General features: G+C 57.5%; 1 protein-coding gene and 1 non-coding gene across 2 annotated transcripts; one reads left to right on the plus strand and one right to left on the minus strand.

The window, feature by feature from the left end:
- Positions 1-21865: 21865 nt before the first annotated feature.
- LOC149999153 (small nucleolar RNA SNORA24) lies at positions 21866-21996 on the plus strand. The gene has a single exon (XR_016513839.1). It is a non-coding gene; the product is annotated as a small nucleolar RNA SNORA24 (small nucleolar RNA).
- A 2048-nt stretch (positions 21997-24044) lies between these two features.
- On the minus strand, positions 24045-55699 carry PRSS12 (serine protease 12). Its single transcript, XM_090288747.1, has 13 exons — positions 55150-55699; positions 50726-50864; positions 48485-48663; positions 47262-47412; positions 40019-40197; positions 38300-38441; positions 36491-36687; positions 35221-35362; positions 31213-31418; positions 29133-29211; positions 28406-28528; positions 26097-26377; positions 24045-24493 (listed from the first exon to the last, which is right to left on the minus strand). Exons 1-13 carry the CDS (start codon positions 55622-55624, stop codon positions 24186-24188), a joined length of 2601 nt encoding a protein of 866 aa, XP_090144873.1. The 5' UTR covers positions 55625-55699; the 3' UTR covers positions 24045-24185.
- Between the last annotated feature and the right edge of the window lie 4405 nt (positions 55700-60104).

Raw genomic sequence — 60104 nt, forward strand, 5'->3', positions numbered from 1 at the left:
CTGGGAAAGTCCCCGTCTTAGCGAGTAACCACCCAGCACCGGCTGTGCACCAGCCTCACCACCAAGCTCTGCGCTGGGTGCTGTCATTGCCCCCACCTCACAGATGGGGAACTGAGGCACAGGAAGGCTGAGACATGCAGGCAAGGTCATGCAGCGAGTGTGTGGCAGGCGAGACTCAGTCCCAGGCCATCGGTGTCAGAGGCTGTGCCATCGGTCACTGGTCCAGATGCCGCTGGAGTGGCCAGCAGCGGCTGCCACAACCACACCCTTCCGGGATGGAACGCAGTAAACGTCACAGACTGGGTGGCAGTAAAACCCTGAACCCCAGGCTCAGCTCATGCGGCTTTGGACTTGAGCTCGTCACTGCCTGAGCACAAGCAGATCCCACCAGCCAGACGTGACCACACATCTCAGTCAAGCCGGCCGGCGGTGAGCGCGGGGCACGCACGGCCCCGAGCCGCGCTGACGCGCCTCTCCCTGGCATCGCCACTACCAGACTCCCCGGAATGCCCGCCCCCGGAGAGCCGCGCCGTCTTCCTGCAACCTAACCCCTTGTCTTTAAACTGAGACCGTGATGCTTCCAGGTGGCAGGCCGGACAGCAATGTTCTTCCCAGAACAGCGGCCAACAAGAACACCCTCACATCCGTCTTCCCATCTGCCACTTATCGTGAACACCTACGGTATTAACGGCAGAGCGGGGCCCTGACTGCCCGTCCTAGTGCCGCGGCAAAGGGTCCTGTCTGTTCCTCACGTACGATGTGCTTCGCAGTGAAAACTGAAGATGTTCTAGATCAGTGATTTCCAACCCGTGCGTCACAATTTTTAGAACATGCAACACGTGACAATTTAGTCGGGGGCACCCACCTCTTTTCCCCTAGGTTGTCAAAGAAACCCCACAGCCAGCACAGCCGTAGCCGTCCAGCGTGAATGAATCAAATTACACCTGCTTTTTGTCAGACCAGCAAAAGCGACCCTGTTTGGCGCGCTGCAGAATTCCCGCAATTAACTTCTGTTGCCGTTAGACACGAAAAAACCACTAATAATACCGGTACCTCTCTGCCCTCTGCCCTTCAGCATCCCTGCGAGGACAAGCCCCACAGAGACATCTGGTCCGAGGAGAAGGCCTGTGGCCGCCTGCCCACGCCATTGGTGACAGGGCCGCAGAGAACCGGTGACAGACCCTCTTCTGTTCCGATAAGCCAGGCGGCGGGGCCACCGGGCACATAAACCAGCAGCTTCTGTCGCACTGACCTCTCAGGCCTCCTGTGAATGCTGACAAATGAGCCACACGCTTTGCTCCCTGACAATCGTCCCTGAGCGCCATCACGGCCCAAAAGCTGGTCAGAGCGGCTTTTAACCCTCTGAGTGCCGTGCGTAATTCGAAATTTGGATCAACGTGAGAAAAGGTTATATCAATATATAACCCGAGGTACAAAAAAAGAGAAAAAAACCTAAAATATGAATTATTCTCTTATTATTTACTTTGATGGCCATCAAAAAAAGAGTCGCTGGGAGCGACGCGGGCACTTCTGGGAAAGTTTGTCAGCGTCGCTCACAGTGACACTGGTTCTCAGAGGGTTACAGGGAGGAGGAAAATATACGTCACTCGGTTTGAAAACCCCGTATCCCTTCCGTGGCCAATGTTACTTTTATCCACCAATCTCCATTGAAATGTGTTGCGATTAACATGTCTAAACGCAAAACAAATCGTGTGTTTAGAGCGGCTGCCAAGATCCCATCTGAAGTCGAATGGACACATAAAAGCACCCAGAACTCTCTCTGAGGAAGCCCTTCCCAAACCACGGCCTCTTCCGCCTGTCTGGCTGTGAAAGTCTCTTTCCAAACTATTTCTTGCAGAGATGACGATTTTCTAAAAGCCTAAAGGATGTCTGACAAGCAGAATTCTTAGACACAAACAACATTCTGTGCTGAGAAAGATATTTACTGATACCCAGGAGAGGTCCTTTGCACCTTTTCTTAAACTGGCGTGCAATTTTCCCCCGTAAATTTCCAGTTTCTGTCCGAGTCAGTATTAAAACAAAGCCCAGTGGACACTTTAACATGCCCGACACTCCGTGTCTCCTGCCTGAGAAATTACTTGGGGCCTGTGGATTCCAGCTTCACAGAAAACAGCCATTTCAGCCCCGTGCCCCCGAAGAGAGGAGCTGCCTCCTTCCCGCCTCGTTCTTCAGGAGGAGCCAGGAGAACTCCGTGTAATGACGTCCACACACAGCGTGCAGCGGCTTGGTGTCTCCTGGCCCCATCGGCAAACGTCAGTCCGAAAACAGGGCCACACGGATACTCGCTTGTTCTCATTTGCTTCGCTGCCCTTATCTGTCTGAAGTCGGGAGGGAAGTGGGAACGCTTGTAAGTGCGTCCGGTCCGCGGCCTTCCCGCCATCACGGCTTTGCCATCCCTGACCCGTCTCTCAGGGGCTTGGCGTGTGAAGTTGGCCTCACACAGCTCTGTGGGCACCCCGCACCTCCACCCCGGCCCCGCATGCTGGACGTGCAGATGCTGTAAGGTGACAGCCAGACAGCAGAACCGTTGGTTGTCATCTTAAATGCAGCCGGGTCTCCAAATGTTTGTGTGACAATTTGTACATGACATTTACCTTTGGAAGGGAATATCTGACCTCCTTTTTACAGAAATCGAATGTGCCCCGTTTTATGGAGGTGCCGCTGGGAGGCAGTGAGATCCACCCACTTGAAACGCGCAGCTTGATGAATCTTGGAGACGGCACACAGCTGGGCAGCCTCCCTGACATTCGAGATACAGAACCGTGTTCCTGGCGAGCTCCCCGGGTCCCGTCCCCATTCGCTCTCCCTGCCCCCCACTCAGCCGCAGGCCACCACATTCCCTCGTGACCCCCGCCTTTTCTAGAATTTCACAGCAAGGGAAGCATAATGTGTGTCATCTTCAAGCTGACTCCTTTCCCTCGGCATAATGCGTGGTTGCGTGTATCGACATTTCATGAAATTTTTCAAATGAACATCGTCTTATATTTGAATATCAATTCCATAAAAATTCAATAGCTTCATTTTTAACTTTACTTTTGTCGAAAGTATTTTTATGAATAAGTTTTCACATGTGTACAGTCACCTGGATGTGCAAATGTGTTAAAACAAACAGAAATATAGAAACTGAACCTCATGGGTGATTATTTGAATGCGTCTATGACTTTATATATACATATAAACACACACACGCACGCACACACACACACAGAGGACAGCTCATTAGACCCAAGAATACGTGTAGGTAAAGGCAGCCTTCAGAACCCACAGCTTAATTTTTTGACCACTGGTAAGTTACACCATTACTGACGATGCAAACGATTAGATCCTCTCCTCCGGACAGTCCGTCTTATGACTCCCAGGCACACTGCGATAAGCCAACAGCGTGATTCCATACAGTTCTTGCAAATAAAGCTCAGAAAAGAAGGCTTTCAGCTGATCTAGAAAAGGCATTAATCTGCTTTCTTTTTTCTCATTCTAATAGCCTCACTTTGATCCTCACAAGATTTTGTTCTTCTCCCTTTTTTTAAATGCAGGACTGACTTTTATCTCAGTAAGTTCTGGTTTTGGGTTCTCAGTCTTCCTGCTGCTCTGCTGTGCAGCCAGCCAGGCGCTGTCACGCTGCTCATCTCTCTGGACCCCCACGGAACCCCGCGAGCTGAGTATTTCCTTCCCCACTAACAAGATAAGGAAACTGCAACTCAGGCTAGATCCTCTCTGCTCAAGTTCACACGAAGGGTTACAGAGAAAACTCCTCATCCTGGAGGCGTACTGGACGCCAGAGGCCGCGCTCTGGGAAGATTCACTCTGCCCTGGGCTTCAAACAATGGAACTTCTTCCCCATCAGTTTTAAAGGTTCTGTCCCACACTGGGTTTCAGGGTGCTGGGTCATGAGTCCTGGGGCAGGGTTCAGGGGCCCACGCGTGAGCGCCCAGGCTTGCTGAGGCTGTGAAGCGCATTTCTACTATGCATATCATAGTTCCTGGGCTTCGGTCCCCGCGGTTACCTCTGACTGTAGATAAAATGTTCCTTGTCTGGCGGAGACAGCATCTAGGAACGCTGCCTCTCCCGACCCGTTATTCCAGACAGCATGGCTGTTGGCGGAGTCATTGTAACAGTTTCTCTGTTGTATTAACAGCGTAGATTGAAGTGCAGTACTAAGTAAAACTTATCAGAGAGACAAGAAAATTCAAAACTGGGAACAGACATTATTGCTGAGCGAAGGACAGTAATTTCTCCGCGTGAGAGAAACACTAAGCGCCGGGTCTGAGCGGCTGGCTCCTCAGCACACGGGACGCAGCCGCCCCGCTCCCTCCTGCGGCCGGCTACCTACGCGACGCCCGCTGGCTCATGGGGGGGCCCTGAGACCCTGACTTCACAGTTTAGGGTGCTGCTCCCTTTAAAACTCACACTCCCAATCCCCAGGATTTACAGATCTACACGAATGCCCGCGATGTCACGCTTTCAAAAATGTAAATTCTCAGTCATGTCCCTGAGAGGGTACCGATGTTTTTTCCAAATCTGGGAATTTAAAGTTTTTGACACTCCTTTTTATTGCTCTGGAAGTTCATTCCTACGCGAACAAACTTGGTGGAAGATGAAATCCGGCCTCCGGTGTAACCGGCGTTCACAGGCCACAGGAGGACCCTGAGAGAGAGCAGCCCCCCGGCACGGACTTCGGTGGAGTAACGCCGTCTGTTACACAGCGACGCTTCATCCGTAACAGCGCGTGATTTACGTCCGAGTGTCTTCAGGCCCGATGTGCCTCTTCATCCTCAGAGAGAGGCTGCGAATCCAGCAAGGCAGGCGGTGTTCTCCTAACCAAGCCGAGGCCGAGGGAGGCCAGAGGCCAGACCCGTGGCGGAGCGGGGTCACGCTGGCTGCCGGGCCGGTGACAGGCTTTGCCGTGAACCCGCTCCTTCCTACACGCTGCATCTAACTCAGGGGGTAACTGTGTCTGTTTGGATCACGAGGTATTTGGTTTATTAAGGGCCGTACGAGGCTGACAGCAGGAAGCTGAGTTTTTGTGAATTACTCTCTGACCCTCGGCTGTCTTTGCAGGAACCACTGCCTGCACCTGCTCCGGGGTATGCGCCCCTCCAGCCTTAGTGACACCCCCGCCCCCAAACCTTGGAGGACGTACAGTGCTTTAACAGAAATAACCACCACAGGGGGCTGATTGGTAAGCTGGGTTATTAGTATGAATCGAAAAGTATATGAACTGTGCGCTCACATTTTTAAACGTGTAAGTTTGAAGCCACAAATAAATGTTAGCCTCGGTGCCTTAGAAATTGAATCCATGAAGGAGAAGAGAAATTACTCAGATGAACTTGTCTCCATTTCTGAAGGGACTGGGTGTCTCAAGAGGCTCACATGTCATTTCAATTTACATTAATTATCTTTGATGGCAGTTACAGATGTGAAGCAGGAGGAAGTCCATCACACCAGGAATTGCATTTCTCTCTGTTCGTGAGAAAGCACTTCCATCAAAGTGATGCTTCCATCCGTATACATAATTCTCTATTTTTTTGGCATAAAAGGTAAATAAATACAACTACAAATGTGTATATATTTCATAAGTGATGAAAGCCATAAAAAACATATCAACAACACACAAAATTTGATTTTTGGCCTTTGAATTCAACTTAGAAATATATCAACCATCTCAGGAAAATACTTCAGTTAAAATTAGAAGTTAAACTGTCAAATACATACAAAATACAGTCATGCAAATACAGCAGCGCCGCCTGGTCCCCGGGTGGTGCGCCGGCCACATGGAACAGTGGCCCCCATGCTTCCCCGCCTCCCCGGTTCGGAGCGGTGAGACCCTGTCCGTGGGTGGCTCTGCCCTCGGGACGGAAGGAAATGTCACTCCTGAAAACGTCCCCAGCTTCTACGCTTGTGAACAATGAAGCCGTGGCAACAGTACAGACGAGGCGGGTGGCAGGGCTGCCCAGTTCTCTCTCTGAAAGGCTTTCGGGCTCGCTCTGCAGGTCCAGGCCCCAGCTCGCGCCTTTCCCGACCATGGAGAGCTTGGGAAGCGTCACAGCCTGACCCTTATTCTGAGGAGGAGGCTCCACACACCGTGACCAGACGCGGCAGAGGCTGCCGAGCTCCATTACGTGCCTTTGTTCCCCTCCGCGCCGCCCTGCGGGGCTTCCTGAGGCCCGTGCTGTTCCCGGCTTCCCTGAGCCTCTCCTCCGCCGGGCAGCCACCACGCGGCACTGTCGCGGCCGACCCCGATGGCCGAACATGGCTGGTCACGTCCGACGTGCCTGTGTGTCTGGAACCACGCTGGGCAGCGTGACAGCGGCTACCGCACACGGCTGTGCAAACGTGTGTTCAAGTCACAGAAAATTAAACATTCAGGTCCTCGGTCACATCCTCCACCTGGCGGACACCACAGCTGGGGAGCGTGCCCGTCTTTGCAGGAAGTCCCACGGAACAGCGCTGATCTGGAGCGAACAGAACAGGGGTGACAGAGAGCCGCTCCACAGGCTGGGTGGCCCCCCATCACGCTGTCCTGTCACTTACCTTGCAGGTCCCCCCGCCCCAGCCTCAGTAACAAGCCGGCTCTTCCGCTCTGTCCGCAGAGGATCTCCATTCACACTCAGGTCTCTGGGCTTCCTGTCTTTTTCCGGAACCGGGTTACCAAAGTACTTCTTAAAACTCGGAGCAGAGCCCCCGGGGGTGACGCGTCCCATGTGTCACTGCCCCAGGTCTTCTTCCAGCCGTTCCTCCCTTTGACAGTGGTCCTCCCCAGCTCAAATGGTGGCCCGCGGTCTGCACGTGGTAGACCTGGTTCCCACTCGTGACTTTATAGCCATGTTTCAAAGCTCTCCCGGTCCCCTCAGGAGGCTTTTTCTTTGCACAGAGTCTGCAGGACCTCCCAGCTTACGAGCGTGAGTGCGTTTATGTCATGCGGTTTATTTCCTGTTGCCGGTCACCTGCGAGGGTGGCCCAGTCCGGCCTGGGAGCGGGGCGTGCAAACCCCTTGGCCCAGGGCCGCGCCGAACAAAGCGGACCGCGGGGAACCTGTGCGGGGCAGTTACTGGTCTTCCCCCGCGTGCGTGCCTTTCCCCGTCCCCTGGCACCGTAGCTGCGAATCCCTGACGGGCAACAGCTAAGAATGGATCCTGCCACCGTGATGGACCACGTCCAGAAGTTTCTAGGAGTCCCCGCCGTTACAATCACTCAGAAGCTTTCACGTAAGTCTGCGTTCTGAGGGACGCGTGGCGCTTTCGGCAGAGACCTGGTTGTAAAGAAACCATAGTTTGGTCTGGCCGGCTGCTCCATGTGCTGATTCGGGCGCGGGGTGACATCAGCCACCTGGGGAAGGACATTTCAACCACGTGGCAAAGACATGTCCTAAGTCCCCTCTTCATTTCTAACCATGACTTGAAATAAGCAGGATAGGCTTCAAGGAACGTAAACGGGGACTTCCTCACTCAGTTATAAGCGCGTCGACCCCTCACCACTCTTACTCCACATGACCTTGGTCCCTAAGCTGTGAACAGGATTGATACACTGACGTTATTTTAGCTTTCGTGGTTGGTGTGACCTCCTGTTTTTAAGCTGACTGATCATTGGAGAGAAGGCAGGGAGAATAACGCTTCGTGTGGAACTGGGCTCCTGTATATCGGCTAAAATAAAAAATACAGACTCCTCATTCTTCTGTGCACACAGCCGTCCACAATTTACCGAGCCGCCGATGGCCCGGTGGGAGCGTCCCCACTCAGAAACACCAGTGAGTGAGATGCCAGGCCTGGCATCTTTATTTCTCTCTCAGTCAACCTGTCTGCTAGCACGGACGGACCCAGACGGGACTGCGGGGACCTGGAACACTAGCGTTCTGTGAAGCCACCACTAAATGGGCCGTAAGGAACCGGCAGCCAGGGGCTGAACCCAGACTGTGCTTGGTTTGTCATGTGGGTGGGGCTTAGCCGAGTGACAAGGAGCTGACGCTGCTGCAAGACTCAGAAGGACTTCCGCTCCACCTGATGTCGCTTCCCCCGGCAACCACGTCCCTCCGGCCCAGGAGCTGTCCCCCACGCCATCCGAGAGGCGTCCCTTAGCAGCCGGAGCAGCCTCCACGGTGGCTGACATGAGCGGAACGTCTCGGTGACCCAGGAGAGAGCCCAGAGAGCGAAGAGGAGGACAAGAAGGGCCTTGTCTGCTCCCGCTGCTTGTGATGAATTTGGTTTCAGAAGCGAGCGTCACGTTTCGGTCACAATGCACCGTCCGGAACAAGGGTTTTCATAGGCGGCTTCATCACAACACTGTGACCGGTCCCATTAGCTCATTTTCGGTAGAGAGACCAGGGCACAGAGGAGCTAAGCAAACACAGGCAGGAGGCAGGACGCACATCCAGCCAGACCCCCACTGCCAGCCCACTCAGCTCTTCACATCGGAGCCCGACATTAGAGCCAGAGAAACCCAGGGCTGCGCATTTCTGCTAATGAACGGCGCAGCGGGAGGAAGTGCGGCCTTTCACAGGCTGAAACCTCAGAGTGAGCGGGGAAAGCTGTCTCCAACTCGACGGTCAAAAGCCCCCCTCCCAGACACAGCGGCACTTCGCATCCTAAATGTGTCATCGCACAGACGTGCAGACGAAGCCACAGGGAAACACCACAGAGCGGCTCTCATCCCGAAGTCGGCACCCACTGTCGGTAAGAACGTGGAGGAGCTGGAACCTTCACACGCGGCTGACGGTCATGCGTGATATGTGGCCGCTCTGCAAGGGCAGTTGTGCAGTTTTTTGAAAAGTTCCGCAGTCGCTCACAGACACACTGGTGTGTGTCTTGAGATCGGAGTCTGTCTCGAGACGTGAAATGTCCCCAAAGGCCTGTTCGCAGCAGTGAGCTTCCTGACAGCCCCAGACTGGAAGCCATACATGTGTCCGTCCATCACCGGGAAACGGACTGACGGACTTTTGCGTCCTCGCCAGTGATGAACAAAGAAACGTCCGGAGGAAACAGACTGAGAGGAGCAAGCAGACCAGGGCCCGCCGGGGCCAGACTCGCATCCAGGACAGGCTGCCCCGGCCTCTGGGGGGTGGGGTGGGGGGCTGTCCTGCACCCGGATGGTGGTGGCAGCCGCACAACCACACGAATTTCCTACAAACCCCTGAACTGCCCGCTTAGAAGGGGTGAGTGTTACGACGCGCAGATCACACCTCAGAAAAGCTGTGACAAATACTTCCTTCTCTCCCATCTTTCCCTCGGCTATCACTGCGCGGACACCCACAGAGCTGCACCCCGGGCTGAGTGTTGTAAAATGGGTGCTCGGGTCACTAAGGGTCATAATGAAAGCCCATGTGATAAAGGGTTAGATGAAATCTTTTCGTGAATGAAAATACAGTGTGCCAATAGCACTTTGTCTACAGAATCGTGGCGTGAGAATCCAAATGCGTCGGAGCTGGTACTTTAACCCAGAGCTCAGAGCGAAACCAGGAAGCGGCTCTGGGAGGACGCGGAAGGGTGACAGCCGAGGGTCCTCGGTGACTTCCCAGGTTCCAGCAGATCCTGCTCCCCGTAATTTACGGCACAAGCCCTGTGTCCGTCCAGAGAGACAGAGGAGCCCGACTTGTCATTTTTAAACCCTGGAATGGGAGAGACGGGCTTGAAATTTATAAAGCTTTTTGCTCCCAGATGAAGGAGGCAGGCTTATTAATTTCTATTAACAGGAGGCCTTCTGCTGACAACCTTTCCATTAGGAGTCTGGCCAACTCCCAGCTACGACAGATGGACTGAGAATTCTGCCAAAAGACTGCGTGCACAGGGAGACAGTCAGAAAAGATGCCGGTTTCCCTGGCTACAGATTAATACCCAAATGAAAACAGCCATGTTTGGGGTCACTCTGTCTTATCGGTCACCTGGAAAAGACTCCTTTGTCTTTTCAACTCTCTCCAGGTTAGACTCTCATGAAGGTCTCTGGCGTTGGCGGCCGGACGCAGGTAGAACAAGGCGCCTGGGAAAGAGCAAAGGGAGAGAACACCCTCCGTGGACCCGGAGGGAAGCAAAGAGCCTAAACGCTGGTGGAATTAGCTGGATTCTAGATAATGATACACCTAGTCTCAGAGGAAGGAGCTACCGTAAAAACTCAGCCTTTCTAAAAATTAAGTGACATTTGGATCTCAAAGCAACCGTGCCTGCTGTGACTTTTCCAATGCTTGGCCTCACCTGTCGGGCAAGAACAAAGAGGAACGACGGCACTTCCCAGTTAGAATCAGGACAACAGGCAGCACCTCAGTCCACAAGGAGCGCCCCTCACAGAAACGCAGCCCGGGAGGTGCGAACTGACACCAGGCGGGAGACGCGCCCGCCGGGACCAGGAAACAGAACCAGAGACCCCCTGCTCCTCAGGCCGTCGCTCTGCAGCAGCAAGCGTGTCCCGCAGGGTCACGGCGACTGGGACGTGAGGCTCTGACCGCAACGGGCCGCTACACCCCTTGCCCGGCGTGAACATGATGCCCGCAGGGCCCACAGAGTGAGGTGGCCGAGCTAACCCCCGGTCTCAGGAGTGTCCGCCCCAACGCCAGAAGGACAGGTGGGGGACACGGGCCCAGGGGCTGAAAGTGATTTAAGTTCCAAAAGCCAAAACTCGCTCCATACAGAGCGGCCCAGAGAGCACACAGAAGCAGGTTCTGGCAGAGGTCACCAAGAACAGGCCTTCCGGCCTGAAGGGCCCTGGGGCCAGAGGCCGCCCGCTGACGCACTGACTGCGGGCCACGGGCACCGAGGCCACGTAGCGCAGACAGGACTGTGGGGCCCACGGCGCCAGCAGAGGCAGGTGACGGCCGAGGCCGGAGGTCACCCTCCCACCTGATGTGTGTCACCATCACCACCCTGGGCAGAAAGGGAGAGAAGAATCCTGGACTTGACTGGGTTTTCCTAACAGACTTACAAATTCTGAATGCACTTCCGGCCAAGAGGGAGGCCCAGACAGACACGCTGCGTCTCCCTCCACAACTAAGAAGGAACACAACTACCTCAAAACTAGAGACAGCCAGAAGTTCCAGAAAACTGAGCTGCATGGGTGTCCAACAATCAAAGACATAAAGAAGAAACACTCACCCAGACAGGTGGGAGGGGCGGAGAGGACGCGGTGTGGTGGTGGCAGCAGCGGTGGCAGCGGCAGGCCGAGGGAAAGTACAGTCACACATTTTAAAAAGTCAGGAGGGACACCTGGGAGCACTCCCAGCACCAGACCAGACCACACAGCTCACGGGCCCAGCTCTGGGGAGAATCAAGCCTCATTGCTTCTGACTGTGCAGACCAGTGGGGGTTGGGGCAGAGGAAGAAACTGCCGGTCTCTCAGCAGAGTCCGCTTGTTTAAAGGGCCCCCACGGTCCTAGAACGTCTGCAGACCCTCCCATTCTGGGAACGACGGCCAGGGCAAAGCTAGAGGGGCGCCAGGCCCATACAGAAGTGGGAGAAGTGCCTGGAAAAGGAACGAGTGCTGGGCAAGCAGCATTGTTCCCTCTCGGACCCCTCCCCCACATACAGCACCACAATGTGGTGAAATGGGTCGCCCTGTACTGACGAGTCCCTAAGGCTCCGCCCCTTACAACATAACAGGTGTGACAGCTCTACCTAAGATACAGAGGCAAACACACACACAGGAGCCTGTCAAGATGAGGAGACAGGAAGATGTGGCCCAAAAGAGGGACCAGATCAAGGTTCCAGTGGGAGAACTAAGCGACGAGGAGATAGACAACCTCACAGACCAGAGTTCAAAACACTGGTGATAAAGGTGCTCACATACTTGACAGACATATTTAAGTATAGCAAACACATAAGGGAAGAAGTGAAGGCTATGCTAGATGAAACAAAGGAAAATCCACACAAAACCAATGGTGAAGAGAAGGAAACCAGGGTTCAAATCAATGACTTGGAATATGAGGAAGAAAAAAACAGTCAACCAGTACAGGAGGAGGAAACAAGAATTGGAAAAAATGAGGAGAGGCTTAGGAACCTCTGGGACAACTTTAAACGTGCCAACATCCAAACCACAGGGGTGCCAGAAGGAGAAGAGGAAGAGCAAGAAATCGAAAGCTTATGTGAAAAAAATAATGAAGGAAAACTCTCCAAATTTGGCAAAGGAAATAGACATACAAGTCCAGGAAGCACAGAGAGTCCCAAACAAGCTAGACCCAAAGAGGACCACACCAAGACACATCATCATTAAAATGCCAAAGGTTAAATATAAAGAGAGAATCTTAAAAGCAGCAAGAGAAAAGCAGAGAGTTACCTACAAAAGAGTTTCCGTAAGACTATCAGCTGATTTCTCAGAAGGAACTTTGCAGGCAAGAAGGGACTGGCAAGAAGTATTCAAAGTGATCAAAAGCAAGGACTTACAACCAAGATTACTCTACCCAGCAAAGCTATCATTTAGAATGAAAGGGCAGATAAAGTGCTTCCCTGACAAGATAAAGCTAAAGGAGTTCATCATCACCAAGCCATTATTATATGAAATGTCATAGGGACTTACTTAGGAAAAAGAAGATCAAAACTATGAACACTAAAATGACAACAGACTCACAACTATCAACAACTAATTCTAAAAATAAAAACAAAAACCAAACAAAACAAACAACCAGAACAGGAACAGAATCATAGGTATGGGGATCATCTGGAGGGTTATCAGCTGGGAGGGGGAAGGGGAGAAATGGGGAAATGGTGCAGGGATTAAGAAGCATAATCAGTTGGTACAAAATAGACAGGGGGGAGTTAAGAATAGTAGAGGAAAGGGTGAAGCCAAAGAACTTATATGCAGAACCATGGACATGAACTAAGGGGGGGGGGGTTGCTGGAGGGAAGTGGGATACTTGGGGGAGAGGAGCAAAGGGTGGAAAATTGGGACTACTGTAACAACATAATCAATAAAATATACTTTTAAAAATTCCGAACGCAATGAGACCTATCTTGAATGGAGACTGTTACTGAAAACTCAAGAGAGCTACGTTTCTGCCCGGGCACGCGGCTGATGGAACACAAACCACCATGTAGATATCCTGTCCCCGAGCTTCGTGGGAAAGGGGCCGACAGCCGGGGGCTGGCCCTGCCCACTGAGGAGGGACGGGGCCACCGCGACTCCAGGGCCTGAGCCTGCAGGTCCAGCCCACGGGCACACTTCGACCTTCCTCCCAAACAACCTGTCCCACCGCACGTGGACACAGCCTGCGTCACACCCTTGACAAGGGGCCCTGTGAACCCTTGTCACCCTCCATCGGCAGACCCCACGTTCCTTGCGTCAACAAACCCGGTGGCTGCAGCCTCCATTCCATCAAAAAGCAGCCACTTGTCCCCAGCTCTGTGGAGCTGCCACCTTAGGGGACAGCATCGCCTTCGCCTCAGAGACCTGAGCTCCCGCCCCTGCCCCCTGTCCCCGGCTGTCCATCAGCCGCAGAGCGACCGTCGTGCGGACCGAGTCAGAGCGCTCTGGCCACAGTCACGCACCCTGCCCGGCACCCTCAGTTGGACCCCAGGCCTCAGGTCCTCTCCCGCGTTCTGCAGCAGGTGTCCCGGCCCCTGGCCGGCGCTCTGAGCGCCCCAGAGGGGACAGTCTGCAGATGTCCACACCGCCAGCCCCTGCGGTGTGTTTGGCTCTCTGCTCAGATGTCATCTTTCTAACAAGTCCAGCAGCAACGACCCTCCCCGGCCCCTGCAGTCCTGCGCCCACACCCCGATCTCGTCTCCTCACCTGTAGCCCCTGCGGCGCTATCACTGCTGTATAACCCACCGATTGCCTTCCGTCCGGGCCTCTCCTTGGCCCCTGAGCCCGTCGAACGCCAGTGTTCCTTCATGGATGTGACTCCACGCTGCCGTGCCTGGTCCCTGACCGGCGACGGGGGCTCGGGAAACACCCCTGGGACGAACGGACTGACTTCGCACGAAATAACTGGGGAAGGAAAACCGGCAAAGGATCATTGTTTTAACACAGCGTGTTTTCTGCATTTAAGTGTTTAGTAAGTATACAGTTTTACAGAGCAATAACTTTAATTAACAAAGATATGTATTTCCCCAAGTACGCAAAGACTTACAATTCCATCTTTCTTCTAAATGACAAGAAGCAAATTCAGACGTTAAATAATAACAAATTCCTAATAAAGAATTAAAATGAGCAAAACAGTTTTAAAATGTACAACAGCAGGAAGCCCTAGCCTTCACAGAGCGCTTCCCGTTGACCAGAGGCGTCCTGGAAACCACGAAACAAGGCCACCTGAAGGGGACGCCGCTGGCGTCCGCTTACAGACAAAGGACGCGTGTGGAGACGCTGGGCCGCTCCCCGAGGCCCACGCGGAGCGAAGCGGGGGGCCTGAAAGGTGAGCCCAGGGTCCCGTTCCTCCCCTGCCTGATGCCACTCTTGCTCCTTGCAGCTGAGAGTGTGGACCCCGGGCCAGGCAGGCCCCACCAGCCCCCAGCTCTCTCCTCGGGTCCGTTCCCGCGCGGCTCTGGGCTCAGCGTGCTCATCTGTGAGATGGGGACAGCGATGGCGGTCCTGGTACAACTGTCCTGAGGACGGAAAGTGCTCGAGGGAGTTCCATACCGCTCTCCACAGTGGCCGCACCAGCCTGCGTTCCCGCCGGCAGTGCCCCGGGGTTCCCGTTTCTCCGCCAGCCCTTGTCGTTTGTTGATTTGCTGATGATGCCATTCTGACCGGTGTGAGGTGGTGTCTTGTTGTGGTTTTTATTTTCATCTCTGATGGCTAGTGATGCTGAGCATCCTTTCATGTGCTATGGACCCTCTGTATGTCCTCCTTGGGGAGGTCTGTTAGGGTCCTTTGCCCATTTTTTAATTAGGTTGTCTGTCTTCTTGGCGTTGAGTTCTATGAGTTCTTTATATATTTTGGAGATCAGTCCCCTGTCTGAGGTGTCATTGGCAAAGATGTTTTCCCATATGGTTGGTTCCCTTTTCATCTTACTGATGTTTTCTTTTGATGAGCAGAAACTCTTTAGTTTGCTGTAGTCCCATTTGTTTATTCTTCCCTTTATTTCCCTTGCCTTAGGAGATGTATCCGTGAAGATATTGTTACGTGTGATATCTGAAGTTTTCCTGCCTATGTTTTCCTCTAGGACTTTTATGGTGTCATGACTTACACTTAAGTCTTTTGTCCAGCTTGAATTTATTCTGGTGTGTGGTGTAAACTGATAATTGATAATTGATCATTGATTATACCATAAGAATCCTGAGACCCCAATTCAAAAGAACCTGTGCACCCCTATGTTCATAGCAGCGCTGTTTACAATCGCCAAGTGCTGGAAGCAGCCTCAGTGCCCATCTGTAGATGAGCGGATCACAAACTGTGGTACATTTACACAGTGGAATAATATGCAGAAGAAAGAAAGAAGGAACTCCTGCCATTTGCGACAGCGTGGATGGAACTAGAGAGAATTATGCTCAGTGAAATAAGCCAGGCAAAGAAAGCAAAATACCCTATGATCTCACCTAATACAGGAGACTCATGAACAACATGAACAAATGAGCAAAACAGAGCCAGAGGCGTGGAAACAAGGAGCAGACTGACAGTGACCGGGGCGGGGGGTGCTGAGTAAGAAAAGGGTCTAGTCAAGGACCAGGTATAAATGACCCAGGGACGTGGACAACAGGGTGGGGAGTGACTGAGGGAGAGGGGTGAGCAGGGTGGGGGGAGAACAATTGGAGAAAAAGTAGGACAGCTGTGATAGAAAAAAGCAATGATTTTTTTTAAATGTGCTCGTTTAGGGCAGAAGCCACCTGACAAGCATTAGCTATTATCATGACTGTCGCCACCTGGAGGTGATCGTGACCCACGACTGTCCTTTCCAGACCCCTCCTGTGTCTGCTCCTTTTCTAAAACGTCTGTCTTCAGACCTCCTTGGCCACTACTGCCCTGAATAATGATGAGGGTTTGAATATTCGTATTGCTTTTATGGAACCGACTGAATTTCAGGGCTTTCTTCCAGGATTCTTTTGATGGCTAAGACATATAGTTCATTTACATAAATTATCATACAAACAGAAGGGTTTTAAATCGGAGAAATGTAAAAGTCATTTCTCTGGTTCTAATTCAGCTTGGGTTTCTACATATCTACTTGGAAAGAATTAAGAAATAACTACTAAAACACCTTATGTATTAAATTGGAGTACACTCATATACCATTTGAAGTCTTTCATTGGAGTTTTAAAATAAAAGAATAACACACTTCCAGATTCAGCTCAAGCTTCAGTTTCTCAGTTATACCAGTCCCGTCGGCTCTCTGAGAAGCACACAGAAGTTAGTCAGCACAGCCCTGCTGTCTCGTGAAGAACTGAAACTTCTAACACTGAGCTTCAAGGCAGGGAAAATCTATCCCAATTATAAATACTAACAGGAGTCAGTTCCAAAGTTTTGTCATAAAATTTTCTCTGTGAAATGATTTCCATTATGAAATTTGACATATATTCTCACGAGAGGGGAAAAAACCCTCAATTTAAAACTTTCGGTAAAGACAGACATAAGCGGGACCCAAGATCAAAAACATCTCTCATTTTTGCTTTCACATACTAACTTGTGATTTGTTTTTCCTTCTGAACAATGTGTAGGGTTTCCCAGAACCTTTTTCACTGTTATCATCCCAGCTTCCCGGGGGACAAACACTCACCGAGCCGGACACCCCTGCCCGGGGGTAGACTGGGCAGAAAAATGACATTTCTCCCGCAGAACCAGTGTACTTTGATGCACCCCATGTTCAAAAGCTCCAGCTTACGCACCTCAGATGTCAGGAAGTGACTTAAGTCTCTACTTGACGACTTCAGTATTCTAAAAACCTATACATCAAGTTCTCATATAAAGAAGGTCTGTGGTACTGCAATTTTATTCTTAGAATCTGCATCTGGGGCAAGTTGGTCCTTTCTAGATGAACCTAAGGTTTTCAATATTAACTATGGATACTTATAAAACTGGATCAAAAACCTGGGGTACATTTACACAATGGAATACTATGTAGCAGAAAGAAAGAACTCCTGCCATTTGCGACAACATGGATGGAACTAGAGAGAATTATGCTCAGTGAAATAAGCCAGGCAAAGGAAGAAAAATACCGTATGATCTCACCTAATACAGGAGACTAACGAACACCACAAACAAACGTGCAAAACAGAACCAGAAGCGTGGAAACAAGGAGCAGACTGACAGTGACGGGGGAGGGGGAGGGGGGAGAAGGGGGGTAGGAAGGGGAAGGGTTTTGTCAAGGACCAGGTACAACGGACCCGTGGACACGGACAAGGGGGTAACGCGGTGGGACTGACTGAGGGAGAGGGGTGGGCAGGGTGGGGGCGAGCAAAGGGGGAAAAAGTGGGACACCTGTGATAGAAAAACAATAAATAAAAGATTTTAAAGAAACAAAACTGGAGCCCAGGAGGTAGGTTGGTAGATTCATTACATATGCTGACGTTTTCATGTTATCATGTGCATACTCATTAATAAAACGTCCATGCACAATAACAAATGAATGTATTTAATTTTAAACCTTAGGCTCTTAAACAGATCTAAATGATAAGGTGACACCGCCACCGCGTGGCCGGATGAAAACGGGCCGCTCTAATGTCCATTCCATTGTTTCACGTGAGCACACGCCTCTCTTCCGCTAACGTAGATATTAATAACCTTTATAGATAGTGGGTCAGAGGGATCTTAGATCTGAGTATTAGAGTAAATCAAATAACATTTGTAAATTATATTACAGGGGAAAATAAACACAAGAGCATTTTAGCAAGTGGTCGTTAAGTTTTTACATGACTTTGACGTCTAGTACAAAAGCATAAGGCGGTTTACAGCCCGTTTATGAACCCCTGAAACAGCACTGACACTCTTCCCTTTAACGTAGCGCGTCGCTGTACCAAGTAGTCGGCGACCTTTCTCACAAAGGCACGCAAACCGGCGACCTTTCTCACAAAGGCACGCAAACCGGAGCAGAACCGGCCTCGACAGCAAACGGGCGCACGTCCATGAGCCCCGAGCGCCATCGCGGCGGCGGTGACGGGGAAGCGCGTGGAAGAGTTCAGGGGCCCGGGCGCCCCCCCCTACCCCCACCCCCCGTCCGTCTGCGAGGCCACAGGGGCCCCGCACGCCTCCTGCCTCGCTTCTCAGCAAATACCGGCGCCCCCGCTGCTGAGCGGGGTCTCTTACTGCGGCCCCAGCTCCAGACCCCCTTCCACCGCAGGGCCCCGCTTCCTTCCTCTCACGTGCCCAGTGTCCCCTCCTCGTGCTGCCCGCCCCCCGTCCTGGCCCGCAGCCCCTCGCCCTGCTCCCGCTCAGCGGACGGACCTCCTGTTAGCCGGGAGGGGGGTCACAGACGAGGACACTGGGAGGTCCCCGTGACAGCACCCGGCCCGCCACGCGGTTCCCGCAGGTGAGCTGCGCGCTGGCTCCGGCTCGTGCCCGAGCCCCCGCCCCGCGGCAGCCCAGCGCGTCTCCCCTGCGCCTCGGTTCCTGCATGGCCGTCGGGCCTCTCCCCTCGGGACGCAAATGCGCTGCACGTTCTCCCACGCGCAGGAAGGGTCCACTCAGTGCCCGTCCCTGTCCAGACACCCCCCATCTCTCGTCCTCAAGAGAGGCACCCAAGTCCGGGCTCCGACTCTCCTGCTCACGTTCTCCCGGAACCTGCGCCTCACGGGGTCCCAGACGCCCTCCACGGCCACGGCCAAGGCCACCCCTCAACCCCAGCCCACTGGTACCCAGAGCAGCCGGTCACCCCCCGAGTGTGCAAAGCGCACCTTTCTTGACCCTCAGGAGAGGCTCCCCCCAGGTCCCCCCGGCCCCGCTCAGCCTCGGCGGCTGTTCCTGCTATTTTCCCTGGATGACAAACGTCGCCGTGCCCGGGGCTGGGCCTTCGGTCCCACTTCCTGTCTAAACTGGGGCCCCGGTAAGAGCACACACCGCACGGCCCTGTAAAGCACAGCCCCCGCCCCGGACCCTCCTCGTCCCCCACGCGCTTGCCCCGCAGCACTCCACGGCTTCCCCGCCGTAACTGCACTGAGGGTGACAGGGATTTTGGCAACTTCCTGAGCGAGGGCTCCGCGTCCTTCCCTCCCCTGAACGGTCGCAGGCCAGCAGCGGCCGCAGGGACGTCCTGCAAGCGGGGCGGCGGTCAGACTCCTCGGGCTGCGCCGGGAGCTCGGACAGGACGGGAGGCGAGGCTGCAGGCCGGCACCTGGTCCCTCAGGGCCAGCGCGCCTGGGGGTGGGGCCCCAGCCGGTCTGCGACGCCGCCCACGCCCTCTGCCACCAGGGTGCGGCCCACGGCCCCAGGGGACACCCGGCGCAGGCGCCCAGCTGTGCTCACGGGCGTCTGTCCCCCGGCAGCGCCCCGGGTGGCGGACCAACCCCCACCCTCCCAGTAACTGACCGCCGCCCCGCCCCGGGAACGAGGCTCCGCGGACAAGACCGCTGACTGCCGTTCGCTGCTCGAGCCCGGGCGCCTGAACAGGGCCTGGCGTGGCGTGGGAACGCGGCGGGTATTTATGAACAATGTTTTACAATGTAAGGCGCCAGAATAAAAATTAGGGTGGCGTGCTTGGTTTAACAGGCTGGTGTCCTTGTTGTGTTCTGGGGGCAACAGATTTGGCGAAAAGGGTTAAGAGACATCATTCAATCCATAACTACTAATCAATAAAAAACATTTAAAAAAAAATTAGGGTGGCAAGAAAGGGAAGGGACCGACATGCACCGATGCTGCAGAAGAAAGATGCCCGGGAAACACAAACAGAAGCCCCGGCCGCCGTGGCTCAGTGGACTGAGCGTCGGTGTCGCCGGTTCGATCCCCGGTCAGGGCGCAGGGCTCGGGTGCACGCCAGGTCCCCAACTGGGGGCACAAGGGGAGGCGACCGCACAGCGATGTCTCTCTCCCTCTCCTTCCCCCTAAGAACAAGCAAACAAATAAATAATTTAGGAACCTAGAGGGGTCTTAACAGACGGGGAGGGAGAGCGGGAAATGTAGTCCACGCCACGGGGTAGCGTGAAGGAACACGGGACAGGCGTGCCACGTGCAGCCTGCGGCGGTGCCATCCGGGGCCAGGACCGGGGCTGATCGCCGGTGGGCAGGGCGCGGCAGTGTCCGCGGCCGGTGACGCGCACGGGGAGCGGGGCGTGTCGGGAACCCTCCTCCACAGACGCGCTCAGGGACTGGAAGGCGCGTTAGGGAAGCTGGGCGGCCGCGCGGTGTGACGGTGGCTGTGACGCGGCCCCGGTGGGAACCCTCGGTGCCCTTCACTGACGTCCGAGCACACAGTAGGGCTCCATTTCCCCCCCTTCTCCAGGTGCGGGTGGCCGTGAACTTGCTTCGGTCCGTGAAGCGGGAGGCGGTGACCCTGTAGGGCCAAGTGTGGCCGGGAACCGTGACACCAGGCGAAGGCCCCCTTGGCCGAGTCCCTAGCAGGGACGAGCGCGCGACGAGAGGGAAACCGCGCAGTCGGAAGCCACGCGCGGGCCGCGGCCGCTTTAATTGCCAGCGAATGCCCGCGCCCAGCCTTCGAGGGTGGCGCTCATGTCCTTCCCTCCAGCGGGGCCAGGAGGACGGACTCCCTCCTCGGGGGCGGCTCCTTCTCCGGCTCCGGCGCGAACACACCGGACCGCTCGGGTCGCTGCTCTGCGGGCCGCCGCTGCCACGCCACGAGGACACTCGCGGCCGCACGGCGACGCTCGCTCGGGCTCCCGCGTTTTCCCTGGAAAACAGCCCGCGGGCCACCTCCTCCCTCCGCGCGGCCTCCTGGTGGTGACCGGGCTCTGCCCTGCGACCGCGGGCGGGGCGGCGGGAGCCGGCGGGCGGCTTTCCCTCCCGGACGCTCCTCCACGGAAGCCCTGCCCGCGCCCCGCGCCGCAGACCGGCAGGCGGCGAGCGGGCCCAGCACGGGGCGTGTCCGCGCACGTGGCGAGCCCTGCACACGCGGGTCCCCGCCGCCCCAGGCCGGACGCCGCGGCCCTCCCTCCTGAGGTCACGTTCAGGGCCGCGTGCGAACCCCCGGAGACGCCAGGCCCGGACCCGCTCCTGCGGCAGGGCGGCCGCTGCGCGGACACGGAGGGCGCCTCCGGCACCCAGTCCAGCTCATCCCGCGCGCACCCACGGAGAGGTGGGCACAGGGGCGCCAGCAACCTCCGTCGCCACGGTAACTGCCCTGACATACACTGGAAATACACACTCCCACCCCCTTCCGCCGGCCGCCGCCCGCGACTATCAGCTTCCAGTTCTCGCGAGAACTCTTTGGCTTCCGCCACCCCCTCAACGCGGATGTGCGCATGCGTACGAGTTCGACTCAGACGCCAAGTGAGCTGTCCCCGGAAGGAGGCGGGGCGTGGGGGGAGGTGGAGCAAATCTGGAAGCCGTCAGGAAGGAGGAGGTGGGGCCGGGGCGGGGCCAGGAGGGGCGGGGCGGAGGAGAGGCACCGTAGGCCCCGCCCCTCGCAGTGCGTCAGCGGAATGGCGTCATCCACTCTATAAGAGCGCGTGCGCGGAAGCGGGCGCCCTTTCCCGTCCAGGCAGCACGTGTGCGGGGTCGTCAGGGGGTCCTGCTCTGTGCGCTGAGACGGTGGTGGGCACGGAGCCTTTCCGTGGAGTCAGAATGCAGCGGGCCCGGGAGACCGGCGGCCGCGGAGCGAGGTCCGCTGCGGGAGTCTGTGGGCTGGGAGGCCGGAGCGCGCTCGGGCGCCGCTTGGGTCGTGCGGCCGCCGCCGGGTGCAGCCCCGGGCGCTGAGTCCCAGGCGCGCTCGTGCGCCTCGGACCCGTGAGCAGCCTGCGCCCCGGGCGAGTTGGCGGGCGCGCCACGTGGCCGTGTGGATCCGCCCCAGCGCCGCGGTGAGTGGGGTGGGGTCCCCCGCGCCGCCGCCGTGACCGTCCATGTGTCCTTGGGACCTGTCGGCTGTGGCAGTGTCCCTTCCTAGCCATGGAAGAGCATACTCTTGTTTATTGGCAAAGCTGTCACCATCCCGTTGGTATCAGATTCTGACTTACACAAGAGACATTTCCTCTGTTGCTGATTAAACGCTTGGAGGGTGCGGGGTGTTGCGCAAAGGGCTGTTTTCCCGGTGTTCCCGTGAGGTCGAACCACCTGTTCCGACGTGATGGGAAACCCAAGGTACGTTCCTTTCCATTCGCGTTCCAGAGTTCATCTTAGCGCAGAGGACTTCGAAGGCCGAACGGGCCCGTTCTGCTGCCATTTTGTCTTTGGAATGAGTCATCTGCCAGCGGAAGGGGAAGTGGCCGAGCCACCCCGGGGCCTCGTGAGTCACGGAGCTGTCCTTCTCTTGCAGGGGCCGAGGAATGAGTGACTGAGTGACCCGGCGGGGTCCGCGTAGCTTCCCGCCGGCGCGGGACGGACGCGGTGGCAGATCTCAGCTCCAGGACAGAAGGCAAATGACGTTATGGAAACAAAAGAGCGACCCAGGCCCTCCCAAGGCCGGAACGTTGTCATTTTAAGTGGAGACTAATAAGTGTGTTTCCTTGTTGCAATTGGACAGAATGGCTTTTCTGGGTGTTCCGTGTGCCCTGGCTGGCGAAGGGGCGGGAGGGCAGTTACAGGAGCCAGCGAGCGGACGCCTCCTGCTCTGCTGTCGGGAGCTGGGGGCTGAGCTGGGGGAGGGGCGCCGCCTTTGGGGGTCACTGGCGCAGACGACCGGGTGACCCGAGGGAGACGGCAGGCTCTGCACCACGCAGACCACGAAGGCAGCTGCACGTGGCGAGGGCTGAGCACGTTGTTTACACATGAGCACTGAAGGTTCGTGTCTTGTAAGTCACACAAGTTAGAATAAAGGCATATTCATGAGTGAAAGTTTGACTTCATTAGGGACCGGGCGCCTGAGTGCTGCTTGCCCGGCCCTGGGCTTGAGCCCGGGGGTTCCTCCTGAGCCCGCAGGCAGGTGCCCAGTGCAGTGCGCTCCGCAAGGAAGTCCTTGGACAGTTCCTGTATCAGAATCGTGAGCTTTTAGACAGGACGGTGTCATTCTACCTGGCGCCACGTTGCCGGTCCACAGAGGCGCAAACGGGAAAGCGAAGCACCGGTAGGGTAGCACCAGTTTATTATTACAAAGCCCAGGATTTACAAAGGGGGACACCCAGGAATGGAGAAGGGAATCGGCCCCTCCTAACCCTAAAATTCGCCCTGACCTCTCAGCTGGGTCTTGGCGTCTGTGCCTTGGGTAAACTGCCTGGGGTTTGGGGGTTCAGACCAGCCTGTCTGAATGGGTTACTCGGGTACCCTGGGGGGCACGCCTCTGCTGTGCAGACGGACACTTAGCACTGCCCCCGAGTGTCCTGGAAGGGGACCGTGAGCAGCGAGTCCTCACCCCTTGGGAAATGGCACAGGGAGGGCTCCCCTTCAGGAAGGAGAATTGGGGGAGACAGGACCATTGTCAGCACTGAGACCCACCCTGGGAGTTGGTACTCAAGCCCTTTCAGCAGCTGCCTCGCCTGGGCCCCTCCGGGCCTGTCCCTCTGGGGTTTATCTCAAGTGTGCTGCAGGGGACAGCAGGCTCCCCGGGAATTACAGGTTTGAACCTGTTGCCACCAAGTCGCAGCAGGCGGCGCTCAGGCCCTGGGGCCGAAAAGAGCTGATGCTCCGGAACCAGCCATGTTACCCAGTTATAAACTCAGAATGGGTCAGGGTAACCAGACAGACGTGTTAGCTCATGCGGTGGGTAAGTTAGATTGTTAGTAACACACGAGGCAGCCGGGATAGCTCCTCATAGTTGCCCTTGGAGGGGCTGTGACGAGGGACGTGTCCCAGTCCAGTTCAGGGAACTCCTTTGCCCTGGGCCCTGGGTTTCTCCACTCGACAGGCTGCAGAGATGAGCTGCCTGGTGATCATGTCGAGTACGGGCGCCCAGAACCTGTGCATCGCCGGTTCGATTACGAGGAGTTCTCCCAGGAAAGGGGAAAACACCGCTGCACAGTCAATATACACAGTAACCTCCAGAGTTCTGAGAAGTGGGAGGTGCAAGTGGGAACCGATGTCGAGTCCAGTGAGGCTCACGGGGGGCAGGGACCGTGCCAGTGAAGGGCGGTCAGCATTGCGCGGAGGTGTCCAGGGCGCACTCCCAGGCAGCAGAGGCGCAGTTCCTGACACGGGCCTGTCCCCGTGCGTTGGCACCTCTGGCCAAGCACCCGTGTGGAGGAGGAAGGTTTCCCACAGATTCTTCACGTACTGTTCTCCATGAGTCACAGTTTGGTGACACTTTTTATCCAAGGTACAAAGGCTGACACTTTGGTGTAAACGCCGGGCGAGTCCTTGACTCTGCAGCCGTCCCCCCAGGAGGTCACCCCGTACACCGCCCAGCTGGCTCCCGGTCGCTCGCACACGAGGGGTCCCCCGCTGTCGCCCTGGCAGCTGTCCACGCGGCGGCGTCCCTGGAGGTTCCCAGCGCAGAGCATCCGCCTGGTGAACCGGCCCTTGTAGCGCGCCCCGCAGAGCCGCCGGGGCAGCAGGGCGACAGCCGCCTGCTGCAGGGTCCTGGAGTAGGCGCGCCCTGTCAGACCAGACCTCCGCGTTAGGCGGCCGCCCGCTAGCGCGCCCGAGCACAGAGCTGCGGGCAGCGGTTGCGTGAACACTAACGGCCTAAAACTTTGCCTGGTGTGGCATCAGTGCGGAGTGGGTGGCAGGCCGCGCCCTCAGCCCCAGAGGGACCGGCGGGCATCCGTGCACTTGCCACAGAGAAGGGACACCCACAGCTGGCACGTGTGTGGGAGGCAGGCCCTGAGTTCCGCGTGTTAGAGCCCAGGATGCACTCCTGCTGCTGGGGCATCGGCTCGCCCGTTCCTCTAAGACCCAGCGGCCTCACTGACTTGAGAGTTCATGACATGACAATTACATGTAAGCGTGGAAGGTGGCAGTAACCGTCCTACATAGAAATGGTATTTTCATAAAGACTCAGAAACCAGACAGCCCCACGCAGAAACCGGCTTCAGTTTAACTGCTGCCTGTTCGTGTGCCCCGTGCCCGGGAAACCCGCGCCTCTGCTGAGTGGCTGCAACGGGCCACAGCCGTGTCATAAACCGGAATGCCACCGTCATTCTCTGTCACTGCCGTGCCATAGATGGGAATCCCACTGTCACTCTGTCACTGCTCACTCATCTGGAATAACGCGTCCCTGATCAAACACATTCTGGAAAACCTTCCTTCGCCATTTCTGTTATTTCAGACATGGCGTCCCCAGGAAGGGGACACGGTCCCAACTTGGACATAAACGTACCCCTCCTCAGGCTGGGCCCCCTGGGTCAGCACCCGGCCCAATGCTCGCAACATCCCCCAAGAAGTGTGTCCGTTGCTGACGCAGACTCAGGAGGGCCCCAGTGCCTCCCCGGGACTGTCTGCCACGGAGGCTCTTGCACTGCTATGGGACAGGGAAGTGTGAAGCCCTGACCCCACGGAACTACTGATACTCAGTAACGCCTTGGTGAAGTGACCCTGGCAGAGAGATACATCTGATGCTCCTTGCAAGAGTACAGTTATCAGTGCTAATTATTGTAAGAGAGCAGCCAGCCTGACATTGCTCCTTATTCACTGACCATTTGTGGATCCGGCCCCTCCCCTAGGTGCGCCAGCACTGCGGTCCCGGGGGTGACATGCACGGATCTGTGTGTGTGTGTCGTTGCCTGAGAACACCGCTCTTGCTCGGGGACTCGGAGGTGGGAGGGCCGGGAGGGGGCTGGGTCCCTCCACGTCAGCCTCAGTGGTTCGGCCTTTGTTCTACAGGTAGGAATTCTCCCTAAGATTGAGGTGGATCCCAGGCTCCATGACAGGAAAGCAAACCACCCAACACCACAGCTCTTGGCTGGGGTAGCTGCAGCGAGGTCCCGGCGGAAAGCGTTCTCCACTGCAGACGGCCCGGCCCGAGTCCTGGGGTGGGGCCTTAAACTCCCTGCCTCCGTCTCCTCCCGGTCTGGGGAGCTGGCAGTCTCAACCCCTGAAGCCCTGGGGCAGCAGAGCTCCGGCCGCGTGGCCTGGGTTCTAACACAAACCAACAGCACCCCAGGGTGTCCCCCTCGGCGGGCCCTGCAAACGCTCGCCTGGATCCGGTGAGACCTGACGGCCCGCTGGCCCCCGCCAGAGCCCCGTGCCCTTCCCGTTACCTGTGTCTCCCCATCCCGTGATGTGACAGCTGGAGGCTGTCTTCTGGGGCCTCTCCCTCCAGAGCGGGAGGCAGGCCGGCAGGACGCGGCTGCTGAGGCGGGCGCACCGGCCCCCCGCCCCGTGGAGCCTGACCAGGGCGATGTCGTAGTCGCTGCTGTCCGGGCGGTACGCCGGGTGCGCGACGATCTGCTGGACCCCGATCTCCTCTTCAAACTCCTCGGGCACCAGCGTGTGGTAATCCCCGACCCGAACGGCGTAGGTGCGCGCGCTGGTCCCGTACCTGGGAGGCAGGCAGCCGTGAGCGGCGCGACGGGGCCCCGGCAGACACCGAGCCCACGCTGCGGCCCTGGCCCCTCGGTGGGTCTGACTGTCCCGTCCGCGTCCCTGCCCCCGCACGCTCACGCTCGAAGCTGGTCCCCTCGGAGCCCCTGGACTCGGGCCTCCGGCCCCCTAGTCTCAGGCTGCCTGTGGCTGCCTCTCGCCAGGCGTGCACCCCACACCCACTGCAGACACTCTCTAGCCCTCTCCCCTTTCATCTGCCAGACCCCCCCTCTGGCTGCACCAGCCCCCGCCTGCCAGGCCGCCGGAAGGGGAAGTAACATGTAACACCTCTCATCTCAACTTCTCCCCAGAACACGCAGGCCACCCGCTGGGTCCCAGGCCTGGCCTTGAGAGTGAAGTTAAGACGCTGGCATTGTCCAGGGACCGCCTGTCTCTAAAACATCACCCTCTTCACACCTGCGAGTTACCGAGGCCGTAAGCTTCTAGAACGTTCTAACAGCCCAGCGCAGGGCTCCGGCCGCTCTGCGACATGTGAAGCACGGGCGCTGCAGTGGCGCAGAGAACTCAACGGCGCAGCCAAGGTGACAGGGCGCACAGCCCCCTGCAGGCCCCCGGCACTGACACCGCCTGGGCCCCGGAGGCGCCCGCCGCCCGCCGTGAACCGTCGCCTGTCTGGGACCCTCAGAGGCGCCTACAGAACATCGCCTTCCGGTCCCACTGCAACGTTAAAGTCAGATGTGAGGTTATGTCTCGTCCTGAAACTGTACAAAGTAACAGTCACGGACAAGAACCGGACACCTGGAGTTCTCACTTCACGTGCACGTCCTGTATCCGGGCATCGCTATTCTATCAGAGACCCTCGGGGGCCTAACTCTCGTGCTCAGGGTTCCAGGAACCCCCGAGCACCTCGCCGCTTCCCCACAGGGACGGCTGGATGCCGTCGTGTCTGCAGCAGGGCCCTGGCGGTGACCTCAGTCACGCAGGAAGCAGCCTCTGCCACGGGCGGAGCCCGGCCGGGCGCCTGGGCCACACACGCGAAGGAGGCGGTCGCTGAGCACGCAGTGGCCTGACTAAGAGGGCAGCAACAGCGTGTAAACGGGCCAGCCGAGCGTGCCCCTGAAAACGACCCCCCAGGGCACCCAAGATCAGGTCGAGGCTCTCCACCTCAAGTGGGGCCACTTCCCCACTCCCATGCCTGGAACCCCTGCGTCTGTAACGTCCGGAAGGAGTCCGGAGCAGGAGGGCGGTCTCAGCCGAATCGTCCTGCGTGAGCTCGGACCCGGACGGCATGCCCGGTCTCGGCAGCCCCCTCAGCACGGACGACTGCTGCAGAAGTATTTATCAACGCAGACAAGGGGACGTGAACAGAGGTCCCGGAGACCGAGCGCGAGAACCTGGCAGACGACCCACAACAGCGGGAAAGCACGGATGTTCCGTAAAACGTGCTGGGAAGCCCCCCATAGTGAGAGATGCTGCTGGTCCCGTCCTCACACCGCAGGCCACACGCAGATATGACCCGTGAACAGATTAAAAGTCTCAACATAAAAGGGAACCCCTACTGGCTGGTTTCCTCTGGGCAGCGCCTCTGAACTGGAGGCTTCAGGTCGGACTGAGAAGCTGTTGGACTGACAAGATGTTTGCGGAGCTGAAACCATCGGAGTGCGACCCGACTTTCCAGAAGGCACACAGAAATCAGAAGACCCACGCGCCCAGACCAAAGGAACGGAACTGCTAGAAGGACGCCTCCTCCTCCTCTGCCTTCGTAGTTAGACAGTCGGGGTCCCTGCCAGCTCTCTGGGGACACGCGGCCACCCTCGGACAGGTTCTCGGGGACGCACTAAGGGAGCAGCCTCCCCAAACCCCACCCTCCGTCCCCCTAAACCCGGACTCCGCGGGGCAGCAGGGAGCCTCCTGAGGGCCTCTGGTCCTGCTCCACGCCAGAGCCCACGGTGCCGCCCACAGGGGCGCGGGGAGGGCTGAGCGCGCCGCCGGCTGGGCCCCACGGGCGGCGGGAGGGCACACGTACCTCTTGAAGCAGTGCGCGGCCGTCAGCACCCAGCAGCTGCTCAGGAGCGTGGCCCCGCACAGGAGCCGGCCGTCTCCCCGGGGCGACCGGAGCCGGAGCGACGCCTGCCAAGGCCAGCCACCCCTGCGAGGGAGGAAGCCGCCCGTGCGCCGCATCGGGGGCAGAAGGGCAAAGAGAAGCATCCGTTAGGCAGTGACTTGGGAGGCTGGGGGAGGAGGGGCATAAAAGGGTCTCGTCTGGGGTGAAAGATGCCCCCCCAATTGGGCATGGCCCTCCTCCAGCCCCGCACACGCTGGCGCAGTGCGCGCCCGCCCAGACTTTCCAGGAACACCTGCCCTGGTCACACTGCAGGGGCGCCGTGTGCCCTCCCCCCGCTACGCAGCCTGCACGGGGTTCGGTACAGGCGCCGGTGCCCCGAGCAAAGGCAGCGACACAATGACACTGAACGTGTCCATCCAGATGGCTGTGCTCTGAATTCCGCGAACCCTGCAGCCGCTTCTCTCCCCCTGAGGCCGAGAGTCCGTTCCTGCCGCCCGTCAGCAGACCCCTGCTCGCCCACCCGGGAGGGACGTCGGAGCACGTCGGGCGAGGAGGCACAGTGTGGCCGCGTCTACAGCGGAAACGAACAGCCCGCCCCGTCCCTGCGATCGTGGAAGCCCCGGCTGTGACCCTGTGTGTGTGTCTGTCCGTCACTGGGGCAGGGAGCCTCTCTCCCGGGGACCCTTACCGTAAGGAGTTCTTCCCACCGACGATGCGCTTCTGCCGACTGGGCAGCGGCCGGAGCCCACAGCCGGACGGCGGGGACGCTGGGCGGAACAGGGAGGGGTTACACCCAGATTGCCCCAGGAACGGTCACCGGGCCCCGCTGCTGCCCTCCCTGGCCCCGCGCCTTCCTCTTCCCAGCGTACGACACCGGCCTCGCAGGAAGGACGAGCGGCCCTCTCCTGCCACCGCCTGGGCCTACACCCGCTGGCCAGATGCGCCCTCGGGGGGCCCCACCTCCGTCTCTGCGCAGGGGTCATGGGCTGCTGGGGTCGGACCCTTGCCCACTGGTTAGAGAGCCTGTGCGGGGCTCAGGAACCTTGAACGGGGACAGCGTCGCTTGCTTCCTGCATGCAGCCCACGGGGCGCGGATGCGCACGGGGCAGCGGAGGGAAGCGCGGGTTCTGGGAGCCAGCCCGGCCGCGCAGTGCGATGGGGCCGTGAACGCGTGGGAAGGGCTCACAAAGGCCCGTCCAGAGGCGACTGTACTCAAACTTCCCAAGGGGGCCATTCTGTCAAGAGCACACACCACGAGCTGGGTGAGGCGGTGGTGCCAGCCGGAGCTAAGTGGCTTCAGAAAGCGGATTCGTGCAGCGGGGCTGTGTTCTCCGGTGCACGGAATGGAGGGCAGACACCCCACCTTCCCGCCTGTGCGACAAGCTCAGAGCGGGAGGCGCGCGGCCCCAGCATCACCCGGAGGGCGGGGAAGGCGGCCCCGGAGGAGGGCAGCACTGGGGAGTCCAGGGGGCCCAACGACACCCAGCCAAGAGCATGAGCTCCCCTGACGCCCCCCGTCAGCTCCGTGCACAGCCAGCCACGTCAGGGAGGGACGATGTGACGGGGACACGCAGGGCGGGGCGCAGGGCCAGCGGACAGGAAAGGGAGACCCCGCTGCTACGAAAGTGGAAGGGCAAAATGAAGTCCATGCACCAGAGGACACATCAGATGACCCGTGGCTCAGACCTGAGTCCCCTTCCAGAAGCGTCTAGGTCTCCTGACTCTAAACTGCGGCTGGTCTGAGAGGAAACCTTTTTAGTTGAGGTTTGGTGGCGCTGAAACCCCGGGAAGGCGTCAGAGTGAGTGTTGCTACAGCCGTAGGAAGACGTAAAAACCATTCATAAATAAGGAAGCAATAGATCTATGGCATTTTTAAAAAATAGGTTCACATGGAACTATAGCAAAAGATTTTATAATTATTGAATTTTTGTGTTTTTCTTTTGCTTAAAGAATAATAGAATATATTGTTTATATTAGTTATATTCAAATTGTAACTATAGTTTGAGTTATTAAATGGAACTTAATACGTTAAATTATAAGCAACGCGTAGGAAAGCTGGTTTGTCAAGTCACACTGCTTACATACGTGTAAACACATCTATCTCAAAGCCCGGGGAGTGGTTAAGTGCCTTTCTCTACACTCAGAAGCCCCTCCGATGGGGAAGAGCTGGACTCGCAGCATCAAGGGTGCTTTCTGTCCGGCCTCCGGCAGGTATGAAGAGAGGCTGGAGGGGACGGTTCAAATGCAGAGGCACCTACGGCTCAGAAAACCCGACGGATTGAAACTGAACTCTCCATCGGCACAAAGTGACCGTCCTTCTCAGGAAATACGGCCCGCCTCCTCCTACTTACGCGTGCAAAGCAGGTTTTGTTTCCTAAACACGAAACTCAGCACTTTCAGGGACTCTTCTATTTCAGAATAAAGAATCTATCCCTATGATTCACTAAAAGACTGTTCCTCAATCTCCTTACGTGTGTCAACTTCACAGAGTAAAAGCTACGAAGTCGCTTTCTTTTGTGGGCGTTACAAACACCGTCCCTGGGGCGCGGCGTATCAGGATGAGCAGTGCCTTTCCCTGGCTCACCTTCCTATTTCCATTTCTTCTTTTCGCGACGCAAACATCACCGCCGGCTCCCGCAGGGGCCAACAGCCGGGACAGTTTCCCGACGTCCAGGGCAGGCCCAGGGCAGAAGGGCTCCTGCTGGGGGCTGGTCAGCGCTCCCGCCCGTGCGGGGGCCCAGGGGTGGGGGTGAGGGGTGGGGGCTCACCTCGGTCGCCGTCCCCTGGGGCTGTCCCGCCAGAGTAATCGCAGATCACGCCTGCGTCTTCACTGTGGCGGCAGTTGTGACTCCCGAAGGCGCGCTGGACGCAGCCGGCCAGGGACCCCTCGGCCCCCGTGCACCTCACGTTGTCCAGGTGGATGGGTCCCGTCCCCTCCCCGAAGTAAGCCATGGTCCTCGCTCTGGCGGGGCCCCTGGAAGCACAGCACGGGCACGGCTGAGCGAGTCCCAACACGCGCCTCTTTGCGGCTCCAAAGGGTCCCTGCTGCAAGGCCAGCCCTCGGGAAGCCGGCGACGCACTGGAAACACGCGTAGCTCCGATAGAGCCGTTTAAAGGGAACGTTCTCCTGCTGTGCTTTGTGTGTCACGGTCCTCTTTGCCTGGGATGTATTTCTGTGCAGTGTTAGGAGGGGATCTAGCTTCCTGCTAGGCCCTAAAGTAATTGTCCCAATAACTTCTGCTATTTCAAAGGGCTTTTTTATTTACGCATTTATCAGGCTAAACATGTAGAAAACAAAATTAAGACTCATTCAATAAAACAAAAGGACAATTTCTTAGTAACTTATCAGTCAACTGACAGACTAAACAAACACCATCTTAGACATATCAGCAAGTGGGAAGTAGAGGACATTTTAACTCACAAAAGTGCATGATTAAGTAAAGACATCCTCAGGGATATAGTGGAATCTCATAAAACGTTCTTTGACTTTGAAAAGTAACTCAGGACCGTGCGGGCTGCGGGAAGAGGAGCAGAGATGTCCTGCTGGGCAGAGGCAGCCGGGCTCAGTGGGCACCGGAATGAGACCAGGGCTCTGTCATATGCACCTTCCAACCCGGGGGTCCCGGCTCCTGGCCGGGGGTGAGGGCTTCCCAAGGGACCCATGCGCTTTGCAGGAATCAGTGTTCAGATCCTCAGATTGCACGTGTGTTCTCTCCCTGAACTGGTCTTGCTGAAAACAAGATTAGCTTCTCCTTCAAGATTTCCCTTCCCCACTGCACTTGCTCCGAACCCCACGACAGCTTACTGCGCCGGACGCAAGGGCCTCTGACGCGGCCACAAAACAACTCAATCGAGAGAGCAGGAAAAATGCCTTCGTTAATACACGCACCATAAACCCAAACCTCCAGGCTACTTAAGACGTGGGCGCTTCGGCCAACTTCTAGTTCCTCTGTTTCATAATAACTTGCTGTTTTTCATCAGTGCGCGCTAGAAACCCTAAAACCCAGAGGAGCCTGTCCCAGCAGTTTAATTTCTTTCTCTCGCACACTCCCTGCACACGCATCCACACGCACGTGTGTGCGCACACACATTTTTAAAGCAGAGTATTAGGGTTCTGTGGGGAAAGAATTTAAAGTCCAATTTCAAGGAGGAAAACAAACTATGTAAATTCTGTGAAGGTCAAGGAAGAGCTAGTTTATGTGTTTTTAAATGAGTGAATGACGCTATCAAGTCCCTATGCTGTTGACATTTCATTGGACAGAATTAAAACAGTGATGTAACTTCTCAACTGAAATGTCATAAAAATACACCAGGAATTAAATCCTTTGCAGCCATTTAGAGGAGGAATGAAAGTTAGACATACTCACTTTTCCGTCCCTGCTTACACAGGAAAGGTCCGCCATTCTTTAAATTCTTTGAGGGGCTCCTGCTCTATGAAGTACGCACTTGCAGAAGAATGTCATGTTGAAGTGCATGCTAACGGACTGACACACGGTTCAGCAGGATGGAGTTTCCTCCTGGCTCCTGAGTCTGCCTTAACGAGGTGGCGTGACGTCGGCACGTCCTCCCAGACGTCCGAGAACAGCACGCTCAGCTGCCAGCCCCGTCAGACATTAAGGATGCACCGTGGAGCGCGCCCTCCCCTCTCTGCGGCGCTCAGGCGCGTCTGGGTGAGCGTCCGTCACGCGTCCTGGGTTTTAGTACTCCTCCCTTCCTCCCGTTAAGAAAACGCTTTCTAATGCTATTTTGAGTCTCTGTGCTTCTAAGGACCAACCCTCAGGTTCTGGGGAACAAACCTCCGGAATCACATTAGGAAGGTCCAAGCCCTTGGACAGCTTCAAAGGTTTCTGGGTTGACTTCCACCCACAAACGCTCACTAAAACCTCTAACAACTCGGAGTGCGCACGGGGGAAGGATCCCCTGCTCTAGTCACGGTGTGTTTACAATCATATACGTGCCCTTCCTGTTCCCCCTGGTAGGAAATTATTTAAAAACTCAAGCACACGTAGCCTCAGCAAATATCTGAATGATTCTCATTTCAATACTACTCGAGGGGAAGGTGTGGGTTACGCACTAGAAGATGACCGTCCAGTGTGTCGTAGGGACATTAAACTGCTGACTCACTTCCTAAGAGACTATTTTAAAATACACCTACAAAGTAAACGCTGCTTTCAATGCTTTTTTTGATCGTTGCTACAGAAAAATCATTGAAAGTGGCTACAAACATTCACTTAACCTGGATTGTTTCTCACCCAAGTTCACCACTGAGTCGGACGTATGATAAAACCAGTGATGGTGAGCAAACAGCAGTGCAAATGCAGAAAGGGACAGAGGTGGACGCGCACTGAGCGACGGGCTCGAGAACGTGCCCTCCGTGGGGGCGGCTAGACACCCTGTCCGAGGGCCGCACCGGCCTTCCCCGTCGCCCTGCCGGTGGCTCTGCCAGGCTTCTCGCATCCTGTCGGCAGCAAAACGGCGTCGTGACGGAGGAGATCGCCTCTCGCAGCAACAGCCTCTCACGGCCGGTTTTGCATCAACGAACACACGGGAGTGACGTGTCAGGATAAGAATGTGTGTGTGTGTTTTTCACACGGAGAAGGCACATTGGAAACGTAGTGAGTAGCGGAACCCTAAAACACGTCGCTAAGCTCACACGGGCACCCGAGGGGGCCCCCGCCCACTGCCTCTGCGCCCCACGCTTTGAAAGCTAAACATCCACGCCTCGGGCCAGCTGTGAACCCTGACAACTTTATCCCAAGTGATGGGCTCCCTGCCCGTGGGGAAGCAGGAGTTGTAACCCAGCCCAGAGCTGAGCAGGAACGCAAAGTGGTATCTGACTAACAAATCACCCACGTTGCGAATTAAAAGGTTAGAAAAGTAATTTGGAACTTTTGCTCAAGTAGACATACTTTAAAAAATAATATACTCTGCACAGAGATGATTAATGAAGGTCTTCGCTGCTAAGACATACACAGATGTCTAACGAGGGATATATTTTAAACTCCACCCCCCACTGGTAATCTGTGAGCGCGGCCATGGGGGCCATCAGCTGACATGGCCAACCCTCTGCACCGGAGGGCATTCCGGACACTTCCACAATCACGTGGGCGCGTGCCCGCGGTCTCGGACCACTGACCCGGCCGGCTGGGGCCTCGTAAGCCGGCGGCCAGCCCGTCCGTCCATCCATCCGCCTGCCCAAGGCAGTCAGGGCCAGCACGCAGGGGCAGGGACACGGGAGCCGGGCGGGACCGCGCTTCGGGCCCCCGCGGCCGCTTTGCACAGTGGAGCCGCCGGCAGGAAGGCACACAAGGGGCTTCGCAGACCGCAGAACACCCGTTGTTTGCGGGTCCGCAAGCCGAGCAGCACTGGTTAGAGCTCAGCTGGTACACGAAGGCCTGGGGCCGGGGGGCGCACTGGCTTCATGGGACACGGCTGCTGCCTCTAACGGGAGCCGGCCGTAACCTCGGTGGCTCTGCGGTCCCCTGAATGGGGGCCCCGGGGAGCGGTCACCGCCTTTCTTGACGGAGGCCGTAGGATGAAGACCCAAGAGCTACTACTCCGTCTGCTGTTAAGTAAAAGCCACGTCCTGGGTGGCACACTGCATGCTTCTCGAGGAGACAGGAAAACTTAAATAGGCTCAACTTTCTAACCCTTTGCAATTCTGAGCCCAGCCAGCATGCTGCCGGGACCTCCAATAAGTGATGCAAATGCGTGTCACAGGGAAACTCACGGGACCCAGGCCCAGGACGTGCCCACAGGGGACAGAGGCCGCGCACCTGTAGCCCAGCTGTCGGCAGGTCACGGCCGCGTCCTCGTCGGTCCACCCGTCGTCACAGACGGTTCCCCACTGGCCGCTGATGAGCACCTCCACTCGCCCTTCTTTGCTGGTTTCCCCGTCCACCAGCCTCACGGGGAAGCCTGTCAGGACGCAGACGTATCAGAGGCCGAGCCAGCACACGGAACGCGTGCCGCGGACCTCCCAAAGCGTGCGGTTGGTTTTGAGGAGCAGTGACAAGACCTGCTGGGCGGCTGAGAAAGTGAGGGAAGAGGCATCGAAGGAAAACTGGACCCGTTTGGGCACCGTCTCCTGAAGCCGCAGGTCACCACGCTCAACTCTGCAGTCCCAGCACTTAGAACAGAGAGATCACGTGCATCGGCTATTCAGCTATTCAGGGACGGGAGGGAGGCAAGGGGGAGGGAGGGAGGGAGGAGGAGGGAAGGGGACCGCCGGCGGGTGTCCCAGTCTCCATTCACAGGAAGTGCGTTACGTGGAGGCGCGGACAGCATCACAGCCAGGGTCACGCAGAGATGCCGAGCTGCGGGCGCGTCCTGGCTTACCGTCCCCCTGGCTCTTCCACTCACGTCTGCGCTGCCTGGTCAGACGTTAAGTCTGTAGCTGCTCTCGGCTCAGAAGGGGCCCCTCTGCATGGCCATCTCGGGACTCAGGTGGGCGCGTGACCTTTACCCAACCGTGAGTCTGCACTAACTTGGAACTGGGGGGCAGTGAAGGTCCCCGACAGGTTCCCAGAGTAACAGAGTATCTTAGCCAGATGGGTGGGCTGTTCACTCCAATGAAAGCGATGCTCAGGGGCCCCTGGGACCCCTGAGATGCCCGGGTCAGGCCAGAGCAATGTGGGGCTGGTAAGCGGGGACTGACAGCACCCTGGGACCGAAGAGGCGCTTCCTGGGGGTGGGGGGAGCCCTCGCTTTGCCGATGTGCTTTGCAGACCCTGTCTCCCACAGTTCTGTAGAACAGGTGAGGGGGGACCCCGTGGGGACCAGTGAGCAGGAGAGCAGACGTGGTGGGCTCTTCAGTCCACCTTTCGGATGTGCGTGATTGTGAACATTTTTAGGAAGAAACCCGGCCTACAGGTAGAGAGAAGTAACTGCCAGAGTAAAAGCTTTATAACTCTGGTGGGAAGGCCAGGAGGTTATTTTTTTTGGAATGCAAATTACTGCAAAGGAGGGCAGGGTGGGAAAGAAAGAGGGAGTGCGTGCCAGGGCAGACCACGGACCGAGCCCGGCCCTGCACGCGCGGGTCCTCACCCGGGGGCGGCCTGTGTCCGTGGCTGACAGGCGAGCAGGCGACGGCCACATCCTCGCGGTGGCTGCAGCCGTGCCGGCCCCACGGCCGCCGGGAGCACTGCAGCAGGCCGGGCTCCCGCCCAGAGCAGCGGACACCATCCAGCCAGATGGGCCCCGCGCGTCCCCCAAAGGCGTCCACGGGGGCCTGCTTGCCACACCTGTGGTGATGACAGGCACACGTGGCTCTCCTTCCGACAAACCACCGCAGTGAGCGTCACGGCTGCAGCGGACAAGAGTCCTTTCTCCCTCACACGCCCCGATCACGCTCAGTTTCTGCTTGAGCTGCTGGCTCCTGACGGACCAGCGATCCGTCCTCGCTGACCCCGCCTGCGCTCGTCCTCAGTTTACCCGCCAAGCAGAGAGTGCAGAGCGAGCGAACCCTCAGCTTCCTGCCCGTGCCGCGGGGAGGGACGGGGCGGGGCCGGCTGGGCCCCTTGGCTCCCCTCTTCCCCCCAAGGAGGAAGCGGGGAGCCTTTGGGACTCCTCACGCCCGGAGCCCAGTCCACCCTCAGAATCAGAGGCAGAACGATGACAGTGTTCTCTGCTTTCCAAAAAGTTACAGGGATTTCAATTTTAAATTTTTTATGAATCCTATTTGACTTTGTAACACTGCACTACAAAGACCCAAATGAATTATAATACGTATATGCGCGGTAGAAATAAGAAAAATCCGCAAAATGGAACTTGGTCCCTGTCAGTCTGCACCTTCCCATCCTTCCCCCAATTCTGTTTCCTTTCCTCCTGTAAAACCCCTTGACCTAATAATTATAAAAGATAGTGTCCATAAAAATTCAAAATATTGAGCAATAACATGCATTTACAGCTTCATGACAGTAGTATTTGTAACAAAGGGAAAAAAAACCCACTAAATATTAAGTAAATCATGGTATAAACATTCAGTGGAAATTTTACTGTCATTAAAAATTATGACTGTAGTAAAAAAAAAGGCAAAATGTGGATAGAAAAGTTCCATACCCACTACTAGAGCTATTATAAAGTTATACGTGCAAGATATAGGAATGAGCGTAGAAGAATAGAAATGTTATGGGTAGTTTTTTATTTTCTTTCTTTTCAAACTTTTGTTACTATTTTTCTTTACTTCTACAAGTTTAACAAATACGTATTAACCATAGCCATGCCTGGCCTGGATGAAATACACCTGTAAGGGTTAGTGAATGGGTGCCTTAGCTCTCTCTCGCTGAGATGAAATAATTTCGCCCGTTTTTCGAGTGTGACCCAGAACGGGCATTCACGGCGCTGCCAAATATTAGCTCAAAGGCATTGTTTGCAGTGACTCTGGCCAGCTTGAGCCCTGGCTGCGGAATGCATTGTGTGGGGACATGAAATATGTCACTCCAGCTGTCCCAGCTTTACGAGCGAGGTCAGGGCGAGTTCCAAAGGTCACCTCGTGACAAGGAGGCTGTTTTTCTCAACTAAAAAGGATCGTGATCATCACATTTTGAGAAAGGGCATGATGTGACCCCAAAGCAGTGGGCACGGCGTCCCGACGGACAACTCCCGGCAGCCGGGGTGTGTGGGAAGGGAGTCGCGCTTCACAGCCTTACTTGGACAGGCGCGAAGGGACAGCGAGTCGCCCGGCCACTGAGGAGGCGGGGTGGTGGTCGGGAAGGCAAGGAGCCCGAGAGCAGGCGTGGCTACTTAGCATCGGGAACAACGTGCTGTTCTCGAGCCGCACACACGGCGGGCAGGCGGGCAGGGAGGGGGCAGAGGCCGCGCATCTGCCGGACGATGGAGACCGCGGGCCCTTACCTGAGTCCCAGCTGCCGGCACACCACGCAGGTGTTCAGCTCGGTCCAGCCGTCGCCACAGACGGTGCCCCACTGCCCCGCGTGGAACACCTCCAGGCGGCCCTCGTGGCTGCCCTTCCCGCTGGCAAGTCTGAGCGCGCCGTCTGCGACAGGAAGGGGAGACAGAGGCCACGGGAGTAAGTCCCAGAAGGGGCGGCACCACACCTCGGGGTCAGTGGGGCTGTGGCCCTGGAGGCCGCTTTCTCCAGGATTTTTGTTAAACTGGTTTCAGGACCACTCGGTGGCCTGAGGTCACGGGCTTGCCGCTGAGGGTGACACAGGCGGGCATGTCCTCACACAACACCTGGCCCTCCTTATCTGCTCTCTTGTCCTCTGAGCAGAAAAATGCATTCCGATGTCATTCCAAGCGGCCCTTCAGACTCGGTGAAATGCTCTTTGGGACATTTCCCACGGCCTCGGTCGCCTTCAGGCCGAGCAGCATACGTCATTTCAACTTAAGAAGCAAGAAAATGTCGTAACTTAGAAATAGTTCAGGGTTTTAACTGCTGGGAAAACATAAAACAGGAAGACAGGGAACGCCCCTGCGGCTGGAGAGGGACAGTCTCCGTGCTGATGTGTTTATCATTCCTCGGGCGTCCGTGATTATGAAAACCAGGGCACGCCTCGCCCTTGTTCTTTTACTGACAACACAGATCGGAACTCGCCCCCTATGGCCTCCACGAGTGCGAAGTCCCAGAAAATCCTGTGAAGAGCTTCTAAGCAGATACACCATACTATGAATTTATCCCCTGAGAAGTAGATTTAGAAGCCATTTCCATCCACAATAATGCACATACCCCCTCCCCCAAATGGGGCACATAAGTAATCTGGGTAAAGTCACACTTTTGATGCGTCTCTGGGATCTTTTAAAGCCAAAAGCAGGCCTTTGGGCCACAGAATGACTAATTTCTGAAACTTTGCTGTCTGCCCAGCCTGGACCCCTCCCAGCAGCAGTGCGGGGGTCCCCATGTGAAGGGGGGGACAGTGGCCCGAAGGGGTGCAGGGCTCTGGCTTAGCTTCTGGCGTGAATCCTGGGTTCCTACCGCGTGTGAGCATGCTATCCTGCTGATAAAAGCAACAGCGTGTTCCGAGCCGTGTAAGGGAAAAGGCATGACTTCAGCACTGCGTAGGCCCTGAGAAGTTTCTTTTTTTTTAAATTTCTTTTAAGGACGATTCATTTCTTCCTTGAGTTCTTTACTCCGGAAGCCACGGCCCTGTGACGGCCCACCTGCCCGGGTGTCTGGGTCCCTCCGGGCCGCAGGCCAGGGAAGCACACGCCCCGTCCCTTGCAGCGCCTGCCCGGCCAGCGAGCCGGGCTGGGAACGCCGGAAGCTGAGCACGCCCAGGCGGCCCTGGGGTCCCTGACCACGGGCGCAGTCCGGCCCCCCGCGGCCCCCCAGCTACAGACACCGTCCGAGAGGCAAGGCGGCCGAGCGGACAGCGGGCTGGAGGCACAGGACCGACCCCCGGCTTTGATCCGCGGCTGCTGCACGCTGCGCCCACGCCCCGCAGGACCGCGGCCCTTCCGGGGAACGCCCAGGACCGTCGTGGAGAAGGAGCAGCGTTCCCTGCAGAGCATCTGCAGATTGCGCTGTTGCTGGGTCGGCATGCTCCCTCCGCGCTCCCCGGTCACCGGGTCCCAACTGAGAAGGGGGGGCGGGAAGCGGAAGGGGCGCCTTACCCATGAGCGGCATGCAGGACACGCCCGCGTCCTCGGCGTGGCCGCAGTCGTGCTCCGCCCAGGGGCCCCTCGGACACTGCTCCAGGGCCAGCTCGTTGCCCGTGCAGCGCACCTCGTCCAGCAGCACGGGGCCGGCGCCCGCCCCGAAGTGCGCCCGGGGCCACGCCCGCGCCACGCCGCTGCAGGGACAAGAGGCGCAGTTAGACGCTCCCGCCAGCTCCGTCCGCCCTGCAGCCAAACATGCGTGCGGCGGGCACGTCCCCGCACTGGGAGCGTGTGGGCCACCCCCTCCTCCTGTGGTGGGAGGCGCCCTGCCCGGTGATGGGCGCCCGGGGACAGACTCCGCGTGTGCAGCCCCCCAGAGCCTTCTCGCCTCGGCCCGGAGTGTTTATACTTTTAGTTTGTTCGTCACTGTCACTGCAATTAGTCCCCAATTATTTCAGTTGCCCGTCTCCCCTAACAGCACAGAAGCCTTGAGAATTTGCAGCCAACACGTCCCGACGGAAAACACGTGTGCGGAGCAGCGATTACACCGGTAACGGAGGCGAGGCCCCGAAGGGAAAACGCTCCGGTCCGAGGGGGGCGTCTGGTGGATTTCAGCAGTCCCCGGGGGAGTTGCTCCCATGAGAACACGTCTAAAGACACCTGGAAGTTAAACCCTTTAAACGCCATGGAAGCCAGCGCTCGCTCCGTCACCAGCCGGCCCGCTTTCTGGTTCAATTCCGACAGCGCGCCCAGGGGAGGCATGAGGGGTGCTCGCAGGAGAGGCGGGAAGGGAGCTGGGGGGCGGGGAGGTAAAGAGGGTACTTTGGTGGCGTCAGAACTCGAGACCGAGAACCTAAACAAGACACATGAGTCACTGGCTGCTGCGTGCCGTGCACTGCAGGGTGACGTCTGCAGCCAGGTGCATAGATTTTAAGAAAAAAAAAGAAGTCCTAACACAGATGGTATATGGAGAGGATGGTAATGTTGTGAGTGAATCTGTCCTGTTATGGGAAATATAATAACAGAAGAAAACGCCACTTCTAGTCTCCTGGAAACAGGCAATTAATGTTCAATTAATAGCATTTTTGAAAGCAGCGTGGAAGACAGCCACCACCGTGCCAAGGTTCCCCTTTACGGACCAAGGGGGAAGGCCGATTCTCCCCCGGCTGGGCCTGGGCAGAGCAGAGCAGGTGTGAGGACAGGCCCCGGGTGCAAACCTGGGCCCTGGCTGGGCTCCCGGGGGCCTCCCTACAACTTTCCAGGCCTCGGAGTCTCCGTTCAAACACAGGGATAATAATTCGTCCCGCGCCCGGCTGCGAAAATTAAACTGAAGCTGGACTGCACCCGGGTTAGCTGCCTGCCCCTCTCCCCGTCGGGCAGGGCGAGGAAGCGCCCCTGAACTTGATGAATCACACGCCTTCGCTGCTAAGCAACTTATCTAAAACCCATCAGTTTTAACAAATTCGGTTTAAACACACATGGTAGTTTTCCTTTCCCGACTCCCCAAAAGGCAGCGCTGGGCACGTGGGGAGGAAGAGAGAATCAGCCCAAGTCTGAACACTTCCTGGTTTTATGCTGTAAACGTTTCTGCTTACTTATTCCACAGTAACTTTTAAACTAACACATTTATGGAAGCGGTGTGTAGCCTCCCAGGTGCTGGACAAGTCTGTTGTTTTTATTATCAGAAGACAAAGGCCCAGGAGGCCACAGAGCTGCAGGGTTTGCTGGGGACGTGGGGCCTTGGGGTGGGGGCACAGGGAATTGGGGAGGGAGCGGCGGGGCAGGGGGGGCAGAGGCAGACAGTTCCGACGGTCTCGCTACGCCTATGGTACATCAAGGGAATTGTTGCACCGGCCAAAACAACACTTTTTTAAAAAAATAAAAAAGCATGCATGTCCCCAGGAAGGTATCTTTTATACCAACATGATCTTGTAATGGAGTTTACAAGGCTGTGAAGAAATAAAAGTGTTTTAAAAGTTACTCTTCGTGGCAGAGGTCTCCCCTCCCAGAAGGAAATCTCTCCTACAACGCGCGAGGGACGGGGTCGTGCCGCTGGGAACAAGCCCGGGGCCCTGGTGACTGCGAGCCTGCCCCAGAATTCCGAGACCTGTCCTTCCGCACGCTGACGCACATGCGAGCCCTGCCTCAGGGAGGAAGGGGCAGCGTGGGGTTGCGCCCGAGGCCCTGGACGGGAGCAGCGGCAGCCGAGGGAAGAGCCCGCACGGCGCCCGCCATCGCAGTCCTGGGGCCTGGGAGCTAGGGGCTGTTTTCTGCGCTGTGTAAACGGTTGGGAAAAACGCAGAACAAAAATCACGTGACCTTCCAAGTTCACGGAGCAGAAGTGATGTCTGCTGGGAACAGAGCCGCGCTCCCTCCCACGTGCCGTGTGTGGGCGCGGGGGCCCCACAAAGGCCCGTTGAGTAGCTGCAAAGTCTGGAGTCTGGACCACCAGCCCTTTAAGGTCATGTGTGCTGAGTCCGCCAGAGGCACTTGGTTAATGACAGGAAGGGACTTTGGGAACATGAAGAGAGGGGACAGAGGGGGCGGGCGGGGTGGCGGAGCAGAGCAGCAGGAGCCAGGCAGCAGGGCTGGGGGGAGGGTAGCGGCTCCCTGGGACCTTTGCCCCGGGGTGAAGGCTTGGGGGGGAAATGATGGGCTACAACAGTTTCTGGGGCCCAATTCACCGAGCCGGGACTGGGCGCTGTAAGAACACCGGAGGCCGATAGGAAGGAACAGAGAGTTTGATCCCAAACCCACAACAGAAACAAAAATGAATTCCAGACGGTTCAAAGACCTAAGTATTGGAAGAAAGCAAGCAAGAAAGGGGGAGGACGGAGAGAGGGGGGAGGGGAGAGGAAAGGCGGGCAGGCTAAGAAGTTACTAGAATGAAAACAGGTCTTATAACCTTGGGGTAAGAATTCCTGAGCAATATCAGAAACCCAGAGTTAAATTTAACCACAAACAGATCCAAAACTCCTGTACAGCAAAATGCACCCTAATCAGAACCAAAAGGCAACCCGACAATCCAGAAGAAATGTCTGAGCTATGAACAGCAGCCAAAGAAAAAAAAACTATAGGAATTAATAATAATAATAACAACTACACACTGGGTTGGCCAAAAAGTTCGTCTGGTTTTTCCACACGGCGGCTCTAGCAGCGCTGAGCTGTCTTTAACTGCATTCGAAACAATGTTAGATTGTGTTGTGGCCGCTGTCACATCAGGTGCATTTAAAAAACTTATCAAAATCGGTGAATTTTTGTGCAGCCATTTTAATATTCAAGATGGAAGAAAAGATGCAATATTTTTGGCATATTAGGCTTGATTACTTCAAGAAAGGTAAAAACACAACTGAAACACATAAAAAGATCTGTGCAGTGTATGGAGAAGGTGTTGGGACTGACCAAATGTGTCAGAAGTGGTTTGCGGAGTTTCGTGTGGCAGATTCCTCGCTGGACGATGCTCCACGGTCAGGCAGAGCAGGTGAGGTTGACAGTGCTCCAATGGAGACACTGAGGACAGCCAACGTCCTACCACACGGGGGACGGCCAACTCACTCAGACCATCCAGATCAATGAAGTTACTGGTGAACATGGAAAATGTCTTTTATTTTACAGTAAAAAACCATACGGAGTTTTTCACCAGCCCAACATTGTTACATTAGAATAAAGGCAAAACAACCAACACACACACACGAGTGCAATGAAGGAGAGCTGACTATTCACACAGAAAGAAATATCCACAGGCACCCTGGCTGGTGTGGCTCAGTGGATTGAGCACCGGCCTGCAAACCAAAGGGTCACCAGTTCGATTCCCAGTCAGGGCACAGGCCCGGGTTGCAGGCCAGGTCCCCAGTTGGGGGCACATGAGAGGAAACCACACATGGATGTTTCTCTCCCTCTCTTTCTCCCTTCCTTCCCCTCTCTCTAAAAATAAATAAATAAAACCTTTTAAAAAAATAAAAGAGCAAATAATTTTTTATTCTGACCACTCCATAACATGCTTTTATATGATAATTTTATAGCCCCCCCCCAAAATAAAATAAACTAAGAGGAAAGAAGGGTCCCAAGTGTTTCCATTCCTCTGCAAACTGCAGCATATCGCACAATAAAATATGGCGTCACCGCCCTGATCGATGCTTTTAAGGGCCTTGGAGGACCCAGCAGTGACCTGCTGTCAGCGCGCACACGGGACTCTCATTAGACGGCCGCCGCCTGGGGCCTCCCGGCGCAGATGTCGGTCCCGTTCCCTCGCGTCTGGCTGCCTTCCTCCCTGCGCCTCTCCCCCCAAGCCCCGCGTTAATCAGATTGCAGGACCTTAAGGACAGCAACCCCTCCTGTGTTTAGGAGGCTTGCCAGCTTCCAAAACCTGCCGGCGCCGTTAGAAGACGAAGGTCCACAAAGACAGCGTCTCACCGAGAAACCGTCGCCCCCACTGTGGGAGGCGGACGCCTTCGCCGCCCTCTGGGGACCCCGCAGAGCTGGGGAGGCTGCCGGGCAGCGGCGTGCGGGCTGCCCACCCCGTGCCCTTCAGGACGGTTCCCCTGACGGCCCTGCGCCTCCAAGGGAGCACACAGAGTCCCGAGGAAGAGCGGCACGGAGCGCCGTTCCAGGGCCGGTTTGCGGGCCGTAAAGTCGGCGGAAAGAGAGGCCAAAGGGCGGCATCGGCTCAGAGCCCCGGGGAGCCGACCCCGGACACAGGCCCGCCCAGCCGGCGGTCACGCAGAAGGCAGCGACGAGCCAGGGCTTCGGAAGGGCGTAAACACACGTGAGCAGAGGAGAGCGAAGCCTCACACACGTCCCGCGGCGCACGGTCCTCCTCATGACCCCACGTGTCTACTCTCCTACGTAACCGACCGCGGTTTGTCAACACCGTCCTCCTTTAAGAGCTGTTCATGCGGGTGAAAGAAATGCTCTGCTCTCTTGGAATCCCTTCTATAAATACAATTCGTAGCCAGCGCGTCATCTGAATTTCCTATGCATTTTTCTGAGCAAAAGAAAGCAAGCTTGCCTTTTCCCCGCAGAAATACATTAAGGATTTAAAAAGTGCCTTCTAGCTAAAATTCAGCGTAATCCGTACGGTAACCGGTCCCGTTAAATATGCTCTTCCTTACTACACCCTCGAGATTCTTAACTCTTTTGGCAAAGACACAGGTTTCTCAGTAACTAACGTGAAAACCAGTGAGCTCACCGCGGACCGCAGGACGGACACCCAGTGAACACACACGCTAACGAGTGTGTCTAAAACGGGAAGTCCGCAGACACAGCTAGCGAAACGGACGTTTGGGTCGGGGACCGGTGTTGGAGGGTGTGTCCACGGAAAGGTCCTTTACTTGGAATGTTTGACAGCGTCTTTCAGCGTTACCAGCATGGGCTGCCTGGGCAAGGCAGGCGCACCGTGGACCTGCCGTGCGCCCCGCTGCTTCAGGGCCGCCGCGCTCCACACGGCAGGGGACCTATCGCGGGTGGGGGGACCGCAGCTCGGGGACAGGCTGCTACCTTCTCTCCCGCCAGCTGTTCTGAGTGCAGGTGTGCGCACAGGCCTGCCCGATGCTGACCCCAACAACTCCTGGAAACCCGAGGAAAACTGGTCTTGAAATTGAAACCCAGTCAGGACAGTTGCAAAGGCCAGTCATAAAAACGTAATGATTGAGAACAGCTTTCTCAGAAAAAGTTGGTTGTCCCTGTCCCTGATTCCTCCAGAGGGAAGGACCGTCGTGATCCCAGCGGCACACCAACCAGCCGAGGTAGTTTGTCCTGCGGACGCAGAGGGGGCAGTGGCTCCTGTCCCCTCGGGGCTGTGGCATGTCCCCTCGGGGCTGTGACATGTCCCCACGGGGCTGTGACTTGTCCCCTCGGGGCTGTGGCATGTCCCTAAGAGGCTGTGACATGTCCCCACGGGCCTATGGCATGTCCCCACAGGGCTGTGCAGTGGCACTTAGCTCCCAGAACCAGTGACGGGGAAACGCGGCCCCCCTGGAGCCAGGGCTCAGTCTCAGCCTCCCCGCCCCGGGCAGGCCACGGCTGCGCCCCACCTCCTGACAAGACGCGAGATGAGAACACACCACCAGCGATGATCTCGAGCCAAAATCTTATACCTGCTGTGGCCTCATCAGTCCTTCAGGTCTAGGCTCCAGTTCTAGGAATTTTAAGGACAGAGGAGGGAACGCAGTGACACCGGGAGGAAGAACTGGGATAAGTCGGGAAGGCGGGACCCCGGCATGGCCTCTCCATGGAGTGCTAGGGGTGCGCCTGGGACTAAGAGACACCCAGGGACAGGGTCAGGAGCACTGCACAGCCAGGCCCGGGAGCCGCCGCAGACAGGCCGTCTGTCACAGTCGCTGTGGGAGCAGCTATGGGCTCTGAGTGTGACGGGGCCTCAGGCACCGTCAGGGAGGGTTCCCGGTACCTGGGACACGGTTGTCATTTTAAGAGAGGCATCCTGAAGCGTTGAGAGGTAAAATGTCTATATTTCACTTTTAACTACTCCATGCAAACACAGAGTTTTAAAAAAGAGGGGCATGATGTACCGAAAACTGAAAACCGTGAGCGCAATGGTTCGCGCTTCCCCAATGGCAGATGCGAAGGAGGACGGACCACAGGGCGCCCGCAGAGGCGGCCCGCAGAGCGGGGCTGCAGACGGCCCACACGTGAGTCAAACACCGGCCTGTGAAAGGCGGCCTAGCAGGGCTTGGAGCGGCCCGCGGGCTTCTCAGGCCAGCGCTCAGGGTCACTAGGAACGGGCTCTGGCAGCTCTGGGACGTGACGGTCTGTTCCCAAGCGGTCAGCACGGGACGCTGACCGCACGCGGTGCTCCCGGCATAGGCTTCACTTCCTCCCCAAACGGGATGATTCCCTTTGCACGTGAATCAACATCCCGTGTTCTACACATGCAGAGAGCAAATAAGGAAGCAAAGAACGAAAGTCCAGATAACATTTGGGGGGGGGGACTCTGATGGAAGCCTACGAGGTGGTTTCATCAGGTGGCTGGCAGGTCACTGCGGGGACAGGGCTGGCCGTGGCCTGGAGCGACGGGAAGGCACAAGGCTCCCAGGGGTTCAGAGACACGCAGGGCAGACTGGGGAGGACACACACGTTCCCTGCAGGGAGCCCGCAGCCTGGAGGAGGATCAAAGCCCGCTCCTCCCATTTGTTCCAGGACACGTGCAATTTAAACAGAAACACACGGCGCCTGCCTCCGGGTACGGAAAGACCAGGTTCCGACATGAAAGCAGAACAGAACGGGAACACGCAGAACGCACCTGAGACCCAGCTGCCTGCAGACCACCTCCGCGTCGGCGTCGTCCCACTGGTCGTCACAGACGGTCCCCCACTGGCCAGCGTGGAAGAGCTCCACGCGGCCCTCACGCTCGCTGCCGCCGCCCGCCAGGCGCAGGACAGGGGACGCTGGGTCTGCACCACGGGAAATCGAGGCAGTCAGACCCGCAGTGACACTGGGCGGGGGATTGGTTCCCTCCCGTTTCAGGCTCAGTGACTGATATTATTGATTAAAGCCACTTCGGGGGCATGGACATACACGCATGGATCTGTGTGATGACCATCTCAGCCGATTAAATTACTCCGAACAGAATTGTATTCACACCAACAGCACATGAGGGGAAGCGGTCGACTGCACCGCCTCCAAACAACCTCGGAAACCAGAGGCCCTCAAAACTGCCCTTCCCGGGAACACGTGAGGCTGTGGCATCGCGGTGGCGACAGTGACTCTGTCTCCAGTAGCCTGAACACAGCCAACCTGCCCTTACTGAGGAAGCACTGACGTCTGGTTTCAGAAGGGGCAGGTGGACAGAGGTACGTGTCCAAGAGAACACCTGATACATAGCTTCTTATAATTAACTAATGGCTAACTTATGGTGGGAAGCAAATTTTCATAAGTTATTATGTGTATTTTCCTTTAAAAAGGTTGGAAAATACAGAAAAAATGATGGAAAAGCGTATAAGTTTCTTAAATTATTATAGTCTCCCCTGCCTGCCCTCCCTCTACCACCATGGTAAGCTTAGGGAAAACAGGGAAAAAAATATTCCAAGAGGAAATTTAAAATCACCTACAACCCAGAACCATTACGGTCTATCATCTTACATTTTCAATGTCGTTTTTTATGTTAGAACCTGGGCTTTCCGGTTGTCTGCGTGACTGTGAGAATAGAGAAGCGCTCCAGGACAAAGCTGAGTCAGCATCCCACACCCTCCGGCAAACACCCGCCAACCCGTGTGAGCGAGAACGCGGCGCGGTGGACGCCTCGGGCCCTGTGCACAAGCGCCCGCTCTGCACGGGCTGGAAGGGCAGGGGGTTCTCGAGGACCAGACCCTCTCTGTCATTTCCCAGCTAATTGTGACAGAAGGAGGTGGTGATTCAGGTCACGTCTGTGTCCAAGCTCCTTCGGGTGACTTAAGGAACACGCTTGTCATCTGGAATCAGGCTGGAAACACAGGGAAAGGAGGAGAAGAACACATCTGTCCTCACCGGGGGCGAAGCTGCACCTGAGCGCAGCCGCTGTCTTCTGAGGGCACGCCCCGCCCCGCCAGGCGTCCTTCTCGCAAAGCAGTATGTTTGCCTCATCGCCCCGGCAACGGACGCGGCTCCAGTGGACGGGAACGGGGCCCAGGCTGGAAAACGGGGCGCGTTCTGCGACTCCTTGTCTTCTGGAAACACAACGATCGGTGTTAGGTTCACCAAAGGGAGGTGAGTTTTTATCAAATCATTTGGATTTTTAAAAATGGAAGCGATCCATAAAGATGGGTATGAAAGAAAGGGACAAGCATAATGGATTCTATAAGTTTCAAGAAAATCAGAGCTCGGGTAAGTTCCCTAAGCAACCTGCTCGGCCCACCTGCAGCACCCAAGGGCCTGCACGTGCCTTTGCTGCCTTCGGGACCCAGCAGGCAAACAGGGCGCACGCGCACAGGGGACCGGGGTGGCTGGTGGGAGGAGCGTGTCGCGCAGCGAGAGACTCGGGTTCCAGGGTGGACCCAGCTGCGGGTCCCTCTTAGCTGCATCTGTGCCAGCCCTGCCTCCCCACGCAGACGGGAGCGTCTGGATGCTTGATGAGCCTTTCTGACTCCATCCTTTAGCCTCGAGTTTTCAAAATGATAATTATCACTGTATCTAAGCAAGATAATACCAAGAGAGGCAATCCATTCACACGTTTTAGCCTGACCTACAGTACATGCTAGCAAGCCTTCGAAACTGACAAGGAATTAGTAACATGCCAATAAGCTCTGCTTGTAACGCATCTAATTGACAGACTTGTATGCGGACAAATCGACCTTGCATTTTTAAAAGATTAAATGGTTATCTGACCCCCACGGTGCCCTCCCGCACTGTCTCCAGGCCACAGCTTCCATCAGCCAACCCCAGGCCCCTGGGAGGCAGAGCGGGGCGGCCGGGCCCTGCGGCAGGAGTGGGCGCTCAGAGACGCCGCGAGCCACTGCGTGAGCTCAAGCGGAGGGGCGCTTGCAGATGGACGGCCTGCGCACTCGTCCACCAGGGGACTAGTGACCGCGGGCAGCCCCGCCCCCCACAGAGCCCTGTCTGCGGCAGGCCAGGGCCTCAGAGGACGTGTCCCCCTCGTCCCTGGTCCCCGGGGAAGCAAAGCACATGCAGACAAGCATGTGAAGGACACAAACTGGTTACCTCCTCAGGCTCTCTGTCTGGCCAGCCTCTGTGAGGCACAGACTCACTGGTGAAGTCAGTGCTCAGCACTCCTAAAGCCCGCCTCTCCGACTGACAGCCACGCTCACTTGTGAGCCCCCCTTAAGTGATGAAGGGCACGAGCCCCTGCGGCGGCCCTAACAAAACCCAAGATTCAGGGTTTGCCTGTCCTGGACCCTCACTGCCGCCCCCTGGTGGGAAGACGGCGGGTGCCGGCCAGGGGTCACTGGAGTGGACCCACCTGCCGCCCGCATCACCAGGGCAGGCATTCCCACTCGCCGATTATCAGCGCGGAATATCTCCACCTGCAGACCTTTCCGTCTTTCAGACCTGCGCTTTCCATAATGCGGTATTTCCATGCTTTCTAAAGAGCTCTGGCCCTGGCTGGTGTGGCGCAGTGGATTGAGCGCCGGCCTGCGAACCAAAGGGTCGCTGGTTCGAGTCCCAGTCAGGGCACAGGCCTGGGTTGCAGGCGGGTCCCCAGTTGAGGTCGTGTGAGAGGCCACCGCATGTTGATGTTTCTGTCCCTCTCTTTCTCCCTCCCTCCCCCTCTCTCTAAAACTAAATAAACAAACATCTGTAAGAAGAAAAGATCTCTGGTCATAAAGCCCAAGGAAAACATACGGTGTGTACAGTGTGTGTGTAGAAAAAAGAAATGCGACACAGAAACAGAACCTTTGGCTGCCAGTGGAGGGGGGCGGCCAGGGTGCTGGTCAGGGCCCCCGTTGTCAGGGCCCCCGCCAGGGAGACACGCAGGCCAGGGGACCTCAGCTCCCCGGCACACCCGTGCAGGACCTGTGTGCAGCTGCCGGGAGGAAGTTAAAGCCAAGGACAGCCACCCAGGGCCACCGGCCACTGCACAGGGACCCCAGCTCCGAGGGTCGAGCCCCTGCCTCCAGGGATCACAGTTACTTGGTTGCAGAGCAAGACGGAGATGCTCTCCGCGCCGCGGGGCAGGGCGGGGGGTGCGCTCAGTCCCGAGGGGAGGAAGGGCCGGGCCTCCCCACGGCAGCGGCGGGGCCGCAGAGGGTCGGGCGAGGCGGGCGGACTCACCCCGGCTGCAGCTGGCGACAGACGACGGCAGTGGTGGCGGCGTCCCAGCGGTCACTGCAGACAGCGCCCCAAACTCCATGGGCGCACACCTGCACCAGGCCCGCAGACCCGTCCACGCCGCCGCGGAGCCGGATGGAGCCTACAGGGAAGAAGCCCAGAGCCCTCAGTGGTGAGGGACCGGCTGCTCAGCGCCCCGTGGGCCGCCGTCTGCACCCAGGGGCCCCCCTGCTCCCCCCGGGCTCCTTTCTCTACGTGAGGGCTTAGGGGTCCCAGCGGTTTGTGTTTCCGGTTTTAGGTCACGGGCATCCTCACGGCGATGCTAATTATAGTGCCGTTTTATCCGGGCGAATGGAGTCCGACTGTCATCTTGGGGGGGAGCGGGCGCGAGTGACAGATGTGCCCTGTCGCATCCCAGCTTTGCACCCCATCACGCAGGGTGAGCGCACGGCACCCGAGCGCAGCCGAGGACACAGACAGAGCGGCGCTGCCTGCAGGTCACCGCCGCTGGCCGCTGACGGCCTCTGCCCTCCGACTTCCTCCTCCGCCAGAAAGGAGGAAACGGCTTTCCCCTTCGTCCACAAGGAGCAGCGTCCACGGGTCACATCGACAACTCCGAAACCACGCTCCTGTCGCAGGCTGCCTGGCGCTGGCCTCGGGGACCCGCACCGGGCGGGGCCTTGGGCAGAACTGGCCGCCCGGACGGGTCCCCCCACGTACCAGCCACACCTCGCTGCACCGGGGCCCCGGTTTGAGTCTTTCTTTTCAGTCTTAAAAGAGTGAAAAGTTAAATTCAAGTGCCACAGGGAAAATAACTTTAAGTTTTACCCCCCACTGTGCACCCCAGCCCCACACTGCCCTCTCGCGGGCCCCCATGGACGGCCAGAAACTGCAGGGGCAGCCGAGACAGCGGAGCAGGGGCCGTCTAACTCAGGCAACTTAGGGATGTCACAAAATCCCGGGAAAAGTCACTTAGGAAGACCTTTATGTCACAGGCAAGGAAATTAAGATATTAAGTCCTACCAAAAAATTCTGGTATGTTTTGCATATTTCAAAGTTGTTTTATATGGATTTAACATAATTTTCTAAAAATATAAGAGTCACAGGCAACCCACTCATTTTACCTGCACTGGCCTCGTCATCCGCCGCCACGGCTTTCCACATCATCGTCCTTGAAAATGTAACTTGTTAGGAGAAACATATCCTGCCCCTCCTGACAAGTACAGCGCACTTCCTTCCAACAGAGGCAATAATAATAAACAGAGAGGCAGCATCGCCCTGCCAAAGCCTGCGAATCCTGCCAGCTCAGGGCAGACATGGGCCCGGGGGGACAGCTCAGGGCAGACGGTCCAAGTCCCCTTCGCACACCCACCCGCTGCCTCCGTCTGAGCACAAGGAGGCGGACTTGCTCCACGAACGGTGGGAACTGCACGCGTTTTTAAAGAAATGTGTCTGGAGGGTCCAGCTGAACTTCCGTGTTTTTTCATCACAGAAGTCTCCTCTGTGAAGACCCACCTAATACGTAACAGGACGCACATCGCGAACGCCAGCAGCTGACTTCATTTCAAAGAACCCATCCGCTCTCCCCAAACACACTTGAGATGATATGTCTAACCTGCTGCCTGTTCAGGAGCCCGATGACCCACCAGGTCACTCCTGTCGGAGGTGGGAAGGAAGACAAACGGGAGCTCTGCTGGCAAAGGTGAAACGACCTAACAAAACTGAAAACGGGGCCTCCAGCTCCGGGCAGCCGTCGGGAAGAACTGACACACGCCTGTCACCTGGAGGATGAGGGACTTCGAGGTGAGGAGGAAGGGACTCTGCGTCAAGTGGAGCTGTCACCACGACGTCAGCCAATGCGAAGACAGAGCCGGGAGTCCGGAGCCGCTGACGGATCCCCCCGCCATCTCTCCGACGCGGCCGACGGGCCACGAGAGCCTGGCTTCGCTGAGCGGCACCTGCTGGGCGGCGGGCGGCTGCGGCCCCCGCCAAGCGCTCCTTGGGCACGTGAGCACAGTGTCCGGCTCCGGGAAAGGCACGGTGTGTCGGGGACGCACAGGCCCCCTTCAGGGCCCACCCAGCCCCAACGCCCACACGCACCCTTCAGGACCGCTCCCTGCACTCGGCGGTCCCCCCTGCTGGCCGGAGCAGCTTCCAGGTGCCCCGAGACTCGGAGTATTTCTTAATGATGCAGAATTCTAAGAAGTGCACAGTTCTTCTAAAAATGTTTTGAAATAGTTTTTTTTTAAAAATCAGTATAACAATAGTGTTCCAACATGAAGAAAGTGTGAACACTGTATGCGTTCCACCCGCTCACACAGCTGAAGAACCGGGGCACAGCGGGCCGTGCGGTGGCAGCGCGCTTCCCTGTCACGTCTCCATGAGGACTAAGTGAGAAAACTCAGACCCAACATGCTCCACCCAGCGTCCCGCAGAGTGGGTGCTCAGTTACCCCAGCTGTTCGTATCAGGCCAGAGCGTCTCAGGGTGAGCTCAGAGCCGGGGGAGCCCGCAGACTGAACCCACGCAAGCACTGCTCTTGCCCAGCGAAGGGCACTGAAGCCGGCCCGCCCCCGAGAGCCAACGACAGGCCCGCGGTTTCTGAAGCCGTGCTGCAGGCCCTGCCCTGGTGCCCCGAGAGCTCTGCTCACGCTCCTGAGGGGCGTGGACGACAGAGACCACCGCCAGGCGCCCAGCGTGCCGCGCTCTGCAGGGGTGGGTCGGGCCCAACCAGAAAGTGAGAAATAAGGGCAGGAGGGGTATCCAGGCTGCGTCTTCGGGAGGGATTAAATGCCCCGTAGCCAGCCGGGGCGTCCCTGGGTTGGGCTTTGTTTGGGGGATGGGGGCATGTCTCTCCCTCTTGGTCCTTTCTTTTACTTCTCTGGTGTTGGGTCCCCGGGCGACAGGAATTGCCCACGATGACGATGCAGGTTCGCAGTTTGTCTGCAGAGACTCAGCCATGCACGTAAAAGCATCTCAGAGGCTGCGCCACCACGAGGTTTGGATTTCTATTCAACACACGAGGCAGAGGAATCACAGGGCAAGCTACTCCCCACGTGCAATATCGAGTCAGGGAGAGGACAATCAATCACCACTGTGTTTTCACTCTGCACATCCGCCGCGGAATACGAAACACAACGGAACAGCAGGAACGTGAACGGCTGGCCGCGTTGGCCAATGCGGGCTTTTCCCGGAACCATCTCCTCCCGGGGAGTGAGGAGCCAGGGGCGGGCTCCGCTGGTATCACCTCCAATACCTCACGGCCACATTGTCATTCTGACCATGGAACAGGGGCAGAGCAATGACTTCATTCTGTAGGAGGGAGGATAAGTGGCCTTGACCTTCCCGTCACTCTCCTCTAACTCAGGCTCTGATGGAAGAGAAGGTGCAGGTCCGTACGAATGTCTGCAGGAGGAGGACGGGTCTGTGACAGCCGCCCTCCCAACGACCTGCACCGAGGCCCAAGGACCCTCTCAAACCCCCGGGCATGACTCCTCTGCCCCACCGCTCGGATGGAGAGCTGCCAGTTCTTTAAAGGAAAATCTGCACTTTGAAGAACGTAAGGGTTTTCTTCTGCAGCTACGGAGGAAGGAGAAAGCCCTCGTGTCAAACAAGATCCCAAGCCCGAAACAAAGCTCTGCTGTCAGGCCGGCCATGCACTCTCATCACGTCCATTCATGTGACGCTTTTATGACCACGGAGCGAGGACATCCTGCCCACTTCCTCTCTACCAACAGGTCCCAATTTCCATAAATAGCCTGTGCAGCAAAGAACGGCCTTCGTGAGAGCTGCTGCCTCCCTGAGACGGTGGCCACTCCTGTCTCCTTCCCTTTGTTTTCTTCACTCAGCGATGACACCAACCACCTTCTGCCCCAGAACGCAAGCATCATGGTGTCAAGTTTTACTTCGGCCCCGAAGTTCTGCCACACTTTTTTCAGATAGAGGTCAGCGACGGAAGTAAGGGAAAGTGTCTACATTTTTTCCAAATCAGGGTCCATGGGGAGGCTCTCGTGTTATAGTTACCGTTTCCCTTTCCCCAAACAAATAATTAGAAACTTTATCACCTCATTTGCTTTGCCTCTTTTGTATAAATATTGTAACGCCTTTGAGGCAAGCTGATCTAGAGAACACACATCCGCCCAGCCCACGTGAGCGTGTGCACACACGGACGCACGCACACACACTCCCCGTGGCCAGAGGAGGCGAGGCGGCATCCAGGCTCCCAGAGCAGAGCGCCTGGCCCAGAAACCACCGAGCAGCCCTGACGGCCGCACAGAGCAGACCCTGCGAACTGAACGTCGGGGCGGAGACATGGCTGGTAGCTCCGAGCAGCCCCCCACCCTGGGCACGGCAGCCCCCAGCCCCACGCGCTCTCTGTCCCGGGAGCCCACGCCCTCCCCCAGCAGGAGGCCAGGCCCCGCCGCTCACCGTGTCCGCAGTCGCAGAAGCCCCAGTCCCCTCGGCCGCGGGCGTTCCGGTAGAAGCACCAGGGCCGGCCCGCGCCTTCGGGGCTCCGGCAGAAGTTGTGGCGCTGCGCCCGCAGGGCAGCCCAGCTCTCTGGGGGCGACCGCTCCAGGAGGGGCGGCACGTCCGCCCAGCGCAGACACGGGGCGCCAGAGTCCGTCACGTTGAGCCGGGGCCCGCCGGCAGGGGAGTCCCCGGGGTGCGGCCAGGACGCGAGCCCCGCGTGGAGGGCGAGCGGGCGCTGCGCGCCGGGCGCCTGTGGGGACGGGGGCGTCTTCGGCGGCCGCTGCGGGGAACGGAGGTGAGGAGGGAAGCGGGGACCCGCAAGGGGCGGGCGGCGATGGCGGTAGTGGAGGGGATAACCCAGGACCGGCGCGGAGCCGACCGCTTCGGGGAGCGCCCCTAAAATCAGAGCCACCACGAAGCGGACAGACGTCATGGTGCCGGAGCAGCGGGCTTTGGTCCATGCCCCCAGACCCGCGGGTCCTGAAGGCGCGGAGGAGGGACGGGGCGGGGCTCAGCGTCCCTCGGGCCGGACCCGAGCCCCTGCCACCCCCGCGCGGACGGCCGCCCCTCCCCGCGCGCCGGCCCTGCCGCGCGCCCCCGCGGTGCCGAAGGCTGGAGCTCCGCTGAGCCGCCCGCGGGCGGAGGCGACCGGTGGGAGCGGCGGCCCGGAGCCCAGGTAGCCGGCGGCGCCAGGAGCAGGAATGCCGCCGCCCCGGGGCTGCAGGCGCGGACTCCGCCCGGCCCGCCCGCCCGGCCGCCCAGACCCGCCGCCGGCACCGCCCAGCGCGACCTCGCCGCGCCCGAGCCAGGCCGAGGGTGTCAGCGCGGGGATGGCCCCGAGCCAGCGGGCAGCCCCGCCACGGCCCGCGCCCGGCGCCCGGCCTGCGGCCACCGCCCCACCCCCGCGCCACGCGCCACGTCTCGTGCTCTCGGCGTTGACGCGAGGAGTGTGGAGTCCGGGAGCCCCCGACAGATCCCGGAGCCCAAGCTCTGGAGCCCGAGAGGGGTGCTGACGCTGGTCTCCCGCAGGAGCTCCTCCGGGACCTGACGCGCCACCCCGCCCGGCCTCGCAGGGCTGAGCAGGCTGCCCCGCACTTCCGAGGCCCCGGGGCGCGGGGGCCCAGTCAGCCCCGCAGGGCCCTCCCCGAGCGGAGCTGGAGCCTGTCCCTGCCTGCCGCCCACTTTCCGCCCGGTGCCCCCGACAGCTCCGGTCGCTCGGCTATTATTGGGACGCAGTGGGGCCTCTTAATCCAAATTTCCTTTCCAGCCCGAGAAGACGGGCTCTGCCCGGCCTCCACTCCTCCAACACCTGCTCGGCTGCGTGGGGCAAGGCCCGCGCCAAGCCTGCCACCGCCTCTCCAAAGCCAGCAGTCCGGCCCGCTCAGTCCGCTCGCCCGCAGTTCCCTGACCACTAGCAACCGCTGGCTGAGAACTTAAAAAGCCACTGGAGCTGGGCGGCCGGGTTGCTCCTTTGGGTCGGTCCTGAGCAGCCGCGGGAAGGTCGTGGTTCGCTCGGGGCGCAGTGCGCTGCAGTGCCGGTGGGCTCGGTCCCCCCTGGGATGCTCCTGGAGGCAGCCCGAGCGGCGCTTGGGTGCGGATTGGTAAACCGAGGTTTCCAGTAGAAAAGGAATTCATTCCCTACACCTGGTCCAAATAATCCATCTCAGTTTTGCAAATAATCTTATGAGGGTTTTTCAGTCATGGCCAATCTCTTCTCCAGCAGCCTCGGCCAGGAAGACGTCTGCGGCCTGTGATGGCAAAGTATCCCACACGGAACCGCGGGGCCGCTACCTTGCCCACGGTGTCCGAGGGCACAAGAGGCTTCTGTCTGCTCGCCATGTCCGCAGGGCTCGAAACAGCCACGCGCTGTGTACGTCCCTCAGTGTCTGAGTTTTATAAAACAGGGTACTTATTGAAGTGTTGATACGTTCTTACAAGTGCCTCTAGCCTTGGTATAATCCCTACATAAAATTAGCTCTGCAGACTCATCCCCAGAGCTGCCCATCACCCACACTAGCAGATGCAGGCACATACAGAGACACACGGATGCAGGCTCAGATACAGAGACACGGGGGCAGGCAGATACAGAGCACTCTCTTGCACACACACACAAGAAGCTCCTTCAGCCTTGGAATCACACCGGCGCTCAGCCTGGCTCGGCTCCTACTCCTGTGGATCTTTGGCAAGTTGCCCTCCTTCCCGAGGCCAAAGGCTCGCCCTCCGTGACAAGGGGCCAGTCAGCACGCCTGCGGGCGGTCTCGGGCGTGGTAACTGAGACAACGCACGTAAACTGTTAACATGGTAGTCAATCACGCCAGCCAGGGAGTGGCCCGGCAGCCTCAGAAACTGCCCTTGAACTCTAAACCCTCCCACTCAGCCACCCTGTGCAAGCCGCCGGGGCGAAGCCGAGAATCGTCCTGATCCTGCCCCCCCATCAGGCCCTGCTCCTCCTGCGCCCAGTCACGTCCCTCTGAGACCCGTGACAGTCCTGACGCAGCCCGGGCCCTGCTCACCTCGGTGCTTGTCCTCTCCCTCAACAATGTGGGTCCAAGAAAGCCAGTGAGACACTGGTATTTGGAGCTAAAGCACTTTCCTAGGACGGCGCGCACTAAGTCTGACGCGTGGCTTCCAATCCCCGGGTGCAGGTGGGTGTGGCCACGGATGAAAGGCCATCATCGAAAGGAAGGGGTGAGGATCACAGCCTGAGTGTTGAAGGGGACCCAGAGCCCCCGATTCCTGTCTAGGGCAGGCGTCCTTCCCAGAACGTCCTGACACGTGGACGTCGGCTGTTCCCTGGCAAACGCCGGTGGGAGATTTCTCTTCGGGGGCCAGGGCAGCCACCTCTGTAAAACCCAAGCTGTTGGGAAGCCCGCCTTCCTCCGAGCCAGAGCTGCCTCGGGCTCAAACCCACCGTGCCCACCTGCGGTTCTGCTTGTCCCCTCGCTGGGCTTGGCATCGGCTCTGAATCCAGCAGACCTGGGTTCAAATCCCTATTAACTTATTAGTTAGCTGTAAACCTAAGACTTCTCTCAGAAAAGTCTTAATTAAAAAAAAAGATGGTAGCCTATAAACAGTCATTGAACAAATGAGATCTTCAAGTAAAATGCAAATGAATGTTTACAAATGGTTTGTAATATGGGGTGCAGTGTCTGAAAAAGGGTTCACAAGCCGGCAGCCGGCAAGGTGGCCATGCCACCCGGGTATGTTTTGTTTGGTACAGAATCAGTTTTTTAAATGAATTTCATGCATCATTTACAAACAGCAGCTCATTCATAAAACAAGGGTCCACTTACCGGCTTCCCCGTGCGTCCGCTGGGAAGCTCCTGGCTGCAAGCATAAGGCAGTAATTCTCCAGCGACGTCGGGAGAGGGCGCGTGCCCTCGGAGAGCAGCGCCGGCCCCGGGGAGGACTGCGCCCGTGGGTGCTCGCTTGGCCCGCTTGGGGCTGGCCTCCGCCTCGGACGGCCAGCAAACCATGGGGGCGTCCGTGTGGGCAGAGCCCCGCTCAGAGGGAGAGAGGCCCACGCTCTCTGGGCCTCTCCTGCAGGGGCGAAGCCACCCTGCCCGGGAGTTCCCCAGGAGGCCGCCCCACACCTGGGGCCACTGTGGGCCCCCGCGCCTGCTCCTGAGCTGCTCACGGCCGGTGACGGGCGTACTCGTGAGCTTGGACACGCATTACCCAGCGAGTCCTGGGAAGAGGCCATCCTGGGCACGAGAGAGCAAACGGCCCGACACATCGGGGCCAAATCCCCGCACGAAACAAATGTCCATAGCTGCGTCCGCACTGAGGCCTGGGGAGCAGGTCGCTGTGGCCACCCCTGCTTGGACTTCCTAAGCCTTTGAGGGTAACGACACCGGGCTCGTACGTTTTTCCCTGGCAGGGAGTGCAGGCTAAATTGTGACTTTCCTGGGCGTCCCGGCCCCTGGGTTCTGGGGGCAGGTGGCGGATGGGGGGCTGTGTCAGCATCCACAGTGACTAGAACAGCACACACTTAGCGCCTGAGAGTCCCTGAGCCGGGAACCTGGGAGCGGCTATGCTGAGCCTTTGTGGCCTTTGTCCAGTGCAGGGGGTGTGTCACCACGGGATCAGGCCACCAGGACTCGTCCCGCAGACTCGTCCTGCAAAGCTGCTCTCTAACACAGCGCTTAAAGCGACAGCTGCTTCTATGGGGCTACATGTATTTCCAAGTGCTAAATATCTCGGGAGGACATTGTCGCTTGAATAATCACTGTCCATGTAACACAGGGTCAGCTGTGAGCAAGAGGGCCTTCACTTCCCCACTCTCTGGCATGAGCAGAAGCAGCCTTGTTCTCTGTCTGGTCGCCAGAAAACAATAGGTTTTTAATCAATGAATTCAGGTGTCCAGCCTCCCAGGAAAAGGCTCCATCCAGAGTGTCGCAGCTGCCTGATAAGACCGACTGTGTCAGCCATCTGGAGTTAAGATTTGACCAGGGGTGATGAAGGAAGCATGGAATGGACAAAGGGATTATGGGACCTCGGCATCCCTGTCCCGTGTCCCTGGGGAGCAGGACGTCGGACGAGAAGCGGCCTCCTGCAACTGCACCGCCTGAAAGGCCGTCCGTGTTGGAACAAACACGGCAAAGATGAATTCACACCAAGCAACACAAAAGGCCACCTGGGTGAGGTCACAAGCCTTCCCAGGGAAGCTGTCGCCGCCGTCCGTAAAACAAACATCTCCCAGCATTTTGCGAAGCAAGTTTCTTGTCCGAGGAACTAAGCTACACGTATTAGTATTATTTCCCAAACACCCTAACGCAGCCACCACGACAAAGCCCACAGCATCGAAGGGCTTCGTTATGTTGATGCCGCTGCCACCCCGACAACCGAGCACAGCTGAGGCCAGAAAGAAGTTCTCTTTCCCCCGCGTGCATGAAACAGCTACATTGTGGAGG

Source organism: Furipterus horrens, unplaced genomic scaffold (assembly GCF_987537825.1).
Source record: "Furipterus horrens unplaced genomic scaffold, mFurHor1.1.pri manual_scaffold_10, whole genome shotgun sequence".
NCBI lineage: Eukaryota > Metazoa > Chordata > Mammalia > Chiroptera > Furipteridae > Furipterus > Furipterus horrens.

Coding starts and splice junctions, on each gene's coding strand:
- PRSS12 (XM_090288747.1), bottom strand. CDS start 55,624: ATGACGTCTGTCCGCTTCGTGGTGGCTCTGATTTTAGGGGCGCTCCCC. Junction 28,529..29,132: donor GGTGGGAAGAACTCCTTACG/GTAAGGGTCCCC, acceptor CCTCCCTCGCAG/GGGTGGCTGGCCTTGGCAGG. Junction 26,378..28,405: donor GCCGCGCACTGCTTCAAGAG/GTACGTGTGCCC, acceptor CCTGCCTCCCAG/GTACGGGACCAGCGCGCGCA.